Here is a 55034-nt window from a genome sequence, read left to right on the forward strand (position 1 = left end):
GCGTCGAGGCAAAGACGGCAGAAAAACTGCTCTATGTCCAACCGTGACTGGCATTCGTTGATGTGTGGTTGTAGGGGGACAAAGGTGAGCCCCTTCCGAAGGACTGACCGTTCGTCCTCAGTCAGTGGGAGGTCTGGGGGGAAGGTGAAGATGCGGCAGGGCTCAGTGTGACTGTCTCCTCTGGGGTTGCCGTCTGTGGAGGTTGTGGGCGGAGCGACGAGGTCGTCGGCCGTGGAAGGGGTTCCGTCGGCGGTTGGATTATCGGGGTGGGCGGCAGCAGCTGCGGGGAGGGTGGTGGGCGGAAGAACAAGTGTCGTTTTTGGTTCAGCCTACTTAATGGCAGCGGCCGGGTCTTACCTCCGTGACGGGACCGTTCGTGAGGGCCCAACAAGCTAAATAATCAGCGCCCCGCCCCGCCCCGCCCCGCCCTAACGGCTGTGCTCCGTCACGGCCATAAACCGGATAAACACAACAAGGTAAACAACATCTCTGGAGCATAAAAGCTGACGTTTCTGACCTAGACCCCCTTCCAGCTCCCACAGTACCAACAGTAAAGTGGAAGGGGGTCCTGCTAACTATTGAACCCCTTTTATACCCCAGTGACGCACAGAAATGAATTTTCTCACCCACTACGTTCTCTGAAGAAAGGCCGAGACGGGATCGGGCTCGTTTGTCGCTCCGGCCGATGGCGCAGAGCAGGCCGGACCCGATGCCGACGTGCGGGATCTCGGTGGCTGTTGTTCTGTGGCTCCTTGTGTGGCATCTGGACGCAGCGGCTCCAGGTTTGTCGGGGAATGGGAGAGGCCGAGAGGAGGATCAGCTGGCACTGATCAAGATGTTTTTATCCGATCGGATCTCTCTCTGTAATGAACAATTAACGGTTCGCGTTTGTGAATAAAACACAAAGGATGCAGTTTGGTTCATGAACAAAGGCGGGGGTGGGACAGTTAAAAGGACGAGAGTTCAAGATTATTTTAGATGTGGAATAAACTAAACCAGTTGAAAACAGGGAAAAAAATGCAGGAAAAACACCTGGAAATTATTTGTCACTCTCACACCTTTCAGAGAAATATCAGACACGATCTCTGATCCTCAGAAACATAACAAATACGAGTTAGCAGGTGTACAGCTGGAGGAGCAGGAAAGCTGAAGTTTTGGGTCTGGACCCGTCTTCAGAAATGGATCCAGACTTTTTGGTGAAGAGTCGAGGCCCGGAACGTCAGCTTTTCTGCTCCCAAGATGCTGCTTGGCCTTACTGTGTTCATCCAGCTCGACACCTCGTTATCTCCATTCTCCAGCATTTGCAGTTCCCATTATCTCTGGTTATGACCAGTTTTTTTCAATAAATTTGAGATTTGCTCACTACTGCAGTTAAACAGAAAGAGAAAATGTATTTCAAAAATATCTTGTGCAACTTAATATTCAGAGGTTCCACAAAAAGATAAATGAGTGATCTCAGGTTGGGAATTGATGCCAAAAATCTGTAATTCAGACCTTCAGAGCACAAAATGGAATTGAATACTCCTGTTAAACCCACTTTTAGCTGAATTAATCAAGCTGAACCTGGATTTCAAAAAAAACAAATGGCTTGATGGTAGGAAACAGAGCTTGGACGGTGGGGAATGTGTTTTTTGAATCAGAGGCCTGTGACAGGCAGTGTTCCACAGGGATCAGTGCTGGGTTCACTGGTGTTTGATATTTATATAATCAATTTTTAGATCTGAATTTAGGAGGCATGGTTAATAAGTTTGCAGATGACAACAAAAATTGGTAGTATAGCGACAATGAAGAAGTTATCGAAAAATACGAAGGGATCTTGATAAATTGGGCCGATAGGCAGAGTGGCCGATGTAGTTTAATTTGGAGAAAGGCAAAACATTGCATTACCGCTTTTTTTAAAAAAGGACGTATTACACACGTAACAGTAGAGCTCTGGATAATGTTGCGTTGCAGACAATTTGAAAATTTTCAAAAATGCACAGTACAATTTTTATGAAATACTATGCTCTTCATTTTTTCCCAACTATCCATTGCTTCCATTGGTATTAATAGCTGTCGAGTGAGGGATGTTACTGTTTGACTGAGAGCAGAGTCATTATCAAACACAGCAAACCTTGTTGCTGTACAGAAAGTAATACACTTAATTGTTTGTCTACAAGCATAATTTCAATGCACAGAATCAAGAATATGCCCCAGAATCACTCAAGCCTGTGCAGCCATTTTTCTGATATACAGCCTAACTCTGCGTATCTGCTGTTGTCCTGTATCATTGGATGTTTTGCATTAAAAATCTCAAGGAATCTCAGTTTTAAAACGAGCAATTGATCTAGCATCAATTGTTTTCAGATGAAAGCTCTCAACTTTTACTGCTTTTTATGTGAAGAGATATTTCTTAATTTCACACTTTATATTCTGGCTATAAGTTTGAAAGTATACACCCTAATCTTTGGCTTCTTCTCTAGCAAACATAACTTCTCCCAATTTAACCGCATTAGTTCCTTGTGATTTCTTGAAAACTTTTTTTAATGAAAGTGGCCAGTCTACTGCATCAGGAAATTGCTCAGGCTGTGAAGATAAAAGTGACCCTCTGTGTTGGAGTTTTCCTTACTACAAGACTGACAGTATTTTATTCTAATTCTGCTTCTGGGCTGAATCAGTTCTGAACCAGACCTCCAGTAATAGTCCTAAGTGGAACACAAATATACAAGGTGCATTGACAACGTGAATAGCAAGAGTTATTTCCGTCAGGTGAGGGAGTTAAAAACTAGGGAGCAGATTGTTAAGTGAGAGGAGAAAAATTTAAAAGGATCTGAGGGTCAACATTACCATACAGAGGGTAGTTGATGTGTGGAATGAACTGCCAAAGAAGTGATAGATGCAGGTGCATTAGTGTTTACAACATGAAAAAAATGTGGACAGGCGCAGAGGAGAGGTTTTGAGGGATATGGCCCAAATGCAGGCAGGTGGGACTGGATTTAGTTTGGGAAATTTGGACAGCCTGGACAACTTGGACAAAAGGGTCAATTTTCATGTTGTATGAGTCGAAAATAAATTTCAAAATTTACAAAAAAGGCCCTGTTGGTGTTGTGCTTCCTTGTGGCAAGTTTTGCTTGACAAACGACAAGTTAATTTAAGAAACTCAAACCCCCCCCCATTTAAAATCAGTGCAATCGAAATCCTGTTCAGTCCCAAGGAAGAGCTATTGTGGTGGAGTGGTAGTCCCCCTAACTTTGGTTTGGGAGGCCTGAGTTCAAGTTCTCCCCTGCTCTGGAAACCATCTAATCTGACCCCCAGGTCTCTGATTTCAAATAAGTACAGCTTTTTTTAAACAAAAACAAGTTAACTTATTAACATGAAAATAAGAACTTCAGGTACTGGAGATCTGAAGTAAAAATCGCATGAGAAACTCAGCAATTCTGGCAGCACCTGTGAAGATTTAATGTTGTCAGAGTCCTGTGACCCTTCTCCAGAACTAAATCAATCTTCTCCAGCAATTGTCAAATCTCAGCTGTTTGTGGAAATTGGTCATTCAGCATTTGGAAGCTAAATTACATGAATAATTCATTGCCTGAAAGACAATGTAATTCATTGTGCAAAGTGCTGCTTACGTGGAATGTGGTGTCTACACAAATGCATAACTAATAGGGAACTGCTGGTGAAATTGTTGAGAATTCCAGCATGTCCCGCAGGAGTTTCCACTCCAGCTACCATTGCTGCCTTAGAACTCATGAGCTCATCCAGTTATCAGCCCTGGTTTGAGGAACCTTTACCAAAGGTGTTCCACGAATAATCACCCCAATGCATATTGGATAAATGTGGCACTTGTTGCAAATGTCATGTATCAAGTTCACTAATGTCCGTTTGGTAATTAACCGACTCTGGCCTGCTTTCATTGCAGACCCCAGATAATCAGCAGTTGATTCTTAACTGACCTCTGTCAGCAATAATGATGAGCAATAAATGCTAATCTAGGCAGCAGCACTCCCTTTCCCATGCACAAATAAAGCCAAGAGTTCAAGATGAAACTTCTTGTGATTAAAAGTCACGCAGTCAGAATCTGAGCTGGACTCTGGCCGAGCTTTCAGCAGTGCTCTTAACGAAAATGCACAGTTGAATTTGTCACTGCTGCTGGGTCAATTGTAAAATCCTACAATTTTCAATATAGGAGGAGATAATTGATCTTTTGTTTCTGTACCAGCTCTGGGAAAAGCAAATGTTGAATCCTCCCCGGTGGAGAAATGACTTCCCATGTGCCAGGCAAGAATACTAAGCACAGTATTATTGATGACCTAAACCTAAATAATGAGACAACTACCCTTTCACTAGAGGAGGATATCAACTGAGCGAAAGCAAGGATTGCAAATGAACATTGGCCAAAGTCTAATTGTGAGAAAAGCATCAAAGATCTATGTAGCTTACTGCTGTTGTTGTGTTCAAAATGTTTTTAGTTTTGAGCATTTACAATTTTCATAATTACTTAGCAAACAACCTGAAACTGCATAATGCTGTAAACATGCAAATCCAAATGAGACATTCATACAGCAGCTGAATTCATGTGACTGTATCAGGTAGGAAAACACCTATTGGGCTGTTTTCTAGGAGTGGTAGCATTTCTAACCCTGAACTGAGAGGCTTGGGTTCGAGTCCCACCTGCTCCAAAAGTGCAATGAGGCAGTCTGTCCTGCTAACGGAAATAACTCACCAATGTCCACGCATTCGGGCCTTTCAGACTTTAATGACCTTTCCCAAGTTCTCCTTTCTTTTTATTTCTTTCATACTTTTCCATGCACTTGAATCCACCCCCATATTGTTAAACTGCAGCTTTGTTTTGCATTGACCATTATGCTTCTTGGCTTTTTATCTTTCCAGCAACCCATACCCACCAACCGCAACTTTCTTGTTTAAAGACTTGTTGTTTGCCTGTTTACCTTTTTCCCTAGAACATTGGTCCCTGCTCGGTTCAGGTGGACACTGTCCCCACGGTACAGATCCCTCCTGTTCCAATACTGATGCCAGTGCCCCATGAAAAGGAGCCCCTCTTTCCCGCACTACTCGTTTAGCCATGTGTTTCTTCCCTTATTCTCGTGTCCCTATGCCAATTTGCAGGTGGCTGAGCGAGTAATCCGAAGTTTATAAACACTTGAGGACATGTTCTTTAATTTAGTCCCTATTTCCTGATAATCCCCCCAAAAAAAAAAAAATCGGTCCTCTCTCCTTACTTTGCCCATGTTACTTCTCCTGACATGGATCACGACAGCTGGATCCTCCCTCTTCCTCACGTTGGGACTGGGCAGTTCATCTACTGTACAGGACACTCGTTCCTGCTTACAAAGGATGCTACCTATTCCCCAAATTATAGAATTCCCTACAACTACCAAGATAATAAAATGTGAGGCTGGATGAATACAGCAGGCCAAGCAGCATCTCAGGAGCACAAAAGCTGACATTTCGGGCCTAGTGAAGGGTCTAGGCCCGAAACGTCAGCTTTTGTGCTCCTGAGATGCTGCTTGGCCTGCTGTGTTCATCCAGCCTCACATTTTATTATCTTGGAATTCTCCAGCATCTGCAGTTCCCATTATCTCTCTCTCCCTACAACTACCACTTGTCTTTTTCCTCCCCACCTGCTGTTGAATCGCTTCCTGTACCATGGTGCCATGGTCAGCTGGTGCATCCTCTTGACAAATCTGTTCCTCATCAACAGAAGGACCAAGTACCTATTGGACAAGGTCAAGAGCTGAGGCTGGTTCTGTTCCTTAGTACAGGATCCCTCTACCTGCCTCATTTTTAATCTCAAAATGCTGCCCCTGGCCCCTGAACAAATTTGAGGTACCAGGTGTGAACACCACCTGAAACAAAGCACCCAGGTAATTCACCCCATCCTGGATGTCCTACAGTGACCAAAGCTCAGACTTCAGCTTATCAGTTCTGAGCCAAATTTCCTCAAGCAACCACCACTCACTGCAGATGTGCTCACTGCAGTTCACAATGGGATCGGCCAGCTTCCCACTTCATACAGCTACAGCACATCACCTGCCCAGCTATCTCTACTTAGTTAATTACTTTATTAGTTAGTGAGTCCACAGTTAATTAATTCATTTATTAGTTAGTTAATTAGTTCTGCAGTGATTTTTTTCAAATTTAGGACAGATTGGCTGAGAGGAAATCAGGTCACAGCTTTCCTGACAAGTCCTCATTTTTCAGTCACTCTGTGTGCTCATGCCTCTGACTCCACTCCCTGGAAACAAAGCCATGGATCCCCGAGTTAAGTTAGTTTTTACAACTTGAGTTCAATTTGTTGGCAAGGCTTTCTTCTGGGACAAAAAAAGGGAATATTCTCCCCATCATATCCCAGTGTTATAGTCAGGTGTTTTTTTTAAGAATTGCACACTTGTTGCATTGTTTCAGTGGCTGTTCCCTCTTGCCTTTACTGTACTATTAGGCATAGACACTCCATGACACATCAGCATGTTGGCTTTTTCTGCCAAATGTGTTACTACATGGAGAATGGGAGTCCAAAGGAAGGATAGGTGTCCAGACAGGTATTTCCGGCCAGAAGAAGCTGGGGTAATAAACTGGGCTGTTAGTTCAGTGATGACCTCCTCCTTAATATTTTCTAAGTGAGTACATTGCCTGAACATGGGGGTATGGTGCACACATCAGATGTACGTGATATTAACAGGTTGCAGTCTTAATTGTCAACCTTCATTTAGATGCAATTCATCAGCTGACACTACAAACAGGAGGAGAGTGATCGTCTGAGTGGGTGTGAATTCTTGTTCAGATAGCAGGGACCAGGTGGTACTAAGTGGAAGTAAATTGGGAAGAAAAATAAATGTTTTGGGAAAGGGGCTTTAGAGACCCATGGGAAAGAAGTTGCAAGTGAGGCTTAAGTGTTCCAGATCGAGCCCAGAGAGCTTTCCACCTGTCTTTTCCTCCGTCAATCTTCTATCTGTCTCCCCCCTTTCCTATTTATTTCAGAACCCCTTTCCCCTCCTCCATTTCTGAAGAAGGCTTCTAGGCTCCTCTGATACTGCTTGGTCTGCTGTGTTCAACCAGGTCTGCACCTTGTTATCTCAGATTCTTCAGCATCTCCAGTTTCTACTGTCTCTGAAAGGAGATATTTTAACTGCCTTTCATCCTATCTTGCACCGAGATGCTGGGTTAAAATTCCTCTTTCCTGCCATTGTTTTGTCACTCTTCATGAAATAAATGTTTCTTTTCCAGGTCCAATAAATGTGAACGGTGACCAGATTTTGAGATCTGTAGGCGATGATACCCTGCTTCCATGTACAATTGACACTGAGCAAACTATCTCTCAATTCATGTGGCGACACAGGCGTGGTCAACAGCAACGGAACTTTTTCACAGCAGCTTTCAGAAACGGAAAGACTGAAACCTTAGATGATACGTTTGATGACAGAATGACCTACGTTGGGACAAGTTCCAAAAATGCATCAATGTATCTGAGAAATATTACACTGAGTGATGAGGGGACATACAGCTGTATTTTCACCTTATTCCCAGCAGGGCCTGTTGAAACAGATTTGCAGCTGATCGTAACTGGTACGGAACATTTCCATTTAAATGTCTTACTTTTAACATTACTTTTAGTGTTGCATTCTTGCTTCCTACTGAAGACTCAGACTGGAACACAGTTTTATTCTGACAATACAATACAGCACTGAGAGAATGCTACATTCCAGTTGTTGTCTTTCAGATAGGTTGTTGAAATTGTCCTGGGTGGATTTAAAATATTTTATGGCACTGTCTCAAATCAGAATGCAAGAGTTCTCCCTAATGTCACACAGCATCAGAGACAAGGAGTCATTATCACAATGCTGTTTACAGGACCTTACTTATAGTTGCTGCATTTCTAATAATAAAGTGGTTTCAATTCAAAAGTATTAACTTGCAGTCAAATGGTTACAGAAAATCCTCACTGCAAAATCTAGCAGTTTTTCTTTAACCAGGAAATTATTTGTGTTCATTACAAAATGGGAAACATGTATACAATGGACTTGTAGGAAGTGCTCAAAAACCTGGGCATTTTACATATTACAGTCAATAGAGTGAAATCAATGTAGTGCTCATGCCTCAATTCTTGACAATGCAGTGGCATCTGGTGATATCACCATTTGCTTAAAATCCTGTCCTCTACCAGAGGCTGATCTTCAGTTATTTATGCAGGCCAGAGGGTGAAAGTCCTGCAGCCTGTGATATCTCTGACTCCCCAAAGCCCGTCTACCACCTCGGAGGTAGAAATCAGCAATGTGATTTAATACTCCAATCACCTGGTGAGTACAGCTTCAACATCACTCCAAAGCTCAATATTATCCAGGATAAAGCAGTTTGCTTCATTGACACCCAATCCAATGCAGCTTCCACATCAGCAGCATGTACCATTTAGAAGATTGATTGATTTATAGCAAACCCCCGGTTTCTGCAACAGCATCTTCCAAATCTACAATCTTTGCCACACAGAAGGACAAACTCAGATCCATGAGAACACCATCTGGAAGCCCCAAGTCAAACTCCATCCTGACTTAAAATGATACTAAGCTCGTTGTCACTTGGTCAAAATCATGAACTTTTAACAGCATTGTAGGTGTACGTATGCTGTAAAGTCTGTAGCAGTTTAGTTCGGCAGCCCACTGCTGCCGCCACCACAGCAACTAATGATGCCCTAGCCTGCAACGCCAACGTCCAAAAAATGAATAAAAATGAAGGTATATTGTCTGTTTTCAGCTCAGTGACAGCCCAGTGTTTTAAGACTGCAAATCATCGCATGCTTTTAAATGTAGGCTCCCACACTGCTACGACTGCATCTTGCGAGCATTTTATCTTGCTAAGAAAAGCTCTAAATAAACAATTTGAAGCTTTAGTTAGGTGCTGAAAAACTGAGAAGTTCCAATGGGTTCCGTGTAGGCTACCCTGGACCCCATTCGTTTCTACCACAACTTCAGATTTAAGCAGACATAGGCTCACTGGAAGTTGCAGTGCTCTTGCTGCCCTCAAAATTGTAAAACCCCACCACTTGATGTAATTGGGATCTGCTACTGCCTCCGAGACCCCAGAGTGAGATTCCCTGAATAAGCAATGCAGCCAGTGCTTTCATTGTTTGGCTGTGAATCTTGATCTTGGTGCTTTCTCCCCAGCCTTGGCTTGACCCTTGTCTCTGGTGGTTCCCCTGGAGAAAATTGTGACTTGCTTGGGCCCTCAGTCTCCACAGTGGGATAAGAGTAATGATTTGCCAGTTCACCCTGGCAAGAAATCAGCAGACCACTAACGTATCAGATGCCACTACACATGGACAAACTGATCAGACCAAACAGCAATCTCTCGTCCAGCTTCCGCAGCTAACAACTGAACTTCCTCAAATTTCATCATTAGCGATGAAGGATGAGAACTGTTCTTAATACTGATGTGATGAGCCAAATAGCTTCTTGTTGTGCAGTTAACGTTCTATTATTCACTGTCGTGTTTGATAGTGTTGGCATATGTAATCTTTATTCGGTTTGTTGTTTACAACAATTCATTACCTGAATTTCCTTTTCTCCTTTAAAAAAACTAAAATTCTTTTTGCAGCTTTCCAAAAGGATTAAAACCGGGGTGCTGATTTCCCCAACACCCCCACCTGATGTCAAGCGTCAAAATGTAAACTGGTGTTTTGACATGTACTAAGGATGCTATTTATTAAAACACACTCGTGTAATTGTATGTTGAGTTTCTAAAACCGAAGTTGAAGCTCTCATTAGTCTATACAGGGCTCTCCATAAGCAGAGATGTCTTACAGTTTATCTATGTTTTACAACAGAGGTTTCTATTGTCTTCAGTCTTTATCTTTCAGCCATTACTTTGTGTGGTAGCCTCAAAGTAAGCAGCAAAATTCTTCCATCTTTCATTCAAGTAAACAGAGTAGAGTGAGGGATCCACTGCAAAACTTGTGTGTCATTATGATGAAATTTAATTGTAAACTAGATACAACCTTCTATCGGTTAATCACTCAAGAAGGTTCATTACATCTGAATGATCTAAACTACACTTTCTTATCGCAACTTAGCTCCTCCAGCTGTTACAATCCAAACGTATCCAGTTTTTTCTCTGATCGACTGCAGTAGACACCTTATTGTCACCTGTATCGCAGCAAATGCAAAACCAGCCGCAGGTATCACTTGGGAAGTTCCTTTCAATATACGTGCCAATCAAAATACTGGGCATCCTGCTGCGAATGGGACTGTGACCGTCTCCAGCCAGTTTCATCTGTGTCCAAATAAATCACTTTATGGGCAGAATATTGTCTGTGTTGTGGAACATCCAGCCCTCAGAGCTTCAAAACGAGTTTCTTATCGCCTGAATATTGACTGTAAGTATAATTATATCCTATTTTTTCATTGTAATTGTGTTGCTATTCGTAGTAAATACACAATGAGGCACAAAGAGTGAAATAGAATTTATTATGATTCTATTTTAACTAGACAAGTATTTTAAAAGAACAAAAGCCACTACTTTCACTAATGAGAATTCCTTCCTGTTGTGCTTCCATATTAATCTTTTTTTGAACAGGCAAGCAGGATGACCACAGGAAGGTAGCAGCAGTTTCCAGCCTAGATGTGGTAATGTTGTCAGAACGTGTTCTGCTGTATAAACCGGGGCTCGAATGAGAAGGTGGCTATGACAATATCCTGTAAAGTAAAATCTTCAGGAAGTTGAATCTTTAACTGGAAAAATACATTTTAAACTTATCTTGTAAAAGGACAGGTGTAAGCATTTTGGTGTTTTTAGAAGCACATCACAAAACTCTGATACACTGCCATCACCCTTATTGTCAAGTTTCCTTCATGTCTAACTGCCAGACTCCTCCATCATATGTGTGTGAAACTACCCTCCTGCCATGAGTTTGTGCTGTTGCCAGAATGTTCATCTGCTCCGCGAGAGGACAGGATTCTGCAGCATTTAATTACCCTGAGGTTATTTTGTTAAGGTCAGCACCTCTGGCCTTGATCTCTGGCCTTCCTGGGACCATGTAGCACTCCACTATCATCCAAGTCTTATGACAATTCAACTCATTGTGTATGAATCTCTGAGAATGCTGTGAATTTGTGCTGTATTCTTTCTCTGCAGCCGGGCAATCATTGTCGTTTGTATTACGTATCGTCTTATTTAGAAACTTGCCATTAAATTGTGTCGTCCACTTCTTACTCAAAAATTACCCAAATCACAACTCCGACTAAATAAAAAATACTCATGCCCTTTTTAGTGGTAAATTTACCTGATAGATGTAACCTGTACGGTTTCCCTGGCAGTGGAAACATTTCTCCCAATCAAATGAAAATCTCCCAATGGAAACTCCTCCAATTATTTTTAACCTTTCTATTACATCTGGCCTTTGTTACAATTGCCATACAGACTTAGTGCTTGTAAAAGGAGATTGGAATTCCTGTTGATAGTTGAAAAAATGACCTAAGGCTTCATATTTTGGGCTTGTACACTGCAGCAAATGACGAAACATGTTTAAAAGCGATATACAACTTAAACTCCTGAGAAGGAATATTCCTCTTCCGTACTGGGAGATAGCAAGAACTGCTGATACTGGATTTAGAGATAGCACAGTATGGAGCTGCAGAAGAGTCCCAACCTGAAAAGTCAACTTTCCTGTTCCTCTGTTAATAAAATGTGAGGCTGGATGAACACAGCAGGCCAAGCAGCATCTCAGGAGCACAAAAGCTGACGTTTCGGGCCTAGACCCTTCATCAGAGAGGGGGATGGGGGGAGGGAACTGGAATAAATAGGGAGAGAGGGGGAGGCGGACCGAAGATGGAGAGTAAAGAAGATAGGTGGAGAGGAGAGTATAGGTAGGGAGGGGATAGGTCAGCCCAGGGAAGACAGACAGGTCAAGGAGGTGGGATGAGGTTAGTGGGTAGATGGGGGTGCGGCTTGGGGTGGGAGGAAGGGATGGGTGAGAGGAAGAACCGGTTAGAGAGGCAGAGACAGGTTGGACTGGTTTTGGGATGCAGGGGGTGGGGGGGGGGGGGTGAAGAGCTGGGCTGGTTGTGTGGTGCAGTGGGGGGAGGGGACGAACTGGGCTGGTTTAGGGATGCAGTAGGAGAAGGGGAGATTTTGAAACTGGTGAAGTGCACATTGATATCATATGGCTGGAGGGTTCCCAGGCGGAATATGAGTTGCTGTTCCTGCAACCTTCGGGTGGCATCATTGTGGCAGTGCAGGAGGCCCATGATGGACATGTCATCTAGAGAATAGGAGGGGGAGTGGAAATGGTTTGTGACTGGGAGGTGCAGTTGTTTGTTGCGAACTGAGCGGAGGTGTTCTGCAAAGCGGTCCCCAAGCCTCTCCCCATCCCCCTCTCTGAAGGGTCTAGGCCCGAAATGTCAGCTTTTGTGCTCCTGAGATGCTGCTTGGCCTGCTGTGTTCATCCAGCCTCACATTTTATTATCTTGGAATTCTCCAGCATCTGCAGTTCCCATTATCTCTTTCCTGTTCCTCTGCTGTGTTCCTCCAGCTCCACACTGCGTTATCTCTTCCTCTTTTGTGCTTATTATTCATCACATTCTCTATGGAATTACAGTTCCTTCAGCAGAGTCCAACACTTGCTCCCAGATTCCAAAGAATTTCCATATCCCCGTTTTCCCTAATAGTAACTTTGAGGAAGCATCTCCTGGGACTATGCACAGTTACTGCTGAGTTTCTTTAATGAGTCAACAACATTAAGTCCTTTTCTGAAGATTATTCATGCCCTGGCCATGCTGGAGTAAATATCTTGGAGTCTCTGCAGTGGGACAGTATCTTTAACTCATGTCCATCTCCCTCACATATCAGGCTGTGGTAGCTTGCAATGACGGGCTGCCTATACTCTTCTGACTGCATAGAACTGTAGGGTTCCTGTAGTATTCATAGGCTTGTGCAGAAGCTTGTGACCTGAGCGCTGAAATGGTTTCCTCTGCTTTCTTATGTATGGCTACATGAAACATATTAACTTGGTAGCAATGATAATTAAGGCAGAAACTGCTTTACTTCGATTTGGAAGCAAATAAATAGTTATGGCATGATTGTTTTAAATTTGGTGTCTTCGACACCTTTCTGTGATGTATGGAGACCCAAAACCTGCTCACTGTAAACTCAGAAGTGACTGCCATTGTTTCCAAGTATAAATAGCTTGCACCTTCTTCTCAGTAAACCAATCTAAGCATTCTTTTGTTCTGTAACAACAGTTGAAGCAGCGACTGTCAAATTTGCTCTAGATCAGGACATTTTCATTTACTATAAATGTAAAGCTGCACTCCCAGTATAATAATTTTACACCGCTTAATCAAAATGCCTTGCACTGTTGCATCAAATGGAAACAGCTGTAATCTAATCACTCTCTGCTTGAATTAAGATACTTATCCTTGCCCTATTCTGATAAATCTCCTTTGCTTGCTGTCCCAAGACTTCTGAAGTTGTGGTGCCAGACATGAGTATGGTTCATCAGCTGAGTTTTCAATTGTGTTTTCTAATGATATGTAAGCTCTATGTCTTTATAGTCGGTGGTGTTTGTTCTGGAAAGAAAAACGAATGATTCTATCCGCTATAAATTGGGTTGCTTTGGTTTTCGGTGTCTGGGTTACACCCCAAAGGTCAAGGTGAAAGACACAAACTCACAACTCAATGCATGGGCAGAGTGTTTCCTGTATTGTGAAATATCCCACTCTTAATGTTTCAAAATAAGTTTCTTGTGAGCTGAATGTTTGCTGTAATTACACCTTCTCTCCATGATGTTAGTTTCTGGCTGTGTAGGTCTCACACTGCCTCTGCTTTCAACATGGGAGAAGGCAACATTGTTCTCGAATCATGCAGTGTAACTAGCGTCTTCTTAAAGGCAGTCTGTGATGAGGAGGTAGGCTCAATACTGAGATGAGGGGAAACAACCTCTGTGTTGTGAATCTGTGTGGAACTCACTGCCCCAGAGTGCACTAGAGGCAGAATCAATCAACAGATACATACCTATTTGTTTTTGAATCTGATGAAAAGCAGGATAAAAGGCTATGGGGAGCAGGCAGGAAATTGTTGTGGAGGCTAGGATAAGATCAGCCATGATCCTGTTAAATGGTAGAGCAGATTTGAACAGCTGAATTGCCTCCTCGTCCTTTTTCCTATATTCCAGTCTGTCATGCTGTTCAACTTGCCAAACTCCCATCGCTTGCCCCGTAACATTCCCTGGCAGTCAGGAATCTCACCCAGCTTCCACATGCTTCATCTCATCCTCGCATCCTTATCAATATTGCTGTCTTCACACCTGATTCTTGTTGCCTACATATATCTCCAGTTATGTCCTGTACCTAATTCCAAAAACAACATTGCTCTGCTGCTGAGATAGCAGGAACTGCAGATGCTGGAGAATCTGAGACAACAAGGTGCAGAGCTGGACACACACAGCAGGCCAAGCAGCATCAGAGGAGCAGGAAGGCTGACGTTTCAGGTCCCTAACCCCTCATCACCCGCTTCTATCTCCTTCCCAAAATCCACAAACCTGACTACGCTAGTCGACCCATTGTCTCTGCCTGCTCCTGCCCCACCAAACGTATCTCCACCCATTTCTAAAGAAGGGTCTAGGCCCGAAACATCAGCCTTCCTGCTCCTCTGCTGCTTGCCCTGCTGTGGTCGTCCAGCTCTGTACCTTGTTATCTCACTGCTGTGCTGCTGACAGTTTTTAGTCTCTCATGTAAGACCAAATGGCAGGCAAAAGAAGTCTGCATCTGTTAAACCATTCAGAGCAGATCATCTCCAGGTCATGTCCAGTCCGCTGAGGATTAGTTTGTGATATTTCAAGTCATTGAAAACATTGCGGATTATGACTATTTTCTGTTATATACTCAACTCTTCATACAAATTCATTCTGTTATCTGGCATCATGATGAAACCATGGGCCTTTTGCCTTTCACACTACCCATCACCCTACACGTCAATGCACCTTCTGCATTCCTGCTTTCAAATGCCCAATACTTATCACCCACACAATCTCAGCAGTCCATGTTCTGATCCCGAATCTGTGTTAACTTCAATGTAAATGCATGGAGTGTAAGCTGGATTTGCTTTAACGATCTTTCTGGCAGTGTGTCTGTATTATGTACATCATGGAAATTTCCATAAAGCAAATGCAGCGATTCAACTGCAGAGGTCTGGAATTTTTTGGAAAATATTGCTGAAGCAACTTGCAAGGGTAAGTAAGGGTAGAAATGTACAGCACAAGAATAATCCTTCAGATCTGGGTTTTGTCGGTGAGGCGACCATATATTAACGTTCCTTGTTGATCTTGACAAGGTTGTGGTCAGCCAACTTATAACCCGCTGCAGTACAAATGGAAAAGGCGCTACATTGATACAATTCAGCTACAGGATTTTGGTACAGTGACAAAGAAAAATGGCAATATGTCAAAACCAAGCTCCACCAATTATTCAGAGTAAGTTTTCACTCGCTTTTGTTGGACTTGCTTCTGTCAATGAAAAATTTTGGGGTTTTTTTAAACTTCACTAACAAACTATTATTTAATGCCCTTGTTTTCAATTAAATTACATATAACAGAATAAAGATAGAGTCACAGTGACATTGTAAATTACCAAAAGAATTGCAATTGAAAAAGAATTATTTATAGTAGTTTACGGACATTAAAAACACTTCTCGTGTTTACTTTTTTATTTCAAATTTGTGCACTGTTTTGCTTTTGTTACTAAAACAGGGGAAGTGTGGCTGCAATTTCCTTACATTCATTGAGTGGATGATGCTGTGCAGCATGAATTTACAGTATATTTTATTACTTCATTTGTGATGATACTATGGCTTTAAGAGGTGTATTTTATTCCAGTCTTTTTCTGAAAAGAGGTTTTGAGATGGAGGTCCTGAGGTGCCGAGTTGGATCCAATTAAATAAACAGCTTGTGGGGCTTTGGAGTTCTTTTTAAAGTTGGAACAACAGAATCAGCCTGAATGGGTCCAGCTCCCACAGGGAGAAGCTGGGTGGATGCTGCAGTACATCACTCCCGCCTACTGTTTCATTTTTGTGCCTTTTGTATTGCTGTTTAATTCTGTTTGTTTCTGTAGACATGTGCAAGCCCCAGTATTGCTGTGCTTTCTCTATTTCTGTCCAGAAGGATAGCAGCCCTCTGATAATTTGACACAGCAGCCAAGTGCCAGGATTACCATAATTCCTGAGCTTGATCTTTACCTTCTCCTTCACCCCCCACCACTAACCACACTCTGATCCTGTTGATGAGCAGAGTTGTGTTGAAGGAAAGCATATGCTCTGAAAATGCCTGTTCAACCTTCTCTCATTTACTTGTTGATCAATTACAACTTCTTTTCATCATCCTGGACCTATGACATACGTATGGCCACACAAATTAGAAGCAGAAGCAGGCTTCAAGCCTGCTTCACCAAGATTGTGACTGATATGCTTGCAGTTTCGATTTACACATTTTCCCCAGTACACCCCAAATGTAATTTGACTCCCTTGTTTATCAAGATATTGCACAAATACCACTGATTAATAGAGGAACCTCACACTTCATTTAGGATATGAGTAGCCCCTGACTAAGTTGTCTGCCGTTGCCTTCAGGTATTTTGGAAGAGGAGCAGAGGGTGGATTTGAAACTGATCTTGGGTGGAGCATAAACTGGTGATAGCAAGTTTGCAATTTATTTTATTCAACATGAAAAATTCCTTAAGTAAAAGGAGATTAGGGAAAATAGAAACACAGGATTGGAATTGCATTCATAATGTGGCAGATAACCATTAGGACATTGGGGCAAAAGCATGTTTCTGAAATCTTGATGTAGAATGATCATCTTTCCTCAAATGTGCTTGTTTGAATTACTGCTTGCTTTTAATGATTTCAGAAATTCAATTCTAATGAAACCTTTTATTTTCCAGACATATCATCAGTTTTAATTAAACCTCAGAAGAATGAAGATGGCTACTTATACCTGATTTGTGCTGCAGATGCTAACCCACCTCCTACTGAATACATCTGGACAAAGTAAGAACATAGATAATAAAATGTGAGGCTGGATGAACACAGCAGGCCAAGCAGCATCTCAGGAGCACAAAAGCTGACGTTTCGGGCCTAGACCCTTCATCAGAGAGCTCTCTGATGAAGGGTCTAGGCCCGAAATGTCAGCTTTTGTGCTCCTGAGATGCTGCTTGGCCTGCTGTGTTCATCCAGCCTCATATTTTATTATCTTGGAATTCTCCAGCATCTGCAGTTCCCATTATCTCTGAAAGTAAGAACATATCTGTTTTATTGCCCAAATGGTAGGAGGAGCTGGCATGGCAGTACAAATAGATTGCAGGCTTCACATTCATGTGAAAATCAATCCAACAAATTCCTGCCATGTACTATTCTCTATCCTTGCAAACTGATAACCAGTAACTCGTGCAGATTCTGAAATAGGAACACTGACCTCGCTGCAAATTTCAAATTTCAACAAAAGAATCAAGAGGAAGCAATTAATGGTTTTAAATGGGATGCAGACATGAAAATTAGAGTGAAGGGTTTGTTGAAAAAATCAGGACTGGAGAAATGTGGTAAACAGAAGATCATTATCGATAAGAGAGTATAACGAGTTTGATATTAGCCATTTACATCTGGATCTGGCTTGCAATACAGTATAGTCATCCTCCGTATGTTAATGTTTCTAAATAAAGTAATTTGAGACATTGAGAGTTGTTTTGACTCTCAGTGGATGACATCAGGAAAATTCCCTGACCCAGTCGCAGTTAAGAATGCTGGTCAGAGAGGGCATGGTTTCGCTAGTATGTAAAATTGGAAGTAACATAATGGCTGCCATTTTTCTTACAGCAAGGATTTTGCCAGATTGTTGGGACAGAACATTTAAAGCTTTATTTTTTTGAAGGTCAGAATACCGCAGATGTTTGAAATCTAATAGAAGCAGCATTACTATTTCAGATCAAAGACTCTTTGTCAGAACTAGGAAGAACTGAAGTAATAAGAATTGAGCAAGGGGTGGGTGTGAAGTTTTTAGTCAATGTGAAGTCATGCGACTTGAAACAACGACAACTGCATACCCATTATCTGTTTTCATTCGGCCTGTGATTCCTTTCGAAAGGCTATAGTGTGGAAAGTTGTTTCATCAGAACAAATGTGGTGGAAGCAGAGAACCTGGAAAATGCAGTAGAATCCTTACTCAGAATATGGTGTGAGGTAGTGTACTTGAAGTGGCAGTGGGTTAGCATTTAATATTAATGTTTTTTTTGTATTTATTCATTCGGGATGAGGGCATTGCTGGCCAGGCCAGCATTTATCGCCCATCCCTAATTGACCAGAGGGCAGTTCAGAGTCAGCCACATTGTTGAGGGTCTGGAGTCACATGTAGGTCTGACCAGGTAAGGATGGCAGTTTCCTTCCCTAAAGGACATTAGTGAACCAGATGGGTTTTTCCTGACAATCGACAATGGTCATCATTAGATGTTTAATTCCACAGTTTTAAAAACTGAATTCAAATTTCACCATCTGCCATGGCAGGATTCGAACCCGGGTCCCCAAAACATTCAAAGAACAATACAGCACAGGAACGGCTCTTCATCCCTCCAAGTCCGCGCTGACACATTTTTGCCCTTGCATATTAAATCTGTCTTCCCTTACAGGATCCATATCCCTGTATTCCCTTCCTATTTGTGTATTCGTCCAGGTGCTTCTTGAATACTGCTGTTGTCTGCTTCCACCTCCGCTGGCAGTGCTTTCTATGCACTCGCTATCTTTTTTGTGAAAAATATGCCACTCACATCTCTTTTTAAATAACACCACCCCAACCCTTGCACCTTGAACCTGTTTCTCCCAGTAATTTACACTTCCACCCTTGTCAAAGCCTCAGACTTTCCACTCTATCCGTGCCAGTCACAATTTTATAACCTTCTATTAGGTTGCCCCTCAACCTGCTACACAATGACACCACCCGAAAACTGGAGGAGCAACACTTCATATTCCACCTCGAGAGCCTACAGACAATGGCCTAAACATGGAATTCACCAGTTTCAAAATATCCCCACTCCCAATCTGATCCCATGACCAACCCTCCCTCTCATGCCCTCCTCCTTGACCTGACACAAGCTGTCCATCTTCTGTCCCACCCATCCCACTGACCAATTCTCGCCACTCCCAATCTGCGCTCACCTGTCACCATCCCACCTAACTTCCCCAGTCACCCCCCCCCTCTCTATTTATTTCCCAGCTGCCTTACCCCTCCCCGTTTCTGAAGAAGGATCCCAACCCGAAACATCAACTTTCCTGCTCCTCTGATGCTGACTGGCCTGCCGTGTTCCTCCAGCTCCACACAGTGCCCACTCTCTATCCAACTTTTCTTAGCTAAAATCGCTCCTACCAGGCAACATCCTGGTACACCTCGCCTCCCTCTTCTGTCTCCACAAATAGATTCCATCCTTTGTCATTGAGTGTGCCAATCCTTTCCCCGGCCACTCTCTTGCTTTTTACATATGTATAAAAAGCATTGGGATTCTCCTTAAACTTGTTTGTTGATGACTTTTCATGAATCCTTTCAGCATTACTAATTCCCTGAATTAAATTCTTTCCCGCTTGCCTTACATACTCCAAGGGCTTTGTTGTTTCCCAATTTCTGATCTCTGGATTAACAGTCCATTGAAAATACCACTGGGCCATCACCATTCCCCACGATTAATGGAAATGTTTCATAGGCACCAGCCACAGGAATCCCTCATGCAGACTCAGTCTTGCCCTGCAAGAGACAGGATTCTCTACTCGTTCGGGGTGAAGAGTTGAATTTCGAGCACCTCTCTTCCCCCCCCCCCCCCCCCCCCCATCTTGGCCTTTTGGCTTCCTTCTTCTGGAATGAGATAAAAGGACACGTTGGGTGAGAAAGTCAGTGGCTTGGCCATCATTACTTGTGCAGGTCAAAGTGGTGAGGTGATTCAGGTGAGCGAGTAGGCCATGCAGATTAAATGTTTTGGGAGTTTGCTGGACAAAGGCAAAGATGTACATAGATATTAAACAGAAATACTGATGGCGGGACAAAAAATTCCACAAGGTCCAAAACATGACAGCAACTAGGCTTATCAAGAAATCAACATATTCCTGGCAACAGAGACTGGCAGAGCGTGAGCCTCATGACATGTGGGTGCAGTTGCAGAGAGAGTGAGTGAATGTGAGGTTCCAGAGCAAAGAGTGTAGTTCTTAGCCTGATGAAATGGAGAAGGTAAGTGACCTTCCCAAGGCACTGCTGGTTGCTTCTTCTCACCAAGGACATAGCTTTGACCCAGATGATGACCTCAGACTGGGCTGCCTCGATCTACCAGTCCTCCGGGAAGAGGACTCCTCTCCTTTGCACCAGCCCTGCTATCAAGACTTTTAGGTCCTTGTTGGAGAATTGCAGCACCATCTTGCCTTTCTCAAATTTGCACAGATTTCTTCCTTGACCCAGCAGGACACCTTCAAAATGCCACTGTTAGCCTGGGTGCACAATGGCTTTTTAAATATGTACAAGTGCCAAGGGGTGCTGGTGTGTCAGCAGATTTCCTGTGAGTTCACCAGAAAACCGTAGGTGTTGAGATGGAGATAGAATTGAGACTGAGGGGCACCATAAGAGCAGGGTAGGCAGTTAATAAGGTGTGTTAGGTAAGATATGATCTGAAATCCTGCTGGGCTTCAACATGAAAAACCCTCAAAAAATCAATTTGTACCTAACTAAAAAAATTCCATTATTTCTCTATTCCTCGTTATAACATTGCCTGACTCTGCCTGCAGTGGACCTATATTCTGCTTATTTTCCTTTCACACTTCTGTAGAAGCTTTTATAATCCGCTTTCTTTTACGCTGTAATGCATACTTAATCTGTTTCTCCTTTCTTTGTCACTTTCTTGGTCAAAGAACAAAGAAACCTGCATCACAGGAACAGGGCCTTCGGCCCTCAAAGCCTGCGTCGATCAAGATCCTCTGTCTAACCTGACATCTATTTTCTAAGGGTCTGTGTCCATTTGCTCCCTGCCCATCCATGTACCTGTCCAAATATATCTTAAAAGACGCTAACGTGTCTGCGATTACCACCTCCACTGGCAACACGTTCCAGGCACCCACCATGTAAAGAACTTTCCACTCATATCTCCCTTAAACTTTCCTCCTCTCACTTTGAACTCGTGACCCCTAGTAATTGAGTCCCCCAGTCTGGGGGGGAAAAAGCTTTTTGCTATCCATCCTATACCTGTCATGATTTTGTAGACCTCAATCAGGTCCCCCCTCAATCTCCGTCTTTCTAATGAAAATAATCCTAATCTACTCAACCTCTCTTCATAGCTAGCATCCTCCATACCAGGCAACATCCTGGTGAACCTCCTCTGCACCCTCTCCAAAGCATCCACATCCTTTTGGTAATGTGGCGACCAGAACTGCACGCAGTATTCCAAATGTGGCCAAGCAAAGTCCTATACAACTGCAACTGGTCCTCCTTGTCTGCACTCTAAAACTTTGCAAATCTGCAGAGTCTGGAAAGTCTGGTCACTCTTGAAGCCAGTTTGCCGTGTCATGTTTTAGCTGTGGTGAATTTTTGGCCAGTGGATTTTTTTTAATCTTTGCAATGTCTTCAGATCTTTTCCTGTGTTAGAGGTTTAATTTAAATGCAACATATTCTTTTTGTACTGATTGTATCAATGTATCTTTTTGCTGTCTCAATGTAGGTACCTGAATTGAAACCTGCCAAAAAGAATGTAACTGCTGCAGGCACAATTTTACTAAAGTATATTTTCTGTGTGAGAGCGATCTTGTGGCACCGTGGTAGTATTCCTACTTTGGGCTATGAGTCTGCAGCAGAGTTGTGTTATGACAACTTTGAAGATGTTGATTAGAAAATATCTATAAACTGCATGCAAATACCATAAAATTTCAAGCCATTTGATTGAAACAAATGAAATATTTTATACTCACTCTGTAATTGACCTTTTTTTGTTTAATGAGGCCTAATGACTCTATTCCGGAACGTGTAATAATACAACACGACCGAATTAAATTGCCGAAGTTGACCCCAGAACCTTATGGGTATTATACTTGTGCAGCAAGCAACATAGCTGGGACTGCGTCAGGATCCATTTATTTGTTTCCACGTAAGTATCTTTTATTCTGATTTACATACAAAGCAGCAGCAGGAATAGGCTGATGAGAGAGGTGCTGCTGGGCCTGCTGTGTTCATCCAGCCTCACATTTTGTTGTCTTGTAGCAGGAATAGGCTGTTTGGCTTCTCTTGCGTGCCCTGCAGTTCAATCATACCATAGCTCTCATGATTGATCCTAATTTCCACTTTTCTCCCAAAGCCTGATAACCTCTTAATTAGTCAAGAATAGATCTACCTCTGCCTTAAAAGTATTCAAGGACTCTGCCTATGGTAGAGAGTTCCAAACAGTCGTGACCCTCAGAAAATTATCCTCGGCTCCATCCTCAGTAGAGAAACCCCTTTTTTTAAACTCAGTCCCTGAGTTCTTGTCTCCCCTCAACTGTGCAAAATATGGGATATCTGTAAGCTCCATTGGTTTTTAAGCTCAGTTTCAAATTGAAAAAATAAACACATTTTGCCAGTAAAGGATGTCAAAATCTGAACAATTTACAACTGAAAAATTAAATTCTTACATTACAATGTTTCTGTACTTTGACTGTTGGTGTTAAGCTGATTTTTCTATATTATTGCAAAAGCCCAGTTGCAAAATTGTAATAATTTTGTATGGCAGCCTTTTCAAAAGAAGTTGATTTCATTTTTTTCAATAATGAATGCATGTTTAAACCTGGGAGTTCATTTTGGTGGTCACATTAGCCCATGTGATCAGAAAATTGGCTGAATGATGGGAGACAGAATGCAATGGCCAATGGATGTTTTCTGGGCTGGACAAGGACTTGTGTTCCTGATGCAGCCAGTCCCTGTTGCCACCAAAATCTAAAATCTCACCACGCTTTATGAATAAACTATTCTCAAATTCTCTATTTGATTTATTAGTAGTGTTCAACATTTGCAACTCTCTGGATTCATGCAGTTTTCCTGCATCTGCACTTTTTGAACTACTTCAGAAATCCAATCATCAAGCCTGTTGTTAATCTACATTTTCAAGGGACAGAAGTTCTAACCTGCTTAATCTTTACTGAGATAATAGGAATTGCAGATGCTGGAGAATCCGAGATAACAAGGTGTGGAGCTGGATGAACGCAGCAGGCCAAGCAGCATCTTAGGAACAGGAAGGCTGACGTTCTGGGCCTAGACCCATCAGAAATGGGGGAGGGGTAGAGGGTTCTGAAATAAATAGGGAGAGACGGGGTGGCGGATTGAAGATGGATAGAGGAGAAGATAGATGGAGAGGAGACAGACCAGTCAAAGAGGCAGGGATGGAGCCAGTAAAAGTGAGTGGAAGTAGGGAGGAGATAGGTCAGTCCAGGGAGGACAGACAGGTCAAGGGGGTGACACATCATTCTCTGACACTTCCACCATCAGCAATCTGACCCCACCACCAAAGATGATTTTCTCTCCCCACCCTTGTCTGCTTTCCGGAAGGACCACTCTCTCTGTGACTCTCTTGTCTGCTCCACACTCCCCTCCAGCCCCACCACATCCGGCACTTTTCCCTGCAACCGCAGGAAGTGCAACATCTGCCCCTACGTTACCTCCCTCACCCCCATCCAGGCCCCAAGAAGACTTTGCACATCAAGCAGAGGTTCACTTGCACATCTGCTAATGTGGTATACTGCATCCACTGTACCCGTTGCAGCCTCCTCTACATTGGGGAAACCAAGCGGTGGCTTGGGGACCGCTTTGCAGAACACCTCCGCTCGGTTTGCAATAAACAGCTGCACCTCCCAGTCGTGAACCATTTCAATTCCCCCTCCCATTCCTCAGACAACATGTCCATCCTGGGCCTCCTGCAGTGCTACAATGATGCCACCCGAAGGTTGCAGGAACAGCAACTCATATTCTGCTTGGGACCCTGCAGCCTGATGCGATCATTCTCGATTTCACAAGCTTCAAAATCTCCCCTCCCACCATCGCATCCCAAAACCAGCCCAGCTCTTGTTCTTCCTCTCACCTATCCCCTCCTTCCACCTCAAGCTGCACCCCCGTTTCCTACCTACTAACCACATCCCGCCCCCTTGACCTGTCCGCCCTCCCTGGACTGACCTATCTCCACCCTACCTACACTAACTTTTTACTGGCTGCATCCCCACCTCTTGAACTTGTCTGTCTCCTGTCCACTTATCGTTAATCTTTACTGATCCTGCATTCCACATGAAATAAAGGCCAACATACAGTTCGCCTTCCGACCTACTTACTGCACTTGTGTGCGTGCTTTCAGTGACTGGTGTACACAGATAGCCAACCCCATTTTGTACATCAACCTTTCCCAATCTGTCACCATTTAAATAATTTTCTAACAATGTGTTTTTCCTACCACAATATACTACATCACACTTATTTGCTATGTATTTGCCCCCTCTCAATTAAATCATCTTGTTGCTTCTTTACTTCCTCCTTACCACTCAGAATTCTTCCTAGTTTCCTCTTCTTTGCTGATGACACTGGAGGAGTGAAGTACAGAGTGTTGGGAATATTACATTTTATTTTGTCATCTGAATCATTGATGTGTATTGTGAACGGTTGGGACCAAGTAATGATCCCTCTGGTACCCACTAGACACTGCTTTCCACTCCAAGAAAGACCCATTTATTTATTTTGTTTTCTGCTAGCTATGCAATTTGCTATCTGTCAGTTCACAAATGAATGTAGCAAGAATGCAGAACTTTCATCATATCCCCATGTTGGGGGATCACTTGGCTCTGTCTGTAGCATGATGATTCAGATGTTTAGCAGATTGGAATCATGTGCTGTAGGCTTATCAGGTTGATGCTTCATTTTCAGATTCCTTGGTGCGTGATCCTGTTATAACTGCTTAGAACCAGGATTGTGATCTGGTGTGCTGCTGATAGATTCAGAGAATATGCCAGACCAGGAAGCCACAGATTGCAGTGTAATACAATACTGCTGCTGATGGCTCAAAATGCCTCATGGGTGCCTATTTGACCAATAGCCTTGTTCCCGATGTATTCTATTTAGCACAGTGTCAGTACCACACTACCCCCTAAGTTGCTTTATGCAGATATGTTGGAGCACCCATTGGTCCTTTGAAAAAAAATTGCAATAATGATTTACACTGATTACAATCTTTCTACAGTTCTAGCCAGTCATCTGATTGTCCTCCAGTTGTATCAAAATAAATGCACCGATGGAAGTCAATAAAGAACTCCTGTATCTCTATCTCTGTAGGTATCTCTCACCCTCTCTCTGTCCTATGAAAAGAAGCTGTTTGAAAACCTCTTTTTGATTGAGCTTTTGGTTATTCATTTGTCTTGGATCACAGCATTTATCCAAGCAGATCCTTTTGGATTCAAAGAACAAAGGAAATTACAGCACCGGAACAGGCCCTTCGGCCCTCCAAGCATGCGCCAATCGAGATTGTCTCTCTAACTTGTCATCTATTTTCTGAGGGTCTGTGTCCATTTGCTCCCCACCCATCCATGTACCTGTCCAGATATATCTAAAAGATTCCAACGTGTCTGTGTCTACCACCTCCGCTGGCAACGTGTTCCAGGCACCCACCACCCTCTGCGTGAAGAACTTTCCACGCATATCTCCCTTAAACCTTCCTCCTCTCACTTTGAACTCATGACCCCTAGTAATTGAGTCCCCGACTCTGCGAAATAGCTTCTTGCTATCCACCGTCTCTATACCCCTCATGATTTTGTAGACCTCAATCAAGTCCCCCCTCAATCTCGGTCTTTCTAATGAAAATAATCCTAATCTACTCAACCTCTCTTCATAGCTAGCACCCTCCATACCAGGCAATATCCTGGTGAACCTCCTCTGCACCCTTTCCAAACCATCCACATCCTTTTGGTAATGTGGCGACCAGAACTGTACACTGTACTCTAAATGTGGCCGAACCAAAGTCTTATACAACTGTAACATGACCTGCCAACTCTTGTACTCAGTACCCTGTCCGATGAAGGAACACATGCCGTATGCCGCCTTGACCATCCTATTGACCTGTGTTGCCACTTTCAGGGAACAATGGACCTGTACACCCAGATCTCTCTGTTCATCAATTTTCCCTAGGACTTTTCCATTTACTGTATAGTTTGCCCTTGAATTAGATCTTCCAAAATGCATCACTTCACGTTTGTCCGGATCGAACTCCATCTGCCATTTATCTGCCTAACTCTCCAGTCTATCTATATTCTGCTGTAATCTTTGACAGTCCCTTTCACTATCAGCTACTCCACCAATCTTAATGTCATCTGCAAACTTGCTGATCAGACCACCTACACCTTCCTCCAAATCATTTACGTACATCACGAACAACAGTGGTCCCAGCACAGATCCCTGTGGAACACTCGTCACAAGTCTCCAATTTGAGAAACTCTCTTCTATTACTACTCTGTCTCCTGTTGCCTAGACAGTTTTTTATCCATTTAGCTAGCACACCCTGGACCCCATGTGACTTCACGTTCTCCATCAGCCTGCCATGGGGAACCTTAGCAAATGCCTTACTGAAGTCCATATATATGACATCTACAGCCTTTCCCTCATCAATCAACCTTGTCACGTCCTCAAAGAATTCTATTAAGTTGGTAAGACATGACCTTCCCTGCACAAAACCATGTTGCCTATCACTCATAAGCCCATTTTCTTCCAAATGGGAATAGATCCTATCCCTCAGTATCTTGTCCAGTAGCTTCCCAACCACTGACGTCAGGCTCATCGGTCGATAATTACCTGGATTATCCTTGCTACCCTTCTTAAACAAGGGGACAACATTAGCAAGTCTCCAGTCCTCCTGACCTCACCCGTGTCTCAGGATGCTGCAAAGATATCTGTTAAGGCCCCGGCTATTTCCTCTCTCACTTCCCTCAATAACCTGGGATAGATTCCATCTGGACCATGGGAGTTGTCCACCTTAATGTCTTTTAGGATGTCCAACACTTCCTCCTTCTTTATGTCAGCTTGACCTAGAGTAATCAAACATCTCTCCCTAAACTCAACATCTGTCATGTCCCTCTCCTTGGTGAATACTAATGCAAAGTACTTGTCATGAATGTCACCCATTTTCTCTGACTCAGCGCATAACTTTCCTTCTTTGTCTTTAAGTGGGCCAATCCTTTCTCGAGTTACCCTCTTACTCTTTACATATGAATAAAAGGCTTTGGGATTTTCCTTAACCATGTTTGCCAGCAATATCTCATGTCCGCTCTTAGCCCTCTTGATCCCTCGTTTCAGATTCGCTCTACATTCCCCATATTCTTCCAAAGCTTCGTCTGTCTTCAGTCGCCTAGACCTCATGCGTCCTTCCTTTTTTGTTCTTGGCTAGTCTCACAATTTCACCAATCATCCATGGTTCCCTAATCTTGCCTTTTCTAATCCTCATTTTCACAGGAACATGTCTCTCTTGCACACTAATCAACCTCTCTTTAAAAGCCTCCCACATATCAAATGTGGATTTACCTTCAAACGGTTTCTCCCAGTCTACGTTCTCCAGATCCTGCCAAATCTTGGTATAGTTGGCCTTGCCGCAGTTTAGAACTCTTCTTTTAGGACCACTCCCATCCTTGTCCATGAATATTGTAAAACTTAAGGAATCGTGGTCGCTATTTCCAAAGTAGTCCCCTACTGTAGTTTCAACCACTTGGCCGGGTTCATTCCCCAACACCAGGTCCAGTATGGCCCCTTTCCGAGTTGGACTACATCACCGCCATCCTGTTTTTCCTACACCTTTACATTATCTGTTTACATACTTGTGCCTGTATTCAGTTAAATGTAATTAAGAGAAGGCTCGTCCATAGCAATTTGCTTAAATATGAACATTTCTTAAGTAATAATGAATGAGGAAAGAAAGAAGCATTTATTCAGTAAATTTTAAAAAATAAAAAAAAGTGAAGAAAAACCAAGAAGCTTCACTTCCTTCTGCCCAGAGAGACACCTTGATAGATGACTAGGCTGGAGGCCAAGGTTTTTCCTTGCGCTGTTCACTATCTCAATCCAAGGTGAAGGCCAGCGACTTGGAATGAAACTCAGTGCCTCATTCAGTGTAACAAAGAGCCAGGCACAGAAAAACAATTACAGAAAAACACATTGTGCCATCTTCGGCATGTACGTGACTTTTTCAAGGTCGTCCTGCTGTCGGATATCATCGACAATTTTAGCCCTTCAACCCATCCTAAATGTTTTCCTAATGCTGGCCCCTTGAATTCATCATCTGTATTTGTCTAATTGTTCCACTGAAGTACTTCAAGACATTTTTCTGCATTCATGGTGTTACAGACAAATCCACGTTAGCCAAACCAATCACGCTTTATATCTCTATATTTGCATACAGCAAAATTAACACCTTCAAGGATCCTCAAAATTGCCCCCCATGGTTTCTAACCAGACTTCTCATAAACCAATCCCAGACCCTACAATTAATGAGTTCCAGACACCAGTTTATTACTTAAACAAAAGACTTACAACAGAGTAATCTTAATTGACCTGTGCATCAAACCCAAAACCTTTGTTTTCAACCCCAATCACAAGACAGGCAAACGAACAGTCTCAGTTAAGGGATAAATAAAAACAAATACCAAAACCAAATTATTTAAGTTGTTTTCACAATGTTTTGTTCCAAAGGCGTAAGTGTTCCTTTATTGAATTTCGGAAGATGTTTAGAGTTGTACAGCACGGAAACAGACCTTTTGCTCCATCTTATCCATGCTTCCTAGATATCCTAAATGAATCGAGTCCCATTTGCCAGCATTTGGCACATGTCCCTCTAAACCCTTCCTATTCATATACCCATGCAGATGCCTTTTAAATGTTGTAATTGTACCACTTCCTCTGGCAGTCCAATTCATACATGTACCACCCTCTGCATGAAATAGTTGCCCTTTGGATCCACTTTAAATCTTTCCCGTCTCATCTTAAACGTCTGCCCTCTAGTTTTGGACTTCCGTACCCTGAGAAAAAGACATTTGCTCCTCACCCTATCCAAATGCCCTTAATGATTATACAAGACTCGATAAGGTCACCCCTCAGCCTCTGACATTCCAGAGAAAATAGCCCCAACCTGCTCAGCCTGTCACTGTGTCTCAAATGTTCCAACCATGGTAACATCCTTGTAAATCTTTTCTGCACCCTTTCAAGTTTAACATCTTTCCTTGAGCAGAGAGGCCAGTAATGAATGCAGTATTCCAAAAGTGGCCGAACCAATGTTCTGTACAGACGTAACAATGACATCCCAACTTCGGTATTCAGTGTACTGACTGAAAAAAAACATGCACACCAAATGCCTCTTTTCCTGTTCTGTCAACATACGATTCCATCTTTATGTAACTATGAACCTGCACCCAAGGTCTCGCTGTTCGGCAACACTTTGCAGGACCCTACCATGAAGTGTGTAAATCCTGGCCGAACCTTCCTTGCCAAATGCAGCACCTCTCATTTATCTAAATTGGTTTTCACCCAGACTTTTGAAAAACCGATTCCACTCCTTGGCCCATCTGATCGATGTCCTGTTGTACTCTGAGATAACCGTCTTCACTGTCTACTACACCACCAATTTTGATGCCATCCCCCCAACACCAGTCCTTGGAGTTGTGAACTGGGAATGGTGAGCTAAAGCTGACTTTTGGTCTATGAGTGGTCAGCTTGTGGGAAATGGAAAATAGATCAAATAAGCTTTTGTTTATTCACAAGGCCACAACTGGAAGTTAACTGCAGACTGCTGGACACTAGCTTCCAGTCTGAAAAACAACCTCCACCACCACCTTCTGTCTCCTACCTGCGAGCCAATTTTGTATCCAAATGGCTAGCTCTCCCTGGATTCCATGTGATCTAACCTTGCTAACCAGTCTACCATGCAGAACCTTGTTGAAAGCCTTGCTGAAGTCCATATAGATTACATTCAGCACTCTTCCTTCATTAATCTTCTTTGTCACTTCAAAAAACTCAGTCAAGTTCGTGAGACATGATTCCCCACATTAAAAAGTTCTGTTCACTATTCCTCATCAGTCCTTGTTTTTCCAATGATCACGATCACCTTTTCAGTTCACTGTGAGAAAGACACTAATATTGATAATTTGGTTTCCTATTCTCTGCTCATGGGAGGAAAGGAGGGAAGCTTTTGAATCTTCATGCTGTAGCATCAACAGCCAGATTCTGTTTTTACAATAAAACTTAGTCCAAAATTCATTTCAAACTCAGACCATTCCCCAACAGAATGACTGTCTCCTCCTTGAGGTCACATCTACCATTCAATATCTACTATCTTCCAGACATGTCTGAACCAAAACCCAGGTTTTTACCTCATTAATAACCCAACTTCTGCTGTCTGTTTAAACATGATGCTCTTTCCCAGTGACCAAGTGTCTGCAGAATCTCAACCAGGAAACAACCTGCAATTAACTTCCAGATGTGGCCTTATGAAAAATCAAAATCTTGTTTAAGATAACAAAGTGTGAAGCTGGATGAACACAGCAGGACCAGCAGCATCTCAGGAGCACAAAAGCTGACGTTTCGGGCCTCGACCCTTCATCTCCGAAATGTCAGCCTTTGTGCTCCTGAAATGCTGCGTGGCCTGCTGTGTTCATCCAGCTTCACACTTTGTTATCTTGGATTCTCCAGCATCTGCAGTTCCCATTATCCTTGATCCAAAATCTTGCTTAGTCTGTTTTTCTTTTCTCACAAGCTGTTACTCACCTTTAGCTCACCATTTCCAGCTCACGGCTCCAAGTCAATACTGATGCAGGAATGAAATAAAAACCTTTAAAAAAATTAGTGAGCATTTCTATGATGGTGCTATGTTGTTGTTGGTATCACATGACAGAAATGTTTCATGCATTCAGTTGCAGATGATCAGAAGGAACGTCATTACATGGTGCCCTTTATCGTCATAATCCTGATGCTCATAATTCTGCTCAGCACTTTTGGCTATTTTTATCAAAGATTAAGAAGGAAAAATCAACAAAGAAGCATTGGCAAAGAAACATCCTCAAAAATGTAAGTATTTTCATCAAATACATACTTTGTGTTCAATATGTTGACATTATTTTCTTGGTGGTGGTTGACATGCTTCAGTCTGGTTTCTTTGCTGTCCACACAACCAGAACTCTGTCTGGTCAAAATCACTAATGGGTAAGACAGCAAACTATCCTTGCTTATTCTATTAAATCTGTTTTTGTCTTTAAACACTTTTCTCTTCAGTGCCTGTCTTCCAAGTTCCACCTCTGTGGCACTCCCTCCAGATACCAGATTATTTTGAACCAACTGAACATTTTCTCTCTTTCTGGTGACTCATCACTTGCCTCATTCACCTCTGACAGATACATACTTAAGGATTTAGCTAGCTCACTCATTAATAGTGCCATTCTTAGAACCACTCTTTGTGACTGCCATTGCAGTTCCAAAATACATTCTAAATCCACACAACCATTAATCCTCATCCAAATGGAAGAATATTGATTCATCAGTTTATGGAGGAATTACGTGATAGTTATCAGGTTTTCTTGACCATAGTTGACTTACTATAAGAATTCATGACGTCCAAGTCAAATTTTGAACTCCCATGACCACCCGTTCTCAAAAGCGTACCACTGAGCTGTATGGTTTATGTTGTTACAAGGCTTGTGGCTCAGCTTCTACACTGTGCAGTGGGGGACGTCAGTCCTTGTCTCTTCTGCCAGGTTGCGGCCTGTAATGCTTTACCTTTATGTATGGCTAACAGCTGACTGACTCTGGTGTTTACATTATTCTACATAACATTATTCTGTATAAGTATATCTCTGACTAATGCAGACACCTGTATTCTTTATTGTGGTGTCTTGAACGTGATTGTCAATATCATTGCTATTTAAAACCACATCTCACCATTCAGTCTTTTTAGAAGCAAAGACCTATTTTGACACTGAGAATTTCCTCATTGTATTGATGTACTACCACTGTGCTAAATAAGACTAAATTAGGATCTGTCCAGCTGTTCAGAACTGGCCCCTCTGCAGAGGCAGAATTGTATTTAACCACAGTCTACAACACCATTCCAGCATAATTGTTGTTATTCTCTCACTGCATGTCAGACTCACCGGCTAGGTCAGTGTTTACTGTTGTTTCCTAATTGCCCTTATTGAAATGGTAGTGGGCCACCTTGGTGAACCACTGCATTCTATGTGGTGTAAGTACAGCTATAGCGCTATGAGGAAGGGAGTTCCAGGATGTTGCTGAATCCTGTATCTTGTATTGGCTGTGCTCAGGACACCTTCCCAAATTAATGAAGCAGGCTAGATTTTACCGTTCCAAATCTAGTGAATTTGAAGGGGGTGATGCTCACACAATCCAGCTTGTGACCTGCCAACCATCTGCCATTCAGCTTCAACCTTAATCATATTTCCAGGACGTAATGATGAGTTGAGACTGTTCTGTGACCAATTAATACCCACTTAATGAACAAACAAAGAACAAAGAAAATTACAGCACGGGGACAGGCCCTTTGGCCCTCCAAGCTTGTACCAATCGAGATTGTCTGTCTAACCTGTCATCTATTTTCTAAGGGTCTGTGTCCATTTGCTCCCCACCCATCCATGTACCTGTCCAGATATATCTTAAAAGACGCTAACATGTCTGCATCTACCACCTCCGCTGGCAACACGTTCCAGGCACCCACCACCCTCTGCGTGAAGAGCTTTCCACGCATATCTCCCTTAAACCTTCCTCCTCTCACTTTGAACTCATGACCCCAGTAATTAAGTCCCGCATTCTGGGGGAAAAAGTTTCTTGCTATCCACCCTGTCTATACTCCTCATGATTTTGTAGACCTCAATCAAGTCCCCCCTCAATCTCCGTCTTTCTAATGAAAATAATCCTCATCTACTCAACCTCTCTTCATAGCTAGCACCCTCCATACCAGGCAATATCCTGGTGAACCTCCTCTGCACCCTCTGCAAAGCATCCACATCCTTTTGGTAATGTGGCGACCAGAACTGTACACTGTACTCTAAATGTGGCCAAACCAAAGTCTTATACAACTGTAACATGACCTGCCAACAGTTGTACTCAATACCCCATCTGATGAAGGAAAGCATGCCGTATGCTTTCTTGACCACCCTATTGACCTGCGTTGCCACCTTCAGGGAACAATGGACCTGAACACCCAGATCTCTCTGTTCATCAATTTTCCCTAGGACTTTTCCATTTACTGTATGGTTCGCCCTTGAATTAGATCTTCCAAAATGCATCACTTTGCGTTTTTCCGGATTGAACTCCATCTGCCATTTATCTGCCTAACTCTCCAGTCTATCTGTGTTCTGCTGTAATCTCTGACAGTCCCTTTCACTATCTGCTACTCCACCCATCTTAGTGTCATCTGCAAACTTGCTGATCAGACCACCTACACCTTCCTCCAAATCATTTACGTATATCACGAACAACAGTGGTCCCAGCACAGATTCCTGTGGAACACCATTAGTCACAAGTCTCCAATTTGAGAAACTCTCTTCTATGACTACTCTGTCTCCTGTTGCCTAGACAGTTTTTTTAATCCATCTAGCTAGCACACCCTGGACCCCATGTGACTTCATTTTCTCCATTAGCCTGCCATGGGGAACCTTAGCAAACGTCTTACTGAAGTCCATATATATGACATCTACAGCCTTTCCCTCATCAATCAACCTTGTCACGTCCTCAAAGAATTCTATTAAGTTGGTAAGACATGACCTTCCCTGCACAAAACCATGTTGCCTATCACTCATAAGCCCATTTTCTTCCAAACGGGAATAGATCCTATCCCTCAGTATCTTGTCCAGTAGCTTCCCAGCCACTGACGTCAGGCTCACCAGTTGATAATTACCTGGATTATCCTTGCTGCCCTTCTTAAACAAGGACAACAATTAGCAAGTCTCCAGTCCTCCAGGACCTCACCCGTGTCTCAGGATGCTGCAAAGATATCTGTTAAGGCTTCGGCTATTTCCTCTCTCGCTTCCCTCAATAACCTGGGATAGATCCCATCCGGATGAGGGTACTTGTCCACCTTAATGTCTTTTAGGATGTCCAACACTTCCTCCTTCTTTATGTCAGCTTGACCTAGAGTAATCAAACATCTATCCCTAACCTCAACGTCTGTCATGTCCCTCTCGTTGGTGAATACTGATGCAAAGTACTCGTCATGAATGTCACCCATTTTCTCTGACTCAGCGCATAACTTTCCTTCTTTGTCCTTAAGTGGGCCAATCCTTTCTCGAGTTACCCCCTTACTCTTTATATATGAATAAAAGGCTTTGGGATTTTCCTTAACCATGTTTGCCAGCAATATCTCATGTCCTCTCTTAGCCCTCTTGATCCCTCGTTTCAGATTCGCTCTACATTCCCCATATTCTTCCAAAGCTTCGTCTGTCTTCAGTCGCCTAGACCTCATGCATCCTTCCTTTTTCCTCTTGGCTAGTCTCACAATTTCACCAATCATCCATGGGTCCCTAATCTTGCCTTTTCTATTCCTCATTTTCACAGGAACATGCCTCTCCTGCACACTAATCAACCTCTCTTTAAAAGCCTCCCACATATCAAATGTGGATTTACCTTCAAACGGTTCCTCCCAGTCTACGTTCTCCAGATCCTGCCGAATCTTGGTATAGTTGGCCTTCCCGCAGTTTAGAACTTTTCCTTTAGGACCACTCCCATCCTTGTCCATGAATATTGTAAAACTTAAGGAATCGTGATCGCTTTTTCCAAAGTAGCCCCCTACTGTAGTTTCAACCACTTGGCCGGGTTCATTCCCCAACACCAGGTCCAGTATGGCCCCTTTCCAAGTTAGACTACATACATACTGCTCTAGAAAACCTTCCCGGACACACCTCACAAATTCTGCTCCATCTTGACCCCTAACACTGAGTTAATCCCAGTCAATTAGGAAAATTAATATTTCCCATCACCCCCACCCTGTTTCTCCTACACCTTTCCATTATCTGTCTACATATTTGTACCTCTATCCCACGCTTGCTGTTGGGAGGCCTGTAGTACAGTCCCAACATTGTTACTGTATCCTTCCTATTTCTGAGTTCTACTCACATTGCCTCACTGCTTGAGTCTTCCTTGGGGCCCTCCTTCAGTGCGGCTGTGACATCGTCTTTGACCATTACTGCAACTCCTCCACTCCTTTTACCTCCCTCTCTATCCCGCCTGAAGCAGCAATTTCCTGGGACAACTAGTTGCCAATCATGCCCTTCCCTCAACCAAGTCTCAGTAATAGCAATAACATCATACTTCCAGGTACTGATCCAAGCCCTAAGCTCATCTGCCTTATCTACTACACTTCTCACAGTGAAATAAATGCACCTCAGACCACCTGTCCCTTTGTGTTCATCACCTGCTCCCCACCTACTATTCCCTTTAGTCACACTGACTTCATTATCTAGCTCCCTACAGGCTTTCGTTACAACCTCCTTTCTGTCCAAAATTTGGATCCCAACCCTCCCACATTAGTTTAAAGCCTCCCCCACAGCATTAGCAAGAGCACCCCCAAGGACAATGGTTCCAGTCCGGCCCAGGTGTGGACCGTCCAATTTGTAATAGTCCCACCTTCCCCAGAACTGGTTCCAATGTCCCAAAAATCTGAACCCCTCCCTCCTGCACCATCTCTCAAGCCACGCATTCATCCTGGCTATTCTTTCATTTCTGCACTGACTAGCACGTGGCACTGGTAGCAATCCTGAGATTACTGCCTTTGAGGTCCTACTTTTTAACTTGGCTCCTAACTCCCTAAATTCTGCTTGTAGGATCTCATCCCTTTTTCTGTCTATGTCATTGGTGCCTATATGCACCACGACACCCTCCCCCTTCAGAATGTTCTGCAGCCAATCTGAGTCATCCCTGACCCATGCACCTGGGAGGCAACATAACATTCGGGAGTCTCGTTTTCGACCGCTGAACTGCCTATCTACTCCCCTTACAATTGAATCCACAATGACTTAACCTGTGCTCTTTCTCCCACAACAAATGGAGTTTCATGTTGTTTGGGAAGTTTCACAACTTTACAAGCAGAGGGCACCTCCTTTAGAAGTTCCCTGTGGTATCCAGCCCCAACAAGATGATCCTCACCCATTTACTGCCAACCCCCGGTACCTCAAACCTGGCTTTTAAGATCCCTCAGCTCCCTTGCCAGGACTGGAAGCCTGGCCATGCTGATAGCTCTAGCAATAAGAATTTGCCCTATAAAGTCATTATAGCAAAGGCCATGCAATTAAAGCTGCTGAAGTGTCAGAATTTGCTAACAGCATGAGTTATTGGTGGGGCATTACAGGCAGTGGCAGATCCTGAGAAAATCTAAGAGCATCAGCAATTGAACAGCTTAAATGTATTGATATAAATTCATAGGGCGATTGTAATCTTCATTTGCTGATATGTACACTACATGAAGCATCATCTGCAGTGGACACTGTATTGGAAAACTTATCTTGATGCTTTTGGGAATGCCTTGTTTTCCCGCTTGGGTCTAACCTGTTTGTCTGTTCAACAGATCAGGTCCAACATTAGACACTTCTGGAAGGTAGAAGATTTAAGTAGCCTCTCTTTCTTCTGTTGTCCACTTTGTATCAGTGTTAATATTCTACTCAATGTGTAAGTGTTTCTCCAGTCTAAATTTTCCAATGCTTCTCAGCATGCTTTTCACATCCCTGATTTCATTACCGACTGATATACATTTTATCTTCCTGTTGAATGGAAACAGGATCTTTGTAATTTGCAAATTGTCTGTCTTGAACTTCTATGTGGAATCTCTGTATCATTAGGCATTCTGTGGCGGGTGGCTAAAATACTAAATTGGAGTAAAATATGTGGTTAATGTTGCAGATTTTAGTTATCATGCTTGTAATGTTTTTTTTTCTCCAATAGGATGCCTTCACGAAGTTCCTGTGACCCCAGAACACAACATTCTGAGGTAAAAACAGAGATACTCAAAATGTTGAAGCCATGAGTTCAATATTTTCACCTTCAGACATAATGCTGCCAAATTTGTTAGGAAATTAGAGAATCCATTGATGTTCCCAACAGCTCTTTTGCTCCCAGTAGGGGTAACTCTAACGTGGGCTCATGAAGTTACTAGCATTCCTTGGATCTTTCAACCTTCTTTTGAAATTCTGTGCATTCTGGAAAGTTACTTGCAGACTGGAATGTGAACCCATATAATTTAAGAATGAAGGGAGAGAGAAAATGGAGAACTACCAACTTGTGTGACTTCAGTTTTAGGGAAAATGTTTAACATATGATAAAAATGTGATAACTAGAGACTTAAAGAATACTAATATTATTAGGCAGTGTCGGTCAGAATTTATGGAAGGGAGAGCATGTTTACCATTTTGTTGAAGGTTTGTGGGAATGTTACTTGTAACATAGATGAAGGAGAACCTGCAGATGTAGGGTGTTTGAATTTTCAGAAGGCAAAAGTTTAGGAAATAAAACTGGAGCACAATGAGTGAGGGGTAATACGCTCATATAGATTGAAAATTGATTAAACATAAATTAGAGAGTAGTAACAAACGGATAATTCTCAAAGTGGTTGTAACTCGTGGGACAGGTGAAATGTCAGTGCTGGGGTCACATCTGTCACAATCTGTACAAATGATTTGAATGTGTAGATCAATACAATATTTACAAATTTGCTGAACACACAAAAATAGGTGTATGTTGTTCAAAGGATACAAGGTGGCTCAAACGAGTTGGACAGGTGAAGTGCCATAACATTGCGGCTAAAATCTTATGTGAAAACGTGTGAAGCTGTTCAATTTAGTAGAAATAAAACAAAGATAAAATAGAACATAGAACATTACAGCACAGTACAGGCCCTTCGGCCCTCGATGTTGTGCCGACCTGTCATACCGATCTCAAGCCAATCTAACCTACACTATTCCATGTACGTCCATATGCTTATCCAATGACGACTTAAATGTACCGAAAGTTGGCGAATCTACTACCGTTGCAGGCAAAGCGTTCCATTCCCTTACTACTCTCTGAGTAAAGAAACTACCTCTGACATCTGTCCTATATCTTTCACCCCTCAATTTAAAGCTATGCCCCCTCGTGCTCGCCGTCACCATCCTAGGAAAAAGGCTCTCCCTATCCACCCTATCTAACCCTCTGATTATTTTATATGTTTCAATTAAGTCACCTCTCAACCTTCTCTCTAATGAAAACAGCTTCAAGTCCCTCAGCCTTTCCTCGTAAGACCTTCCCTCCATACCAGGCAACATCCTAGTAAATCTCCTCTGCACCCTTTCCAAAGCTTCCACATCCTTCTTATAATGCGGTGACCAGAACTGTACACAATACTCCAAGTGCGACCGCACCAGAGTTTTGTACAGCTTCACCATAACCTCTTGGATCCGGAACTCGATCCCTCTATTAATAAAAGCTAAAACACTGTATGCCTTCTTAACAGCCCTGTCAACCTGGGTGGCAACTTTCAAGGATCTGTGTACATTGACACCGAGATCTCTCTGCTTATCTACACTACTAAGAATCTTACCATTAGCCCTGTACTTTGCCTTCTGGTTACTCCTACCAAAGTGCATCACCTCACACTTGTCTGCATTAAACTCCATTTGCCACCTCTCAGCCCAACTCTGCAGCTTATCTATGTCTCTCTGCAACCTACAGCATCCTTCGTCACTGTCCACAACTCCACCGACCTTAGTGTCGTCTGCAAATTTACTAACCCATCCTTCTACGCCCTCATCCAGGTCATTTATAAAAATGACAAACAGCAGTGGACCCAACACCGACCCTTGCAGTACACCACGAGTAACTGGTCTCCAGGATGAACATTTCCCATCAACTACCACCCTCTGTCTTCTTTCAGCAAGCCAATTTCCGATCCAAACTGCTATATCTCCCACAATTCCATTCCTCCGCATTTTGTACAAATATTTTTTAACTGGTGAGAGATTAGGATTTGCCGATGTGTAAAGGGACCTGGGTGCCCTTTTGTGACTCTCTAGAGGACAACGTGTAGGTGCAGCAACTAATAAAGAAGTCAAAGGTATGTTAGCCTTCATTGCAAGAGTATTATGTGCAGGAGTAAATTGGTGCTATTGTTTTGGACCCTGCTGAGATCACACCTGGAATATTGTGTACAGTTTGTGTATCCCTCTCTAAGGATGGAGATACTTGTTGTAGAGGGAGTTCATCAGGAGTTCACTGGACTAATCCCTAGGCTAGTGGGATTGTCATATGAGGAGAGATTAATGAAACTGTATTCTGTAGAATTTTGAAGAATGAGGAATTCCTTCACCCAGAAGGTGGTGAATCTTTGTAATTCTCTGTCAAAGAGGACTATGAAAGCTTGATCATTTAGCACGTTCAACCCAGAAAGTTTGGAATGCCTAGATGGCACCAAGGGACAAGCGCAAAAGTGGTGCTGAGGTAGAAAATCAGTCATATTCGAATTGAATGGTCCAATTAAATAGATGGGCTGTATGGCCCACTGTTCCTATGTTCCAATGTTACAATGATTGTGTGATGATGATGATAACAGGATAGCTGATTATGTGTCATCCAGTAATGATGTTAGTATTTATTATCTTGTGATTTTGGATCAGTGGCTGTTGTTAGAAAAGTTTTGGAAGCCAGAAATGAATCATGAGCACATTGGCAGGGGTGTTCAAGGGCAGGAAAGAGAAGAAATTGGGGATGCGTGTTGGCAGGATCTTTAATTAAAACTCATTGAAATTACTGATAACTGATTCCAGCCCTGTTTTCCATTCATCTACCAATGGGAACAATCCTTCATTATTTTGCCGAATTCAGATTCCAAAGTTTCACTTGCCGTATTAATCAGTGTTACTGTTTTCACTGTAAGATAATAAAATGTGAGGCTGGATGAACACAGCAGGCCAAGCAGCATCTCAGGAGCACAAAAGCTGACGTTTCGGGCCTAGACCCTTCATCAGAGAGGGGGATGGGGAGAGGGAACAGGAATAATTAGGGAGAGAGGGGGAGGCGGACCGAAGATGGAGAGAAAAGAAGATAGGTGGAGAGAGTATAGGTGGGGAGGTAGGGAGGGGATAGGTCAGTCCAGGGAAGACGGACAGGTCAAGGAGGTGGGATGAGGTTAGTAGGTAGATGGGGGTGCGGCTTGGGGTGGGAGGAAGGGATGGGTGAGAGGAAGAACCGGTTAGGGAGGCAGAGACAGGTTGGACTGGTTTTGGGATGCAGTGGGTGGAGGGGAAGAGCTGGGCTGGTTGTGTGGTGCAGTGGAGGGAGGGGACGAACTGGGCTGGTTTAGGGATGCAGTAGGGGAAGGGGAGATTTTGAAACTGGTGAAGTGCACATTGATACCATATGGCTGCAGGGTTCCCAGGCGGAATATGAGTTGCTGATCCTGCAACCTTCGGGTGGCATCATTGTGGCAGTGCAGGAGGCCCATGATGGACATGTCATCTAGAGAATGGGAGGGGGAGTGGAAATGGTTTGCGACAGGGAGGTGCAGTTGTTTGTTGCGAACTGAGCGGAGGTGTTCTGCAAAGCGGTCCCCAAGCCTCTGCTTGGTTTCCCCAATGTAGAGGAAGCCACACCGGGTACAGTGGATGCAGTATACCACATTAGCAGATGTGCAGGTGAACCTCTGCTTAATGTGGAATGTCATCTTGGGGCCTGGGATAGGGGTGAGGGTGGAGGTGTGGGGACAAGTGTAGCATTTCCTGCGGTTGCAGGGGAAGGTGCCGGGTGTGGTGGGGTTGGAGGGCAGTGTGGAGCGAACAAGGGAGTCACGGAGAGAGTGGTCTCTCCGGAAAGCAGACAGGGGTGGGGATGGAAAAATGTCTTGGGTGGTGGGGTCAGATTGTAAATGGCGGAAGTGTCGGAGGATGATGCGTTGTATCCGGAGGTCGGTAGGGTGGTGTGTGAGAACGAGGGGGATCCTCTTAGGGCGGTTGTGGCGGGGGCGGGGTGTGAGGGATGTGTTGCGGGAAATACGGGAGTCGCGGTCAAGGGCGTTCTCGATCACTGTGGGGGGAAAGTTGCGGTCCTTGAAGAACTTGGACATCTGGGATGTGCGGGAGTGGAATGTCTTATCGTGGGAGCAGATGTGGCGGAGGCGGAGGAATTGGGAAGAGGGGATGGAATTTTTGCAGGAGGGTGGGTGGGAGGAGGTGTATTCTAGGTAGCTGTGGGAGTCGGTGGGCTTGAAATGGACATCAGTTACAAGCTGGTTGCCTGAGATGGAGACTGAGTGGTCCAGGAAGGTGAGGGATGTGCTGGAGATGGCCCAGGTGAACTGAAGGTTGGGGTGGAAGGTGTTGGTGAAGTGGATGAACTGTTCGAGCTCCTCTGGGGAGCAAGAGGCGGCGCCGATACAGTCATCAATGGACCGGAGGAAGAGGTGGGGTTTGGGGCCTGTGTAGGTGTGGAAGAGGGACTGTTCCACGTAACCTACAAAGAGGCAGGCATAGCTGGGGCCCATGCGGGTGCCCATGGCCACCCCCTTAGTCTGTAGGAAGTGGGAGGAGTCAAAAGAGAAGTTGTTGAGTGTGAGGATGAGTTCAACTAGGCGGATGAGGGTGTCGGTGGAGGGGGACTGGTCGGGCCTGCGGGACAGGAAGAAGCGGAGGGCCTTGAGGCCATCTCCATGCGGAATGCAGGTGTACAGGGACTGGACGTCCATGGTGAATATGAGGTGTTGGGGGCCAGGGAATTGGAAGTCCTGGAGGAGGTGGAGGGCGTGGGTGGTGTCACGGACGTAGGTGGGGAGTTCCTGGACCAAAGGGGAGAAAATGGAGTCCAGATAGGTGGAGATGAGTTCGGTGGGGCAGGAGCAGGCTGAGACGATGGGTCGACCAGGGCAGGCAGGTTTGTGGATTTTGGGAAGGAGATAGAAACGGGCCGTGCGGGGCTGGGGAACAATGAGGTTGGAGGCTGTGGGTGGGAGGTCCCCTGAGGTGATGAGGTCGTGAATGGTGTTGGAGATGATGGTTTGGTGGTCGGGTGTGGGGTCATGATCGAGGAGGCGGTAGGTTGTGGTGTCGGAGACACCACCTAGCTATCTGGAAAACCTCTATTCCTCCTTGAACCTCCATCCCCTAATCTTCACCTCTCTTTCAAGCATCCCATTTCTATTCCATAACCTACATGTGTGCCTCTGAGTCTTGATTCCCCAATCCCCAATTTTTCCTTCTGCACCTATTGTACAGTCTCCTCCCCCAATACCCTTCCCATTCTTCAATCTCTTCTCAGTCCTCATTCTCCAATTTCTATCCCCTCCAAAATCCTATTCCCAACTCTTCAGAATCCTCATTCCTCAGTCTGTCCTACTCAGCTCCACATTCTCCAGTTCTTCAAATCTGTTTGAACGTTCACTTTCTAACTGTCCTAACCCTGAGGACATTCTCCCTAAACTCTGCTGGCCAGAACTAGATGCAATAATCTAGCTGTTGCCCAGCTTTTTAAAGATTCAGCATAACACTTATTATCATAGTCAGTAGCTCTATTTATAAAGCCGCAGGGTACCATACACTTTACCAAATAACCTATCAATACGTCTTGCCATGTCCAATTATCCAAGCAAATGAACCCCCAGGTCCTTCTGCTCCAACAGTGCTATTAAGTCTCCCTTAACTATTCAGATTCCCTCTGCCAAGTGTATTGCCTCACACTTCTCAGTGTTAAATTCAAGCAACAAGTTGTTTGCCCGTTTTGCTAGCCTGAAATATATCCTGTTGCAGTCGATTGGTATCATCCTCATTTGTATCAGATTCTCAACAATTCATTTGTAGATCTTAAAAATAGCAGTGAATATGGCACTGAACCTTGGGGAACAGTGCTGTCAATCTGCGTCCAGTCTGAAAAACCATCATTTTACATGACATTCTGACCTTAGTCCTCCTTTCTAATTCAGTCTGACAAATGACCCTCTTTTTCCAAGATACTCGGTTTTGTTTCCCAGCCTTTTGTATGGTACTTTGCCGAATACTTCCTTAAAATTGACATGGATAATATCCACTGCATTCTCCTCATCAGCCTTCCCTATTAGTTATTCAAAAAGTTCAATTAGTTTTTTTTCAAGAATGATCTACCTTTTGCAAATCAGTGCTGGCCTCGCTGAATTAATTCAAGCCTTTTAGAGTGTCAAACCCCTGAGATTGCGAAGAGATGGCCTGCGTCTTCTGAAGGCAAGCTAGTCATTGCAATAGTTCAGACAAGAGTTGCCAGTCAGGATCGTGTAGAAGCTTACTTCCTGGGAATTGTCCAAAAGGTTGAAATTTCTAATGTTTACCAACGTCCAGAAACCTCCAGATAAGCCCCCAGCTTTGGACAGAGAGTCAAAAGCTTCTGAGAATTCTGACTGACTTAGCTTAAATGTCACTCAGAAAAGTTAAAGAAAACCACCATCTTCTCAAGGGCAGACTCAGGATGGCAATTAATGCCAGCCCAACTGGCAATGCTCACATCCAGCAAATAAATTATTTTTAAAAATGCCTGCTCTAACTCCTGGGCAACTATTATACTAATCAACTTCACCTCCACCCAATTCACTGCTAACACCCCCTTTAATTCTTCATGGACTGCTCTCCTGTAACAACCTGATCCTTGACATCCCCTGACTGAGGCCCAATGCACCACTTACTGGATCTTCACTTAATTCTCAGAGAAAGTGTATCACTGTGGATAGGCTGTTCAGCCCTTTGAGCCTGTTACAGGAGAGCACTGCATCCTGCATAAACTTCATTTCTGTATTTCTGTACACACACAGGTGGAAGAGCAAGTGCAAGTGGAGGAAGATGAACCAGATATTCACTCTGAAGAGACTGTTTGAATTCCACATTGATACCTTTGAGCTGCAGGGATCCCAAGCGGAATATGATTTTGCTGTTCCTGCAACCTTCGGGTGGCATCGTTGTGGCACTGCAGGAGGCCCAGGATGGACATGTTGTCTAAGGAATGGGAGGGGGTGCTGAAATGTTTTGTAACTGGGAGGTGCAGTTGTTTAGTGTGAACTGAGCGGAGGTGTTCTGCAAAGCTGTTCCCAAACGTCCACTTGGTTTCCGTAATGTAGAGGAGGCCACAATGGGAACAGGAGCACAAAAGCTGACGTTTCGGGCCTTGACGCTTCATCAGAAAAGGGGGAGAGGGGGAGGCGGTTCGAAGATGGATAGAGGAAAGATAGGTGGAGAGGAGACAGGCAGGTCAAACAGGCCGGGATAGAGCCAGTAAAGGTGAGGGGAGATGGGGAGGAGATAGGTCAGTCCAGGGAGGACAGACAGGTTAAGAGGGCGGAATGAGGTTGGTAAGTGGGAGATGGGGCGTGGGGCTTGAGGTGGGAGGAAGAGATAGGTGAGAGAAAAGACAGGTTAGGGAGACGGGAATGAGCTGGGCTGGTGTTGGGATGCGGTAGGAGAGGGGAGATTTTGAAGCTTGTGAAGTCCACATTGATACCATTGGGCTGCAGGGTTCCCAGGCAGAATGAGTTGCTGCTCCTGCAAACTTCAGGTGGCATCATTGTGGCACTGCAGGAGGCCCATGATGGACATGTCGTCTAAGGAATGGGAGGAGAAGGTGAAATGGTTCGCGACTGGGAGGTGCGGTTGTTTAGTGTGAACTGAGCGTAGGTGTTCTGCAAAGCTGTTCCCAAACCTCTACTTGGTTTCCGTAATGTAGAGGAGGCCACAATGGGAACAGTGGATGCAGTATACCACATTAGCAGATGTGCAAGTAAACATCTGCTTGACGCAGAAAGTCTTCTTGGGGCCTGGGATGGGGGTGAGGGAGTAGGTGTAGGGACAGGTGTAGCACTTCCTGCGGTTGCAGGGAAAAGTGCTGGGTGAGGTGGAGCTGGAGGGAAGTGTGGAGCGGATATGGGAGTCACAGAGAGAGTAGTCCCTCCAGAAAGCAGATAAGGTGGGGAGGGAAAAATGTCTTTGTTCAGATTGCAGATGGCGGAAGTGTCAGAGGATGATGCATTGGATCTGGAGGTTGGTGGGCTGGTATGTGAGGATGAGGGGGATTCTGTTTTGGTTGTTATTGCGGATAGTGGGTGTGAGCTATGAGTTGCGGAAAATGCAGGAGACATGGTCGAGGGCATTCTCAACCACTGCAGGGAGGATGTTGCACGCTTTGAAGAACGCGGACATCTGAGATGTACGGGAGTGGAAGACCTCATCCTCGCAGCAGGTGTGGCAGAGGCGAAGGAATTGGGAATAGTGGATGGCATTTTTGTGGGAGGAGGTGTATTCTAGGCAGTTGTGGGAGTCAGTGGGCTTGAAATGGACATTGCTTTCTAGGTGGTTGCCGCAGAAGGAGACAGTGTCGTCCAGGAAGGGAAGTGCAGCATTAGAGATGGTCCAGGTGAACCTAAGTTTGCGGTGGAAGGTGTTGGTGAAGTGGATGAACTGTTTGAGCTCCCTAATCTCCTATCCCTCAACCGCATCCCAAAACCAGCCCAGCTTGTCCCCACCTCCCTAACCTGTCCTTCCTCCCACCTATCCCCTCCTCCCACATCAAGCCCCACCCCCATCTCCTACCTACTAACCTCAGCACACCCCCTTGACCTGCCCATCCTCCCTGAACTGACCTATCTCCTCCCTAACTCCCCAACTACACTCATCTTTACCAACTTCATCCCCGTCTGTTTGACCTGTCAGTCTCCTCTCCACCTGTCTTCTCCTCTCTCCATCTTCTATCCGTCTCCCCCCTCTCCCAGGACCAGAGGACACAGTTTAAAAATAAGGGGTAGGCCATTTAGAACAGAGTTGAGGAAAAACTTCTTCACCCAGAGAGTGGTGGATATATGGAATCCTCTGACCCAGAAGGCAGTGGAGGCCAACTTTCTGGATGCTTTCAAGAAAGAGATAGACAGAGCTCTTAAAGATAGTGGCATCAAGGGTTATGGGGATAAGGCAGGAACAGGTTACTGATTGTGGATGATCAGCCATGATCATAATGAATGGTGGTGCTGGCTCGAAGGGCCAAATGGCCTACTCCAGCACCTATTGTCTATTGTCTGTAACCTCAAAATTCTTGAGCTTGTTGCAGATGCAAATAGCTTGTATATGAACATAGAACAGTACAGCACAGAACAGGCCCTTCAGCCCACAATGTTGTGCCGACCGTTGATCTTCATGTATGCACCCTCAAATTTCTGTGACCATATGCATGTCCAGCAGTCTCTTAAATGACCCCTTGCAGACGACAGACGTGAAACTTACTGGTCTGTAATTGCCGGGGATTTCCCTATTTCCTTTCTTGAAGAGAGGAGTTACATTTGCCTCTCTCCAGTCCTCAGGTACGACTCCAGTGGAGAGCGAGAATGCAAAGATCTTCGCAAGTGTCGAAGCAATTGCATTTCTCGCTTCCCAAAGCAGCCGAGGACAAATCTGGTCCGGGCCTGGCGACTTGTCAATCTTAATGTTTGACAAAATTTTCAGCACATCACCTTCCTCTATCTCTATCCATTCCAGCATGCCCACCTGCTCTTCAAACGTTTCATTCACTACAAAGTTTGTTTCTTTCGTAAAGACAGAAGCAAAAAACTCATTTAGGGCTTCCCCTACCTCCTCAGACTCCACACACAAGGTCCCTATGCTATCCCTGATCGGCCCTACTCTTTCTTTGACCATTCTCTTATTCCTCAATATAATTTTTTAAATAAAGAACTTTTTCAACATACCTCAGACTGTCGCCAGATGTCTTTCATTGATTAATGAACCTTAAATTTCTTTTAAGGTACTATATGACCACTGATTTAGAAATATTGAATGGATTTCCACATTTCTATTTTTTCCTCATTAGCTTGATTCTCTTGCTGCCTAAAAATCTGTCTCTTTCAGCCTTGGATGTATTTAACAATTCAGGTTCCAAAGCCTCCAATGTTAACGGAATCCACATCATCTCCTTTGGAACATGGGAGTTTCTTTAACAACCAGGACTAAAGGGCGGCACGGTGGCTCAGTGGTTAGCACTGCAGCCTCACAGCGCTAGGGACCTGGGTTTGATTCCAGCCTCGGGCAACTCTTTGTGGAGTTTGCACATTCTCCCTGTGTCTGCATGGGTTTCCTCCAAGTGCTCCAGTTTCCTCCCACAGTCCAAAGATGTGCAGGCTAGGTGGATTGGCCGTGCTAAACTGCCCATAGTGTTCAGGGATGTGTGGGTGAGAGGAGAATGGGCCTGAGTGGGATGCTTCAAGGGGCAGTGTGGACTTGTTGGGCCAAAGGGCCTGTTTTCACACTAGGGTATCTAATCTAAAGAGATATTAGCTTTTGTTTCACAAGCAGTTTTTTTACACTGCTGATTGATGCCATTTTTTTAAAAAATTGCCCCATAGTTGGATTTTCAATTCTACCAAATTGAGAGGTGAAATTTAATTTCACATTTGGACTTATTTGATTAACAGGTGCTGGTTGGTCTAAACTAGCTGTTAGTTCAGAGTTGCTGACAATTACAAGATGGTTCAAGGTATATGCTTAACTGTAATGCTGAAGTTCAGCTGTGAGTCTGAAAGTCTGTAGCAGCCAAGCAAATCAGTCTACAGCAAAAAATACATTGGAAATCTGCTTATCCAAACTTTGAACGAACCAACACGTGCGACCATTTTAGAACAAAATCTATTGAAGAATATTAAAATTATCTGACTTAAATACAATATCATGGATTGGGGAAGTTTGAATTAAGTGTTTTAACTATGTGCCCACAGGAAAGCAGATACCAATCACGCTCTTAAGATTGTTGATGTCGTTAATGACTTTAAAGCAACATTTATTACTGAGTACTATGCAAAATTACACCAACAAGCTCTTTATCTAATATATCATCTGTTTCCTTCACTTAGCAAGGAGGCCACAGTTTCCCATTTCCACGTAATTGACCAATTCTAACTTTTAAAAGGGGGTGGAGTCTTGTGTGTCTTCCACGAACTGGAGAAAGGAGAACAAGGTAACGAAATGTGAGGCTGGACGAACACAGCAGGCCCAGCAGCATCTCAGGAGCACAAAAGCATTTGTGCTCCTGAGATGCTGCTGGGCCTGCTGTGTCGTCCAGCCTCACATTTCGTTATCTTGGATTCTCCAGCATCTGCAGTTCCCATTATCAAAGGAGAACAAGGCACTGCTTAGCTCTCAGAATTTTAAAGAAACTGTCGAGCATGCCTGTCATGAATGCTTATTAATCATTCATAAAACTGCTGCTTGTCAGAATTGTTCTGAGTGAGAAAGATTGCCACCACCCTCTTGTGAAAATATCTTTCCTGAGATCCTGAAGATGAATGGTGAAGGTGCAGTCTGAGTACAAGAAGCGTAGGGTGTAGTGTCAATCGGAGTGGACAGTTGGACCTGTTGGGTGGTAGTTCTATGGCAATGGGACTCAAGGTGTGGGTTGCAGAGAGTTGGCATACAAATGGCATCACAAAAGGGGAGAGTCAGTCAGAAGAACATGGGTATGTCAGTGGTTTTGGGCAAAGGAGGGACAGTGGGAATAACCACAAACAGTGTATGGTAATGAGAGGAGATGGGTTCATGCAGCCCAATGGACAATGGATACCCAAACAAGTGGGACAGAAGAAAATGAAGACAGAAATAGATAAAGAGATTTTGAACTTAACCATTCAGCATTTACATTTGCAGAAGCAGGTGAAGGTAACCCCTTACAATCAATTTTGTATTACTTAATCAATATTTCACTTTATTACAATTTGCATGGAACCATTGTTGAAAGATTAGAAGAACAATCGTAAGTGGATCCTGAATATTGAATATCACGTGCACAGTAAAAATAGATAAATTCATTTGCAAAGTGGAAAGCACAATATTATGAAAAATAGCAAAGACAAAGATGCATTAACACATTAAAAATGCTATTACCTGGATTCTTAATATTTGAAGTTTAACTTGTTTGTGAGGTCCTCAGTCTAAAATAAAGAGCAATCTTAACTCTGGAAGTCTGAAATCAAGTCAGAAAGTGGTATACGTGTATTAGAAACCTGTCAGCTTCTGAGAGGCAGGTATCAGATCTTGTGGTGGGAGAGCATTTTGGTGATAGTGACCATAACTGCCTCACATTCTACATAGCTATGGAGAAGGAGAGGATTAGGCAAAATGGGAGGATATTTAATTGGGGAAGAGGAAACTATGATGCAATTAGACATGAGTTAGGAAGCATGGACTGGGAGCAGTTGTTCCATGGTAAGGGAACTCTAGACATGTGGAGACTGTTTAAGGAACAGTTGTTGGGAGTGATGAGTAAATATTCCCTCTGAGACAGGCAAGAAGGGGTAAGATAAAGGAACCTTGGATGACGAGAGCGGTAGAGCTTCTTGTGAAAAGGAAGAAGGTAGCTTACATAAGGTGGAGGAAGCTAGGGTCAAGTTCAGCTAGAGAGGATTACATGCAGGCAAGGAAGGAGCTCAAAAATGGTCTGAGGAGAGCCAGGAGGGGGCACGAGAAATGCTTGGCAGAAGGAATCCAGGAAAACACAAAGGCATTTTACACTTACGTGAGGAATAAGAGAATGATCAAAGAAAGAGTAGGACCGATCAGGGATAGCATAGGGAACCTGTGTGTGGAGCCTGAGGAGGTAGGGGAAGCCCTAAATGAGTTTTTTGCTTCTGTCTTTACGAAAGAAACGAACTTTGTAGTGAATGAAACCTTTGAAGAGCAGGTGTGCATGCTGGAATGGATAGAGATAGACGAAGCTGATGTGCTGAAAATTTTGTCAAACATTAAGATTGACAAGTCGCCAGGCCCGGACCAGATTTGTCCTCGGCTGCTTTGGGAAGCGAGAAATGCAATTGCTTCGCCACTTGCGAAGATCTTTGCATCCTCGCTCTCCACTGGAGTCGTACCTGAGGACTGGAGAGAGGCAAATGTAATTCCTCTCTTCAAGAAAGGAAATAGGGAAATACCCGGCAATTATAGACCAGTAAGTCTCACGTCTGTCGTCTGCAAGGTGTTAGAAAGGATTCTGAGGGATAAGATTTATGACCATCTGGAAGAGCATGGCTTGATCAAATACAGTCAACACGGCTTTGTGAGGGGTAGGTCATGCCTTACAAACCTTATCGAGTTTTTTGAGGATGTGACTAGAAAAGTTGATGAGGGTCGAGCTGTGGATGTGGTGTATATGGACTTCAGTAAGGCATTTGATAAGGTTTCCCATGGTAGGCTCATTCAGAAGGTCAGGAGGAATGGGATACAGGGGAACTTAGCTGCTTGGATACAGAATTGGCTGGCCAACAGAAGACAGCGAGTGGTAGTAGAAGGAAAATATTCTGCCTGGAAGTCAGTGGTGAGTGGTGTTCCACAGGGCTCTGTCCTTGGGCCTCTACTGTTTGTAATTTTTATTAATGACTTGGATGAGGGGATTGAAGGATGGGTCAGCAAGTTTGCAGACGACACAAAGGTCGGAGGTGTCGTTGACAGTGTAGAGGGCTGTTGTAGGCTGCAGCGGGACATTGACAGGATGCAGAGATGGGCTGAGAGGTGGCAGATAGAGTTCAACCTGGATAAATGCGAGGTGATGCATTTTGGAAGGTCGAATTTGAAAGCTGAGTACAGGATTAAGGATAGGATTCTTGGCAGCGTGGAGGAACAGAGGGATCTTGGTGTGCAGATACATAGATCCCTTAAAATGGCCACCCAAGTGGACAGGGTTGTTAAGAAATCATACGGTGTTTTGGCTTTCATTAACAAGGGGATTGAGTTTAAGAGTCGTGAGATCTTGTTGCAGCTCTATAAAACTTTGGTTAGACCGCACTTGGAATACTGTGTCCAGTTCTGGGCGCCCTATTATAGGAAAGATGTGGATGTTTTGGAGAGGGTTCAGAGGAGGTTTACCAGGATGCTGCCTGGACTGGAGGGCTTATCTTATGAAGAGAGGTTGACTGAGCTCGGTCTCTTTTCATTGGAGAAAAGGAGGAGGAGAGGGGACCTAATTGAGGTATACAAGATAATGAGAGGCATAGATAGAGTTGATAGCCAGAGACTATTTCCCAGGGCAGAAATGGCTAGCAGGAGGGGTCATAGTTTTAAGCTGGTTGGTGGAAAGTATAGAGGGGATGTCAGAGGCAGGTTCTTTACGCAGACAGTTGTGAGAGAATGGAATGCGTTGCCAGCAGCAGTTGTGGAAGCAAGGTCATTGGAGTCATTTAAGAGACTGCTGGACATGTATATGGTCACAGAAATTTGAGGGTGCATACATGAGGATCAATGGTCGGCACAACATTGTGGGCTGAAGGGCCTGTTCTGTGCTGTACTGTTCTATGTTCTATGTTCTATGATGCCTATTACACAAACAACAACAGGAAGATATTGCACGCCCTGACACACTCATCGTGCTACCTTACATCAAGAACATATCTGAACTGATCACAAGACTCTATGACCACTGGGCATAAGAGTAGCACACAAACTCACATCAACCCTGTGCCAACTGCTCACCCAAACCAGAGGCCTGTTACCCACTATGGACAGGACCAATGTTATATCCAACATTTCTTGCAAAGACTGCAACAAATGTTACTTTGGACAGCTAGGAAGAAAATTAGCCCCAAGGGTCCACGAACATCAACTAGCAAAAAAAGACAAATGACCAATACTCACTCATCCCCCTCCATATGGATAAGGATACCACTAGTTTGATTGGGGCAACACCAGGATCCTAGGACAGGCCAAGCAGAGACAAGCACAGGGATTTCTAGAGGTGTGGTTCTGCATTAAGAAGGCCATCAGCAAACACACAGAGCTAGGCCCATATATTCTCCACTCTGAAGGAAAGTCTTAATTTAAAGGAATGAAGCCATGCAACTGATTAATTTATCAGTGGGGCAGCATTTTGCAGACAGTGATCAAGAGTGCACTGGGAGCTGATAACTAAGTAATTCTTGTCAAAACAGTGGGATGCATTGAAGAAGGACACAGGGAGTGTACAGGGCCAACATGTTCCAGTAAAAATAATGGGTGGTTCCAACAAATCCAGCAAATGCTTTAAATGATAAAGAGGAAAGGGACACAGATACCGAGAGCTGTTCTGAGGGCTCAAAAATCAGAAGCACAGGAGAGTACAGGAGGGAAATAAAGAGAGAATGACTGATGCCAGTTTAATCTGAAGGTCACCACGTCAAGCAAGATTAGAAATTGAGAAGCAGGGCACTTCATGGTAAAATCAGCAGCTGTGGGAATTGAACCCATGTTGTTGGCATCATTCTGCATCACAAACCAGCTATCAAGTTAACTGAAGCACAGAAGCCAATAAGATTAGTTGGTTCGTTGTTTAGGAGAATGAGATGGATAAAGTGTATGTGAGTGGAGATGCTGCATGCCATTGTGAGAATTTATATAGATCATGAACTGTATTGATTTCTGTCCTGTGACACAGAGTGACTGTGAGGAAACGTTTAGAAGGTGGTCCTGCTTAGTCTTGCAGAGTGAAATGATCTTCAGCCTATTGCTGGGTGTTTCTTTTGGTCAACAAAATGTCATTGACTAGGGTTGCAATCTGGGTACAGACCTGACCACAGTTGGTGCCTGTTGCCTCCTTTAATGGTCCGCAGAAGAAAAGAAGGGCCCACCTCTTCATCACCCCATTCACCAGCACCTCCTTTAGCTGAAACGAGGTGCCAGCTTCCCTTTCTGGGACATGACCTTTGCAAAATGGTGAAGGCGAAGACTATGAGGACCAGTTCCTAGCTTAACAGTATTTGATGTGTTACACAACTGGGGTTTAAATATAGCAGCAGTAGCATGAACACATCAAGATCCCAGCAGCAGTGAGCACTTCTCCTGCCAGATGATTGATTGAGAAGGTGCTGTAGATCCTCAATATATAACCAATGAGTTGAGCAGCAAGGACTGTGTGAGAAAGGTTGATGTGAGCCGTGATAAAAAAAACCTTCCATGAGACTCCCAGAGGAAAGCACTTAGCCAAGAAGATGAGAAAAATCAGCCCAAGCCAGAAGTTGAACTTGAACTCAATAATTGAATAAAACGTAGATCAATATATCTGTGATCAATCTGAAAACAAAGTATTGATGTACAGTGAAAGAAATTCTTGCGAAATGTCCTGATGAGTGTGAGACAAAAAGCACAACGAAATGTGCCTATTTTCAGTAAATGTGCACAACAACTGTTCTTCATCAGGCAGGGCAGCTGTGGAATGCCAGTGATCATCCAGGTACACAGCAGCTGATATTCAATGATGGCACAAACACTACAAATGCTGGTCTTTCAAGGAATGTCCAGTGGTACTGTGGAGAAGGATATGGAAGATATAGAATGTGGGGAAATAAATTGCAACATCTTAAAAAATGTCCATATTACAGAGGAGGTGACGCTGGACTGATTACAACACATAAAATTGCATAAATCCCCAGGATATGATCAGGTGTATCCTGGAACTTTGTTGGAAATTAAGGAAGTGATTGTTGGGCCCCTTGCTGAGATATTTGTGTCATCGATAGCCACAGGTGAGGTGCCAAAAGACTAGAGGTTGGCTAATGTAATGCTACCATTTAGGAAAAGCCAGGATAATTATACACCAGTGGGCCTGGCATCTTCTTAACACATTTTAAGCGAGTTTGGTGTGGTTCACCACAAACTGGGGATCGAAATCTCTATACCTGGGTTGGGTTTAGGATTGGTGGACTCAAAGGCAGTAAGTGGTGAGAGTTAGTGTTTTTTATTTCGGATGTTGAGTTCATTTGGTTTAAACAGGATGTGCATCGTGTGTAGTAATGGCTCTTTCTGTCACTGAGAGTGGCAAAGCTTTCAGAATTGGCAAACAAGCTCCAGTTGGAATCGCCCTTGTCTGTGAGGAAAAGGGAGATAATTGTGACAATCACATAGCATTTACCGATACCAGGAGCATCACTGAAATCTTTGGAATTGGCTAAGATTCAATTGAAAATGAAGTAGTTTGAACAGGAAAAAGAAATAAACCAGTCTGAATTACGATTGAAAACTGAGGGAAAAGGAGAGAAGAAGGCCCTGCCAGGAGAAAGGGAGAAAGACAGAAAAGAAAAGGACAAAGAGAGATTTTTTCGATGTCTGAGGTTGGTACTGAAAACTCAAAGTTGACTTAAAATGGCAGAGTTAGAGGTGAAAACTAGGAGTAGTGTTGAGAATAGAGATGAAGAGCAATCCTATCATAGCCAAAGGCCTGTGTCGCCTAAGATAGGCGAGAAGGATATAACAGCCTTTTTCATTTCATTTGAGAAAGTGCTAAACAAATGAAATGGCCAGTAATCATGGGGTTATTGTTGATCTAAACAAAATTGGTAGGTAGAGCTAGTGACTTATTTGTGTTACTGTCAGGGAAGGTATCTGGGGCGTATAATGAGGTGAAAAATGCCACCTTAAGTGCATACGAGCTAGTACCAGAAGCCTACAGAGAATGTTTTAGCAATCAAAGGAGGAAACCTGGTTAAATGAACATTGAATTTGAAAGGACCAAGCAAAAGTAATTTTGATCGGTGGATAAGGACGTCGAAAATACATCAAACATATGCTTACAGGCTTTCAGAGAGAAATTCAAAAATTCACTTCCTGAAGTAGTGAGAACTCATGAGGAAGAACACAGAATTAAGACTGCAAAGTTTGCAGCAGAAATGGTAGGTGATGATGAGTTGTTTCAGAATTCAAAGTTTGGATTCTGACATCAATTTCCATCAGTGAAGGATGGAAATTGGGGAAAACAGAAATCCTCAGGTGGTCAGGGGAAAGGAGATCTCATTATTGATAGTAATGATAGCTTAGCGCAGGGTTACAAAGGAAACCCATGAAGGGGAAAGAAAACTAAAAAAGTTGAGGCGTTTTAACTGTAATAAAGAAGGCTAAATTTAATTGCACTGTTGGTGGTTTTAAAAAAAGCATGAGAATGATGGCTGTGAGAAAAGAGGAAGAGTCAGTGGGTTTTATTGAAGTCGGAAAGGAAAGCACAGTGGAAGTTAAAAAGCTGAAAAAGAATGTATATCATGGTCAGGAGTTGGTTG

General features: G+C 43.7%; 1 protein-coding gene across 4 annotated transcripts; it reads left to right on the forward strand.

Moving 5' to 3' along the window:
* The first annotated feature begins 296 nt into the window (after positions 1-296).
* On the forward strand, positions 297-44355 carry LOC125453455 (nectin-3-like). Of its 4 annotated transcripts, none has more exons than XM_059646427.1 (8): positions 307-782; positions 7225-7563; positions 10061-10363; positions 16920-17025; positions 21988-22133; positions 30937-31090; positions 36965-37010; positions 43815-44355. In XM_059646427.1, exons 1-8 carry the CDS (start codon positions 686-688, stop codon positions 43875-43877), a joined length of 1254 nt encoding a protein of 417 aa, XP_059502410.1. In that variant the 5' UTR covers positions 307-685; the 3' UTR covers positions 43878-44355. The 4 variants fall into 4 exon arrangements, with proteins under 4 accessions (XP_059502412.1, XP_059502413.1, XP_059502410.1 ...); XM_059646428.1 differs by having other exon boundaries at positions 308-476; XM_059646429.1 differs by lacking the exons at positions 36965-37010; positions 43815-44355 and adding an exon at positions 25236-25323 and having other exon boundaries at positions 297-782; positions 30937-31048.
* The last annotated feature ends 10679 nt before the right edge of the window (positions 44356-55034 follow it).

Source organism: Stegostoma tigrinum, chromosome 6 (genome assembly GCF_030684315.1).
Source record: "Stegostoma tigrinum isolate sSteTig4 chromosome 6, sSteTig4.hap1, whole genome shotgun sequence".
NCBI classification, from domain to species: domain Eukaryota; kingdom Metazoa; phylum Chordata; class Chondrichthyes; order Orectolobiformes; family Stegostomatidae; genus Stegostoma; species Stegostoma tigrinum.

Coding starts and splice junctions, on each gene's coding strand:
- LOC125453455 (XM_059646427.1), top strand. CDS start 686: ATGGCGCAGAGCAGGCCGGACCCGATGCCGACGTGCGGGATCTCGGTG. Junction 10,364..16,919: donor TTATCGCCTGAATATTGACT/GTAAGTATAATT, acceptor TTTATTTTCCAG/ACATATCATCAGTTTTAATT. Junction 37,011..43,814: donor CCAGAACACAACATTCTGAG/GTAAAAACAGAG, acceptor GTACACACACAG/GTGGAAGAGCAAGTGCAAGT.